The sequence below is a fragment of the Mercurialis annua genome, linkage group LG3 (assembly GCF_937616625.2).
Source record: "Mercurialis annua linkage group LG3, ddMerAnnu1.2, whole genome shotgun sequence".
NCBI classification, from domain to species: Eukaryota; Viridiplantae; Streptophyta; class Magnoliopsida; order Malpighiales; family Euphorbiaceae; genus Mercurialis; species Mercurialis annua.
Window position 1 is genome coordinate 30,002,789 of NC_065572.1, and position 72,089 is coordinate 30,074,877.

Below are 72,089 nucleotides of genomic sequence, written 5' to 3' on the forward strand. Positions count from 1 at the left end.
AATGGTTTTCTTTAGGTATTGCGATACCTAAAATAACTTCCAGAGAGAAGTTAGAACGTTTTCTCAAAACGAGAATTTATAATATGGTTTTAAAAGAAAACAGACCAGAAGTGTTACGTTTTTAAATGATTATATGTTTGACCTAGATATGGGTTTAAGGACCTAGAAGTTTTATTGGAAACATATATTGATGTGTTTTATCATGTTTGCTTTGTGTGTTTAGTCCGACCAGCTAGCGAGCAGTCTGGCCACAACCACAGGATTAAGTTCCAGACCTAGCGGTGTTTGTGAGTTTATTTGTTTACTTTTGAATATTAGTATTCAATTGTTTTTAAATTCACAAATCGCACTAAGTATGAAACTTAGCCAAGGAAGATTCACTGAAACGAGCTATCTATTGGGAAACAATAGGACTGTGTGATCACCAGTGTTAATGAACTAGATGAGAGGTAAATATTATAAGCATACATATTGAGATTAGGTTTAAAGCCAGATGCTTGCTAAGCGGCTTAAACCTATTGGGTAGTCCTGAGGTGGCAGTGATTTAAGTTTCGGCCCAGCAACCCTATACAGAGATAAGATGGCTGTGATACATATGTATACAACTCATCCTGTATTAAACAAGAGTTGTGCATATGCATTATATATATGATAGCATTATAACGTAATCAGGACTAGGGTTTCATTTGGATCGAGGACTGGTAATATTTTTATATATCGATATTTTGTCTATATGCGATTTTGGTATTTAATTGTAAACCTATCTACTCACTCAGAAATATTTATATTTCTGACCCCGTTGTTGTTTATCATTTTCAGGTACCTAGCTACCGGGTCTGGTCGAGCTTCCACCCTTTTTCCATCAGGGAAGCTTATTCTGTTGATATGTAAAATACACTTTAAACTCTTAGATGCTGCAATAGTGTATATAGGTTTGTTATGCCTGTGGCCACGTCATGGTTCCTCTGTCTATATACTCTGATAAGAACCTGACTTTGTCTAGCTCTAATAAGTGGCTGCTTAATAGGCATATGGTGTTTTATGGTGTCCCCTACGGGTGGGCCAAGCTTAGTGTCGTTGGTCTGCAAAGACACTGTGTGTAGTTTTAGCTGGCCTTACGTTTGTGTGCCTGTTGTGCATGTTTTTAATATGTTTGATATAACATTTTGAAAAAGGAAAGTGTTCAATATATTTCATTAAACATATTGTTCGGGTGCGCGGTTTGAGACAGGGCTGCCTGCAAGGCAAGGCACGTGAGCTAAGTCCCTGTACCACCGCACCGGTTTTCAGAAATGCACGTGGGTCAGAATAACTAGGGTTATTCAACCAGCATTTCTGAAAACGCGATTTCGCTTATATAAATATTTTCAGAATGTGTTTTCCACGTTAAACGGAAAAATGTTTTAACGGTGTTTTCTGAAAACGGGTCGTACGCGAGGTACGATCTAGATTTATATTTGCGAAAAATTTGTAGAGGTTTTAGGCTTGCTACGGGTTTCGGAACAACCATTCTCATTTCCTAGCGTCGGTCTCGGCTCGAGTTTCGAGGGGGAAATCGGGTCGTGACAGGAAAGAAAGGAAAGCTAGCGCCGAGATATGTAGGGCCATATGAGATTATTGAACGAATAGGAACAGTAGCTTATAAGTTAGCATTACCGTCTGAGATGTCGCAAGTACATCCAGTGTTTCACGTGTCGATGCTTAGGAAGTATATTCCTGACCCTGATCGACTTATTCAACCTCAAGAGGTTGAGATAGACAAGGAGCTATTTTATAAGGAGGAACCCATAGAAATTGTGGATACCCAGATTAGGAAACTCCGTAGTAAGGAGATACCTATGGTAAAAGTGCTCTGGAGGAGCCGTACAATTGAGAAATGTACGTGGGAAACATAGGCGGATATGCGGAAACGATATCCTCACTTGTTTGCTCAAGGTAATAATTTGTTTTGAAATTCGAGGACGAATTTCTTATGAGGGGTGAATGTAATACCCCGTAGAATTATTAGTGTTTATTTTCGCGCGTGTCCAATTTTAGTTAATTAAGACCTTGAAAATAGTTGATAAATTCATCTCATGAATTTATAGGGGTGAAAATGTGAATTGGAGTGTGTTTTGCCTTAAGTTCAATTTCTGGCAATTTTACGTGTTAAAAGTGAATTTTGCGATTTTTCACTAAAAACCGTCAAAATAATTATTTTAAATATTTTTAAAGGCCCAAAAATATTTTAATTCAGCCCATATGATATGATTTAATATTTTTGAATATTTGAGAAACTTGAGTTTATTTTGCCCCTAGAGTTCGATTTATTTACAAGAATGCCATAATGGCAAACTTGTAAATAATTGAAACACCAAACTCATATCTAGATATTTCTCTAGACAAGCTTGGTGCCCATGCAACTCAATCTTCTTCTTCATTTTATGTGGGTGCCGAATACACCATAGTTCCAAACAAAAAAATTTACACTTTGATTTTCTTACAAAATTTTCTTAACAAAAGTTGTCGGGAAACTTGCGTAGATTGTTAATCTATATTTGCATGTTGAATCAAGGTGAATTTTAAAGCTCAAATATTAGTTTTTGTTTTCTGATGTTGATGAATCTTAGAAACATGCTTAGGATGGTTTAAAAATGGTTTTTAATGGTTGATTAACTAGTTTTGATTGTTGTTTTGATGGGTTTCGGTTTTAAATAGATTTTTACGTGAAATTAAATTATTTATTTTAATTTCTGGGCTGATCTATATGATGAGATTAATATATGCTTTAAAGTGTGATTTTTGTGGATTAAAAATGTTAATTAGTTCGGGTATTAATTTAATGATACAAGTTTTGATTTTTAATAAGTTTAAAGCTTAAAAATCGCTTAAAAGGGGTAAATAAATGGATTTTAAATTTCTGAAAATAAATTGGTTTATGTTTGAGTTAAATGTTGAGTTGATGTTGATTAAATGTTTAATGGTGAATTTTTAATGATTTGTTAATCGGGTTTAATTTTTGATAATTGTTTATTCGGTTAAAATTGTTTAAAAAGGGTATTTTTGTCATTTTTAATTTCTGAGCAGAAATTATTTATGAAAAATTTATGAAATTAATATGATGATTATTTATGGAATTTAATTGATTTAATTGAAGTGTTTTGACGGATTAATAATCGGTTTTGATTATTAATGGTTATTTTGTTTTAATTGTTAAAATAATGGAAAATAATTATTTTAAAAATTATGGGCTGCTGTTTTTACAAGATGAAAATTAAAAACTTATTTGAAATTAATTTTGGTGAATTTCGGTGTTAAAATGGCTTAAATGGATTTTTAAGCGTTTTTAGTGTTTTTGAGTTTTCCGGCCAAAACCACCGGAATATGGTGAACGGAAAATGAGCAGAGGGGATAGAGCAAGGTGGCTCAGCCCGAAGCTCAGTTGGCAGCAGTTAGTGCCAAAATGATTTTGGCAGAAAATAAGGGGGGCCCGAGCCCCGGGTAATATTTTCGGAAAAATATTTTTGGATATTTTTGAATTGTGGTATATTTATAGAGATTTTCTAAAGGTGTATTTTAGAAAATGGTGTGAATTGAATATGTGTTAGAATTATATGGAGTTATAATTCTATATTTATTTATTGAATTAAATAAACTATGTGGATAGAGTGTATCGTGTAGAAATACGATGACGCGGAAAGAGATAGTCGGAATCAAATTTGGTTATGTGATTATGTGGTTTATTTGGTTGAGTCGGTCTAAAGTTTATCCTAGAATTTAGAGTTAATACATTTATTAATGTTTAATATCTAAATTAGACCCAGCGAATTTTGTCGCGGAAACCGGCGAGCGAAGTTTTTGATATTTCGACGGGTGATATTTTTATATTTGGAATAAGCGAGTACTGTGAGTGTGTTTATAACTTATACTGCTAAATATTAGTATTAAAAATATTGCGAACTGCTTTACATGATTTGCAAATGCTTTATTTTATTTTAAATTTAAATCGCATGAACTATTATACATAGTTTTGAAACCGATTTAGATTCATTGTAACATGCTTACTATTGGGCGGCAATAGTGCTGTGTGATCACCGGTATTGCATTTAGAATGTGTTTGCATAAAAATGGTATGTGGAAATCCGGACGACGGTCTGTAAGTCTGAGACGACGGTCCAGATATATGGAAACAGATCTTCAGAGGCAACGGAATATAGACGACCAAAGGCAGGTAGAGAAACTGCCGAGATCTGAGAGGTTAAATCTTTTATTAAAAAAAGTGAAATTGGCGACAGTATTTATGTACTGCCGAAATCCGTTGTATTGTAAGAAGAGTCTGGGACTTTCAAATACGTAAAATTAGAATAATCGGATTTGACTGGCTAAAAGTACAAAAAGAGAAAATAAATACGGCCAGAAGAAAATAAAAGGTTAACCCGAATGGAATGGAAAAATTGGAATATTTATGTTTCCTGTTCTGAAAGAATATAGGAACATGAATCATGATTTAGGATTTCATATGAATCGGTAATCTGGAATGCATTGCTTTCATATTAATGTTTATTAGTACATGTTGTACGCATTCACTCAGTTTTTATAACTGACCCCGTTGAATTTATAATTTTTACAGGCGAGTAGTTTGAGGTGTGGATTTCCAATTTCTTGTTCCGGAAATCCCTGGCTTGAATAAAGTGAGAATGACTTTTCCTTTATGTGTCTAGAGTTGCAGTAGCTAGAATAATGAACGATGATACCTTAGTAGTCGTAGGACTTGTTTATGCTTTATATTTTATCATAACGCTTAAACTCTGATAATATGTAATATGTGAATGTTGTGCGAAAGTCTGAGCGACTGAACGAGTATAAAATGTGATGAACGCATCTGCATAATGAAATGTAGTTAAGTCCATAATGAAATGGTCTGCATAGTGAAATGCAGTTATTATCATAGTAAGGTGGTATGCATAATAAGATGCATGATAAACCATAATGAAATGGTTTTGAAACTAAAATGCAATAATCAAAGAGAAAATTATGTGCATGTTTTAAATGGTAATTTTTATAAGAACGTTTAAATCCGATCGCACCGTTGAACTCAGAATAGCTATAAATAGGGGGTTAGGAAAAATTTCGAAACAAGACTCGAAAGTGTAGTCGGCGCGTATAATACACGCGCCGCGCGCGCGACTAGAACTAACTGCATAGGCAGTCAGTTAAGAGAGCAGCCCCACGCGCAATGGGGGCGCATGCAAGGCCTTTCGGGGGTCGAAAAAATTCCGAAACACCACTGAAAAAATTTAAATTTAATTTCTGAATTTTTCATATATTATTTATATTTTTTTAAAGTATGTATTATTTAATTTGTATTTATTATTGAATATAAGTTAAAATTCAAAATAAATTATTTTTGATAGAAATTAAATATAGAAAATATTTAATATATTTCAAAAAATATTTTTAAATAATGTTGAATTTCAGTGGGAGAAAAATATTTTTCTACCTATGTGTTTTGAATTTTTTTATAATCATTTAATTGATTAAATGCAATTTTTTTTTAGAATTTTCAACTGAAAATTTTATAAAAATTGTATGTAAGTGTTAGAAAATTATTTAATTTAATTTTCTAAACTTAATTTATACCGCCCATAGTATTACATCTTGATTTTTGGTGAATATTCTTGAGTTATGGTATGTTTAAATGTTTGATAAATATTTCATGATCATTTAATATTATGGATTATTATAATTATTCCAATAAATATATTATGAGATGGGCATTCTATGATGGTAGAATTTTGTTATTCTCATCAAAGAATTAAATGGCGCAAATTTAAATTAAGTTGAAGAAAATTTAACATTTGAATGATGAATTTGATTGGTAACATAGTGAACTTTTGTAATTGTAATTGCGACTAGATTAATATGATGATGATGTGTATGATTACATAATAAATTAATTTTTGCATTAAATATGTCTCTTTGTAGTTATTATTGAATTGAAATGGCTTCGAAAAATATCATAGCGGAACTTAATAAGGGTGAAAAACTCAATGGGGACAACTATAACATATGGCATCTGAAAATGTATTAATTGCTTGAGGAGCAAGAAGCTCTTGATGTTGTTAATAATGTAATGGATGAACCAATAGCAGATGAGGGAAATGTCAATGATGCGCAATTTAAGCGCGACATGGCTACATACACTATTTGGAAGAAAAAGGATTCAACTGCAAGAGGAATTCTTATCAGTTCCATGAATGATGATTTGGTGTATGAGTATCATCAGTATTGTACTGCTAATGCCATGTGGGTCGCTTTGTGCGAAAGGTTTGGAGGAACTATTGTCTCCAGACTTAGGCATCTGACTATCAAATTCGACAATTATAAGAAAATCCCTAACAAGACTATGAAACAATTGAAGGATATGTCGAATAAGATTATGGAGATAAAATTATATAGACATAACCCCATAGATGAACATTAAGTAGTCGTTCAATCTTTGCCCAACAATTGTGAGCACATGAAAATGAACATGACTCACAATAAGAATATTAAGACTTTTAATGACATTACACGCCACTTGGAACTTGAGGATGAGCGCCTTAAGGCTACTAAACCTGATATTCAAGCATATGTTGCTGAATCTAATTTTAAACAAGGTGGTCATAAGCGTAAATGGTCCAAAAAGAGTTGGAAAATAAAGGCAAGATGGATGGAGCTGGACCGGAACCAAAAGGTGAAAACAAGCACTAAAAGCGTGGTGGAAAATGGGATAAGACTAAGCCGGCCTGTTACAATTGTTGAAACATGGATCACTATGCTTGCGAGTGCACTGAGCCTAAAAAAGTAAAGTCTTATCTTACTTCTTTTAAGAAAAGTTTTGTTTCTATTTTTGTTGTTGTTTTTAATACTTCCTTGTTAACCGAATCTCATCCTATGTGGATTGTAGAATCAGGAGCCACATACCAAGTAGCTAGAGACAGAAATGAATTTTCAGAATTTTTTCGAATTCTAAATGGTTCTTAAGAGATATATGTAGACAACAATGCAAGAGTTCAAGTTAGAGGAACTGCACATGCAAATTGTTTTTGTAAGAAGGCTAGATTCTATATCTACATGATGTCCTTTATGCTTTGGAGATTCGACGGAACTTGGTCTCCGTTATTGCTTTGTTAGGATTTGGTTTATTTTTCAAGATGTTTATGTTAAGACTTCTAGTGGTACTTTATATTATGGTTGTGGATTTTATGTGGATGTCTTTATAGTGTTAAACACTAAATGTTATTTGAATAATAGCAATGTTTGTTTTTCATTATTTTTTCAATCTATCAATCATGGTACGGTATGCTAGATTAGAACATATTGGAAAAGATAGAATGTATGGATTGACACGTGATGGTCTTTTCGGATCAAACACAAAATTCATTTCGCTCATTTGTGTTCTTATAGGAAATAACAACTAGAAAACCTTTTGAAAAGGGTAAATGAGTTTAATTTTCTTTTTGCAACTTATTCATTCGGATATTTATGGATCAATGAATGTTCAAGAAAGGCGTGGTGTTTCATGTTTCATTACCTTTATAGATGACTTCACTCGATATGTTTATGTCTATTTGATCTCCCATAAATTTGAAACATTAGATTGTTTTAAAAGCATTTAAATAAGGTCGAGGATCAATTAGATACAACAGTGGAATCCTTAAGGACTGATCGAGGTAAATAGTATCTATCAGACCAATTTAAATAATTATGTGAACCAAAAGGTATAATGAGGTAATTAATAACTCCTAGAACTTCACAACAAAATGGTGTTGTCGGTGTAGGAATAGAACTTTTTCTTGAAATGGTTAGGTGTATGATGGCTCAAGCTAATCTCCTAATTCATTTTTAGAGTGACATTGTTGATAGCAGCCTATATACTTAACTGTGTATCTTTAAAATCAATATCCTCAACACCTTATGAGTTATGGGCTAAAAGAAAACCCATTTTGAATGAGTTGCGTCCATGGGGATTTGTATCATACATTCTCGATTCTTCCCATAAATTTGGTAAATTATCACCAAAAAGGAAGAAATGTATCTTTATTTGGTACTCTAAAAACTCAAAAGGTGATATTTTTATTAGTAAGGATACTGATAGAAAGAAAACAGAAATTGAGTCCAAATATGTCATTTTTATTGAAGATATTTTTCCTACAAAGAAACATGTGGATAGAAATTATCATTTTTATGAGATTCACGAAGAGGGAGAAGTTGATTTTAATCAACCAATAGTTGAACTTCAAAGTGAGGTGCCTAATTCTATTTTTGATAGTGGGAGCACACAAGGGTTGCTTCACCCATCTCAATTGAGTGGGAGAGTTGAGGAATTTTAACCAAATTCAATTGGTGAAGACGATAGTTCTCACAAACGTAAAAGTATACGTTCAAAAAACTATGATTGTTACTCCTACTAATGATAATGAATCTAAAAACAATGAAAAAGACATTTTGAGTGTCTTGCAAAAAAAGAATGAAAAGTTGCAACGGAAGAAGAAATGAAATCTATTTTGGCTATTGTGGCGAATTTAGATTTAGAATTGTATCCACACAATGGTAACTTAAATTTCATAAGGCCATATTGACCTGTGATTTTTAAGATGATTGATGAAGATCATTGTTTTTACATTAAAGGATCGAATGATAAATTTGCAATTCTATCTCTTTATGTCGATGATATTTTAATTATTGGAAATGGCAAAGAGTTGTCATGACACCATAGATGGTTATCCATAAAATTTGATATGAAAGATATAGGTGAGGCAGACTTCATATTGACAGTTAAAATAAAAAGAAATTCTTATAGGAAACTTTTGCTCTGTCACAAGAGGGTTATATCCAAAAAGTTCTATAATACTTTGATATGAGTACTTGCAAGTCAGTGGATAATCCAGTGTCAAAATATAAATTTTTATTTCCAACAATATGCTCTAAGATTCCACAAGAATAAAGAGAAATATCCACTATATCATATTCTAGTGCTGTAGAAAGTCGAATGTATACTATGATGTGTACTCACCAAAACACATGTATTGTTTATGGGCGAATTAGCTAGTATAACTACGTAAGAGACATAATTGCCAAAAGAAAAGTGGCGGTACAATATATTTCTACGCATTGAAGTAGTAGTTGATCTCCAAGAGATGTATTTCTTGCACATGTGAAATCTCTCGGAATGCGTATAATTTAGATAATTGTATTTATCTATATATATACTGTTGAGCTTTTATTGTAATGATTATATGTATGCAAAAATGAATATTATGTCTTGACATTACTTTTACTATATCATCACATCACATATATTATTTATTAAAGGCTCAACAAAGATGTCACACAGATTTTAGATCGGCTCACTCACACGAGCGGTCGCCTCAAGCGCTAGATGAGCGAGTGAAGATGAGATATGATGTTAGGTTTATCGCCTCAAGAGAATGAGATGAGGTTATATACTATATTTATAACCGTTTTGGATTGCCCGAATCCAAGTGATCTGTGATAGCCAGATGTGAGTTCTCATTATTACATGCTAAGAGTAAGAGTTTTGAGAATTCAAGTTAGGCGTTAAAAAATGACTCAACTAAGATTCGTACAGTATTTTATTTGACGTCGAAGATATACAGAATACTGTAGCACATGATTCTTACCATGTGTGCTAAGACGACCAAAAGGATAGTGGGAGAATGATTCCCTGCTTCTCCACTGTGTGAGACCATATAGGATAAGAGAATATCCTTATGATTGTACCCTCAAACTTTTTACTGCTATTTATTTTTTATTTATGGTGTTTGCTATCTTAACTTGCTACCTATGGTTATGGATGATCGGCCTATGGACCATGTCTAGAAAAGAAATTGTGTATAAAATTGTAAATTTCGAGTAAGAAAGGAAGATTTGATTCAGTGTTTTCATTGGCCGACCAATCTTGTTAATTTTTGAAGAAGTGTGACTTGATTATGAATACACAAGTATATATATTTTTTAACGTACTCTAGGAGGGAATAGAGGTTATCATTTCAAAAGGATAAATCTAGGGTACTGCGAGAATAACAATGATTTATTTTTGAAAAGGTAGAAGATGTTATGTCATTCCTAACAGATGCATAACTATAAGCTCCCGAGTGCAGGTATACTCGCTAGGTCGCACGACCTATGTACTAGTATGAAATTATGGTTATATTTTGATAATAGAGAATCTCGCAATGAGGTCTAACCCGTCATGTGCGAGTGGGAGATGTTGGTATTTGGGTCGGTCGCCCATGACAGATTGACCCAAATCCAATTACATATTTGGGTTTTCATGGAATAGGGTTGCAACCTTTAATGAAAAGTTGTAACTCCATTAAAGGTGGTAACTTAATGGAAAGTTACATTTATTCATGGCACCCATTATATGTTTATATATACATGTAATGATACCACATAACTAACTAATGAATCATAACTCAATTCTCTATCAAATATACACAATTAATAAGTACATTAGGTGGTGAACATAAGTATTTTCCATTGTGAAAATACCTAAGACTTAGTGCATAATAATCGATCAAACTTGTGGAATCAACAAGAGGTATGTCTAAAACAATCTATTTTTAATTTCCGCATATTCCAACAAATACCTTAGGTGAGAATTTGATTTGTTAAGATGAATATTCATATGCAAGTGGTACTTATAGTCTTGGTGAAGTATCTCATTTGATCCTTTAAGTTGCCACCTCCTCACTCTTTAATTTATAACTTTTCTTTCATCCAATCTAGGCCATCGATCGTTCGAATCGATAAATTCCATATTATTTATTTCTAAATAAATAATACCACTCTTAATATTTCATTATTTTATTTCCGATAATTTATTTATTTTATAAATTTGACAAAAATCTCTCAATTTCAATTTTGAGCTAGAACACTTATTTTATTATTTATTTTTCTGTCTATATTTTTTTTTAATAAATATTGACATCCAGGTAATCAATATTATTTTTATAAATACTAATTCCTGCAATTATTTATTTACATAACATTTTTCGGGAACTAAAACATTATTTTTCAATTTAGAAATTTAGCTTAGCCTTATTCTATCTTTCCTTGCGACTTTTTTTATATCCCGTTTTTATTTGTTTTTACACAATTTTAATATCCAATTCTCCTTATTGGAATACAAAAATCGACCCACTCGGGTCCTCTCTTATTTAATTTCTCCGCTAATCTCTTTTCCTGGCCACTTTAACTATTTAAAATATGACACGTCGTCATTTTTGTAACATCAAACTTACGGGATATTACAACCAAATAGGTCAGAATCATTCTAACCTATTATGTTTTGCAGGTCAAGCCAAGAAGGTCTAAAGACCGGATCCAGCATCACCGAAGCCAACAGGTAGAATGTCGTCTCTTCTTATTCTTCTAATGTTGATTGGGAGGGAATTATTAATAGGGACACTAAGAAACTACAATAAACATGACAAGGTTATTTGGAATGATAATTGTATGGGGAATGGACCGGCTATATATATTTTCCATCGTCATTACAATCTTTCAAATATGAAATGAGCTCGTATTAGAGAGGTTTGGGATAGTGTTTGGCGTTAGAGGCGTCGTTTGAGGGGCAACAAGTTGGTTATTTTGAAAAAAAAAATCAGTTGATTATTTCACGGATTAATCGAAACCACAATAAACATGACGAGGTTATTTGGAACTCTCCCAATGGTCAATATTCTACTTCTTCTTATTGCAGTTTTGGGTGATTTTTAATGCAAATGGGGTTGTTAATTTAGTCCCAAATGCAACAGTTCACTTCGGTAATGTAGCAGGTATGAAGGGCTTCGGTTTTGCTGGTCAGTTTGTTGGTGAAGAAGCTATATGAGATAATACACTGAGTGAGATTAATAGAGACTATGACACAATTATGGTTTAGAATCTACGGGCAAACGCTCCACCACGTCAAGCAAGTTCTCATCAAGCCGGTGGTTTTGTCGATCATTTTTCGGTTCCAACAAACATGGGTCATGATAATTTGGTTGATGGGAGGAATTACATAGCAATAGAGTTGAAGTAAGGGCATCAAGATTTTTGAGGGATAATGGTAGATTACCTTTCATTCAGATATGGAAATCAAAAGCGTCTCCAAGAGTTAAGTTCTTCATATTCATATGGGTTGCTTTTCATAATAGAGTACCGATTTTAGACTTCTTGGCTAGAAGATCTATTATTGACAGGAACAATAATAAGTGTTCTTTTTGCGATGTGGAGAAAACACAAGAACATTTATTTATTCACTATCGTTTTGCAAGAGAAATGTGGTGTAGTGTTCTACATAAGTTGGAGGTAAAGTGGGTTTTTCCGAATGATTTTATTTATTACTATGTGCTGGCAGGAATTATCCCGAGGGGTCCTTACTCCGAGTTATGACGTATTCTTTGGTTTATGATTGTCTGGGAGATTTGGAAGTGCAGATACAGCATGATTTTTCAGAATAAAGCGGCTTCAAAAGAGGATGTAAACTTCAGCTATTTCACTAAGGCGACTTTTGAAAAAAATAGCAATAGGTATTTTTCTTACTCGGTTTTGGATTTCTTTTGAAAATCCCCATTGTGTTTTATTCTCAAACTTGTGACCACTTTTTTGCGAAAGTTTTGTGGTGTTAGTTTTTGCCACATCTTGTGGCTTAATATGCGTACAGATTCATAATATATATATAGATATATATATATATATATCTATATATATATCTATATACATATATATATCTATATATATATCTATATACATATATATATCTATATATATATATATATCTATATATATATATCTATATATATATATATATATATATACACGTGTATGAATATATGAGAACATAGAAAATAATCAGTGACGAAGCCAGCTCAAAATTAAAATAGGGCATAAATTTTAATTTATAAAAAAAACTAAAAGATCATAAAATAAAAAATTATACTAAATAAATAACTTTTTAAAATTAGGCCAACAATATCATTAAAAATCAATTCGTTTTTTTTATTGTTTATTTTAAATGCAATGAATTTGACTTAATAATAAGGAAAAAAACACATTAAATTTACTATATTGGGAACGAATTAAAAAATTAAAGGGTATGTTTTTGAAAAACATATGTTGAAAATTTTGAAATTAAAATTTAATTTGAATAGAGTATGTGCAATATGAAAAAAAAAATATGTGATTTATATAAACGCTTTGATGTACATGTTTAATTTTAATAGTTTTTTAGGCTAATTTAAGTTGTATATTGGACTTTAAAAACATATTTTTCTACTGAATTTTTTTTAGTCAAGTCTAAGCAATATATTAGACGGTACATTGCTTTTACTATTATGCAGAACTAGAAAATCTAATTAACCCATAAACTTTTTTTTTTATAATTATTAACCTATAAACATAAAATATTAGATTAGGTAATATATTTTTCTCAATATGAGGTAGGGCTCAAGCCCAACCTTACCCTACCTTACACCCGTCTCTGAAAATAATGTATAGTTTTATTAAAATTTAAAAAATGAAATTAGGCCCAGCACGTCAAAAGGCTTAAATATTCTCATCAGCACTACGCGGCCCAGCCTCCATCTTTTTTACGACCTGATTCCTTTTGTATTGCAGATTAGTACTTTTCGTTTCTTTTTTTACCGTTAAACACATTTTAATTATCTCACAGATATTAATCTTTCGCTATAATCTAGGTGTTTTGTGTTTCATTGCATGTTTGAATTTTCTTTTTTTTTTTCTTTTAACCGTTCCATTTCCTTACTGATTTTATGTTTACTTAACTGCTCATCTACAATTATTTAGTGTTCTTCGTGTTCAGTTTTTTAATTTCATACTCGTCTTCACAAAATGGTTACTACACACTCAGTTTCGGAAAAAAATAATCCTAAATCTCCCTCTAAAATCTCTAAACGAAAGAATCCAGCGATGAAACGGAAGATTGATTTTGTGGAGGCTGCAACTACTGAAATAAGAGTTTCAGATGATCATGACGACGATTTCGAGGAAGTTTCGATGCAAGCTAAGAAATAAATGAAATATAACTTTTCTGTTGATGACAGTTCTAAAGCTATTAGAAATGTTAAGGTATTTTAATTATTTTGTTTGTTACATTTTTTATTAATTGCATTTTCATTTGCTATTTATTAGCTTATAATGTTGATATTGTGTGATGTGGAATTTTTAATCAGTTTATGCATACTTATATATTTAATTTATCCGTTTATTTAGTATTGTTAATTTATGTTATAATTATCTTACTATTTTGTAATGGTTATCTGTTGTTAGTTTTGTTTTCTAATTTTTTTTTATAATATACATATATTTGTATATAAGTTTGTTTTTGTGTTACTCTGTGTTAGTTAAGAGCTTATTTTCCATTCATTATTTTTATTACAAATGTTTTTGTCCAAATTTAGTTTTAATCATAGTTTACCTAATGTTTGTTAATGGGAATCTAGTTTTTTACATTATATTTATTGTAATATTTATATGGTTTTTTTATAGGTTTTCTTATGATGTTTTTTCTTTTTGCTAAATTATATGTTTTACTCTTTATATGTTTATCATTTTTAATTGTACTTTTTAGAATTGGGATTATTTCATTAGGCCTCATGAGCATTTTCCCCACAAGATTATTCATAATGCTTTTCTTTCTGTCATTTCTAATATCAAAAATCTTTTACAACCTGAAACTTTAGAAAGGTTTTCACAATCTGTTTTTGGATATTTTTACGCATGAAAGAGTATAAACTTCAAGGGCAGTTGATTCACTGTTTACTGCTTAGAAAAGTTAAACAGCCTGTTAAATATGAGTTGTGGATCAAGGTGTCAGGAAAGTTTTTTAAGTTTTCAATCGACGAATTTGCTTTAATAACCGGTTTGAAAGTCAATGGCAGTGTTGATTTTAAGTCTCAGAATAGTGTGTCTTCTGACTTCAGAAAAAACTGTTTCGGAAATGTAAGAGAAGTTTTAAAAAAGTTTTTGGAAGATAGCTTTGTTTCTAAGCGTTGGAATAGCGAGGAAGAGGCTTTTGGCTGTTTTGTATTTTATTGAGATTTTTTTTATATTTCAACAAAAATGAGTCAAATGTTCGTGATAAGCATTTTGATCTTGTTTGTAGTGGGGAATTTAAAAATTTTCCTTGGGGGAAGGATTTGTTTCATTTTACAGTGGAGTATTTGAAAAGTAAACCCAGTACTTGGAAAATTGTGATTTTTTAAAGAGAAAAAGTTCAAAAACTGGTCATCCTAATTCCTCTCGATATGATGGATTCCCTTTGGCTTTCCAAACTTGGTTTTTTGAGTGTTGCCCTACAATTGAAAGCGCAGTTGCTACTAGTTCAGGAAATGAAATTCCTCGTATACTGCGGTGGGAGGTGTTAGAGGTCCAAGAACGCTCGTATTTCTTCCGAAACCTGTTTGATCAAACTGCTGACCAGGTATTTTAATATACTAGTCTAGCTATTAATTTAATATCTATTTATCCAAATGTTATTAGTACACTGGTGGTTCACTTTTAGTAACCATTAAGTTAATTGACTCAGTTTTATTATTTATATTTAGTTGAAATTAAGCAATATACATCCCACTGGTGAGGAAAGATCAGCACTTGATTTAGAAGGTTTCTTTGTCAAAGGAAAGCGTAAAGTTGAGAATGAGCCAGAAGCGAGTGAAGGGATTTCAATGAAAACTAAAATTCATAAATTGTTTTGGGATCCATCTAAGTTCTACCATGAGTTTTAGAATTTCAAGATATTTGTAGAGACTCAGTTCTCTGGTATTAATACTCAGTTTGGTGAACTGAAAGATTTGATAAAAAATGTTGTTGGTGGACAACCTATTGAGGTAATCACTTAGTTACTATGTTGTGTACAGTTAGAAAACCATTCTTGTTCATTTAGTTTAATTGTGTATTTACTTGTTTTTTATTGAAATGTTTTTCAGGTTGAAGATGATGATAATGGTGTCAATTCTTTTCATCGTAATGATGACAACGAGAAACAGGATGATAATAACAAAGACGAAGATAATAAGAAAGAAGAAAGTGACGATGATGAAGAGGACGATGATGCTGGTAATTTCTCTTCTGATTTCGTTGTGAGTGAGAGGTTCAATTATGAATACAGGATAGAAGATGATGATGTTGTTGGTAGTGGTGAAAAAAATGCGATGAGGGTCACAATATTACAAAAGATAATATCGAGGTAATTTTTATTTATATTTATATTTTTTAAGTAAAAGGTTTAATATCTATATTTTTACTAATAAAGTTTATTTTTTAAGGCATTTTCACTGCATGATGGTTCAACTTCCAATGTTGAAGAAATCAACACTCAAAGTACTGTAGGTTTAGCGACTTCTTCTACATTCCATTCTATCGATCTTACTGCCTTTGAGGAAGCTGTTGTTCTTAAAACGGAATCTGAAAAAGAAGCTGTTGTTCCTCCTGCTGAGGTTTTTACACTATTACCAGTTTACTTGTAGTTTACCAGCTGTTTGCTAATGTTTTACTATTTTTTAAATTTATAGTTTTATGTTTTAGTTTACAAATAATTTACTTGTAGTTTTCTAATGGTTAATCAATTTTGTATTTTTAATCAGGCTGGTGAGAAAGATGCAAATAATGATGTTGTTGACGACAACAATGAAAATGAAGATTCTGAAGATGACGATAATGAAAATGATGACGGTAAGACTAAAAAAGATGGTAAGAAATCGGATGAAGACGAGGATAATGAGAAGAACGATGGTTCAGGTCATGGAAATGTCGCTGATGATAGTGGACATGAGCAGTAGGATGATGTTGATAGGGGTGAGAAGAAATCTGATGAGGGTCATATAGTTTCTAAAGAGGTTGACAAAGCTGTGAAATATAGTGGAAAGGTACTTTTACTTTCTAATTTTTTAAGTAAATTGTCTGCTGCTTTTTCTATAGTGTTATTAATTTATTATTATTTTTCAGAGTTTCTGTTTTGATAGCGGTCCAAGTTTTAAGTTTGATGAATTAAGTAGTCAAAGTACCCTAGGGGCAGAAACCTGTTCTAGTTTCAATTCTAGCGAACTTAGTACCCTTACGAAAGCTGCAGAGCTTGTTGAGAAAGAAGCTGCTGATAAGAAGTTAGGCCCTGGCGTTGATGAGGATTTAGGATATGAGGAGTCCTTACTGGCTGATATGGTCGATAAGATTGAAAAGGAAGCTGCTGATGCCTTGTTGAAAAAGGAAGCTGCTGGCTTTGTTGAAAAACAAGAATCTGAGGATAATCGTTCTGAGGTATATTTTTTATCTTACTTTTTTTTAATTTTTGTTTTTTTATTATTCGCATATTAATACTTTATCAATACATTTTTTTATGCTTTTTATATAGATAAAGAAGGCAACTGTGAAACAAATTATTGTGTATCGAGGCAATCCATCTGAGGTAGTACTTTATTAAAAAAATTTATGTTTTTGTTTTACTTTTTATTTCCTAATTGTTTACTAGTGGTTTACTATTCATATCACAGTTATTTTTCTAAGTGTTTTCTAACAGTTTACTATTCATTTTTTCTCTAATTTTTTTCTAATGGTTTACTATTCATTAACATAGTTATTTTAATAATAGTAACTATCATTTATTCATTTCATTCTCTTTTTCTTCTTCATTACAACAAATTGAAAAGATTGCATCTAAATTCAAAGTTGCTGATGTGGTGCCTCTATCATTTGTTAAGGCTAAGCCGAATGTGATTCTTAAGAAGGGATTGTATCCTCTTGATGATGATGTTTGCAGAGATATAGGTTATGCAGGACAGATGGAGTTTAATGACTGGGTTGACAATAAGTTTAAGTAAGACTATAAGTGTGATATGTTATATTTACCATTGTTTGATAGAAGGATTGCTTGAAAAAAAATTTCACCTCCTATCTGTTCTTTTTTTTAGTCGAAATGCTTATGAAGCAGGTTTCGACATTATCAAAACTCCATTAAATTATGGCGTGGATCAGGTGGATAGTAAAATGTGGTTCCATTCGCTTAATTACTCGGGTGAATTCTATTTTACCATTGCTGTTATGTTCTAATTGTTTACTAAATGTTTACTAATTGTTATAGTTATTTATAATTTTACTTTTCTTACAGCATATCAACATTGTTATGTACTACATTCGTAAAAGAGCCAAGTATAGACCTGTTAGTGGTTTGCGAATTACGACAACTGACTGCCTCTTCGATGATAGAATGACTTCATACTATGAGGCATACTTGAAAAAGGAAGAAGCCTGAATCTACTTCAGTTACTGATCGTAGTCTTATTGCAAAGTATATTTGTGGATACAATATGCTTTGCAATACACATTGGGAGAATGCATATGAGGTGTTGTTTCCAATGAACATGAAGAAGCAGAAGCACAGGATTTTGGGGCGTTTGGTCTTCAAAGAAAGATGCATATATGTGTATAACTCTATGAGTTCAAATGTGGCGAAGAAGTTTGGAGTTGAAGCAGCGAAAAAATATTCTGTTCTAATTCCACTTTTTTTTATCTCAGATGAATTTTTATGATTTGCGGAGTGACATTGATATGACTTCTCAGCCTTATTTGAATAAGAATTCAACTGATGTTTTCCGTATTGAAACTGTGGATGATCTTCCAAGTCAAAGGGATATGCATGTTTTCAAATTTACTATTTTTAAATTATGCAGTTTTGTTGAATAATTTATTTTTATGTTTTTTATTCAGCGATTGTGGTGCGTTTTTGCTTGCTTTTGCGGAGTGTTTGTGTCTGCGTAAAGAAATACCTTTTGATTTGAATATTGAGAATTATCGTGAGCGTGTTACATTTCTACTGTACCGCTATGGCAATATGAAGATAGAAAGCAAACTTATTAGCGATGAAGAGATTGAATAGGAGGTCCCAAATCGAAAGAGAAAGAGGAAGAATAAGATCTGAAGTTTATCATTTTATCTTAGTACTTTAAGTTTTTTAGTGTTTTATCTGAAGAAGATCTGAACAATATTGTTTTTTTTTTGTTATGACTTTGTTTGTTATGATTTTTTTTGTAATGGCTACTGTTTTAGTTTTAGTAAATGGTAATTGACTTATATTTTTAGGCTATACTGTTAGTAATGTTTTGGTAACTAGTTAGTAAACTTATAATATTTTTATAATTTTATATATATTAACTAATTAATTGGCTTTCATCAGTTGTATGTTGTAATATACTTTTGATATTGTTTTGGTAAATTAATAGTAAGGTAGTACTTTATAGTTAGTAGTCTATAAACTTTTGATATTGAATAAAGAATTTTTTAAGATTATATCATTTTAAATATCAAATTAAATATATTAAAAAAGTTGATAGATTTAAATGAGATTAAAAATATTTCAGTAAAGAAAATAAATTATAAATAAAACTTTTTAGTAAAACTTTATAAATAGATGTTAAGTAACCTATTAGTAACCTATTAGCAAACCAATAGTAACTTTATAAATAGATGTTAAGTAACCTATTAGTAAATCTCTAGTAATTTTCTTATTTTAATTTATAAAACATGTAGTAATAGTTTAGTAATTTATTATTTACCACTTGCTTAACATGTAGTGATATTTTGATAAAATATTCTTTATTATAATTTTTTGATATATATCTTTGGTAACACAGTGGTAAATAATTGGTTAATGGTTAAAATTATAAGAAACAAATAACAAAAAGAAGAAAATCCTTTAATTGAGCCAAAAATCAATGAATTACAAATCATTTAATCAATGTATTTAGGAAATGTATTTGAAAACAAAATTTTATTATTTTGGTAAATTTCTACATGTCTTCTTGTTATGTCCTCTTTGTTTGCATCTTCCACACTAATTTGTCTTCTTTATTTCATTTGGTCCCTTGATTCTTCTTTTCTTTGGTCTTCCTGCTGGAATTGTTCCTATTGGTGGAAGAATTTCCATACTTTCAACATGACAGGTAAATCCCAATTATTTTGGCTAGGCATTGGATAGACAATTCTTTCATATGTGGCAAGCATATTTTCTTTAGTAAAAAAGTCTGAGCAGTATTGATATGGTTCTTGGTGTAGTTTGCTTAATATAGCAATAGCATGTGGACATGGCATTTCATCCACTTGAAATCTGCAGCATGTGCATGTTCTTTCATTAAGTTTTACTATAAAGGTTTTATCACCATCTTCCACACTGTGCAAACCTCTAACAGATGTTAAAGCCTGTTGTGAAAAACATATATTTGACAGTTAACTGACCATTAGACAACTCTTAGATAACAGTTAGCTCATATAGTATAGTTGAAATTATAATTTACTGTAATTGAAAATTTACCTTCATTCTTAAAGATGATGCATAGTGATTTCTGAGTTCATATTCTGCTTTGTTTGTCAGCTTAGTAAATGTACAAATTGCAATATTTCTATTAGCGTAACTCCATTCTTGCATCAAACGCCTTAAACTTTCAAGGAGCGTTGTTATTGGTAATTCCCTAGTTGCCTTGATTGCTGCATTCAAAGACTCGGCGATATTCGATGTCATTGTCGAGTACCTAATATTTATAAATTATGATCAAACTTGTTATAATATATATAACAAACTCACAGTAAATATAAAGCAAACTTATAATGAATAGTCATATCAAACTTATAAAGAACTATCAGTTAACTAATATCATTTTTGTTAGCCATACCTATTAGCTTTACAATATGCTCTTGCCCACTTCTCGAACCCAATATCTGTTAGGTACGGTCGAATTCCGGCATTAATGGCATCAAGTTCTTTCATGTAGTAGTTAAATCCCTTAGCTGTGTATGATCTTGCAGCTCCATAGAAACAATCTCTCAATGTATCTGGATTTTGAACTTGGATTTGATGTTACATAGCAAATGGTACATACATATTGCATGACTTGCTTCAGGAAAAACCTTTTTGACCCCATTCAATATACTCAAATGCCTATCTGAAACAATACACAGCCCATTTCTTCCACCAAATGCTTCTTTCAATTTTACAAAAAATATTCCCAGGAATCATCGTTTTCAGAATCAACAATCGCAAAAGTAAGGGGGAAAATCTTACCATTCCCGTCTTGTGTACTTGCTGTTATTAATGTTCCACCGTAGTTCGACTTCAAAAATGTCCCATCTACTACAACTATTGGTCTACAGTACCTCCAACCTTTATTAGAAGCATCTAGAGCCATAAACATATATTCAAATTTGTTTTCATCAGTTGTATGAAGATCTACAACAGACCCTCGATTAGTTTGTAGAAGCATGTGCAAATATCCAGGCAAATTTGAATACGAGTCGCGCGGAGTACCTCTAATTTGGTTTAGTGCCTTTACTTTTGACCTCCATGCCCTATTGTAACTCAAAACAATCCCAAAATATCTTTGAATATCTGCAATAATATCAGCTGGAGTATATATTATTTTTATATCCAAGAACTTCATTTTTATATGTTCCCCTATTATTGAAGCTGTTTCTTGCCGTTTGTCATCCATTCTTATATTTGGTGGGCATGTGTGGATGTTTATCATTCTTCTAATCACAAACATATTTGTCTTTCCATCTCTTGAAGCTCTCACTGTCCACCTACAATTTTCATCAATGCAATTGACTATATATTCTCTCTTGCAAGACTTACTGACTTTATACTGAAATTGGTTAGCAATTGTGTAAAAACAGAAACTTGTCTTCATGATTTCTTTGTCTTTGAAGATCTGTCCAACATAGGTTTCCATTATTTTCGGATCAGTGATGATGTTGATTTCTTGTGGTTTACTTTCAGCTTCCTCATCTTCTTTTCTTGTTTGGTTGTATAAGATTTTTGCATATTTTATAATATCGATTGTTGTGCCACTACTAGATGTTGTATTCACAAATTGTTCTTTAATCATTCCAATAGAAGTTTCACTGTTGATATTTAGTATTTGTGGCTGATCTTCAAATTTTCTTGTTGTAACACATAATGGAAAACTGGTTACTCGAGATTCATCTTTTTTCATTTCAATGTAGAATTGCAGGCTGACATTATCTTCAATTTCTACAGTTTGGTAGTTGCTTTCTAACTGAAATCTAATTTCCATTTTGGTTTACCAACTGTTTACCTCTAGTATACCAGCTATCAATTACTTAATTTCTTCAAAGGTTGTGTCTTCCCTTGTTAGTATTCCTTTCATCTTGTAGTTGGAGTAATTAAAATGCTCATCTCATACTCCATTGTAGTGCACAAGAGCCTTCAGTGTTGCTTTTGCTGCATTTTAATGATTAAACATTAGTAACACTTATTAAACCATTAGTAAACTATAAACAAAATATGTACTTCAAACCTATTTTCAAATTATTCAAACTATTTTCTGTAAAACATGAACATACCTAGAATATTGTTAACCATTTAGTAAACCATCACTAAATGCTTACTAACTATTTAGTAAACCATAAACATATCAATAATCATTAAAACTTCTATAACTGTCTCAGTACATTCAAAATACACTAATTATCATAAAATTTAATTAATTATCACCTATAAAACCTAAAGAAATTGAATAATCATTCAAGGTATCAGTAAAGGCTTATTAACCATTAAGTAAACCATCAGCAGATTAATAATCATTAAAACTTTTATAACTGCTTCAATACACTCAAAATAACTAATTATCACAAACTTTAATTAATTATCAACTATAAAACCTAAAGAAATTGAATAATCTTTCAAGTTATCAGTAAAGGTTTATTAACCATTTAGTAAACCATCAACAGATCAATAATCATTAAAAATTCTATAACTGCTTCAGTACATTGAAAATACACTGATTATCACAAATTTTAAGTAATTATCAACTATAAAACCTAAAGCAATTGAATAATCATTCAAATTATCACTAAAGGCTTATTAACCATTTAGTAAACCATCAACACATCAGTAATCATTAAAACTTCTATAACAGCTTCAGTAAATTCAAAATACAATAATTATCACAAATTTTAAGTAATTATCAACAAAAAACAGCAGCCAAACTATCAATGTATCCAATTTTGAATGATTATCAATGTATCCAATTACCTAACTACACAATTGATCTGATACAACAGTTACCTAACTAAGCGATTTAATCAATTTAAATTTAAAAATCAAACAATTGAATACGAGTAGCGATTGATCCGTTTCTAACCTGAATCGCTTATTGAAGTCAATTAGCTGCGATTCCTCGAGTATTCTTCAAATTTGACTGATTAATGTCTTCTGTATTTGATCGAAACATTTTCGATGTAATGAACTGCGATTATTTTGCTCGAATCCTCTCTGAATTACTGATTTTGAGCTTCAGAGAATCTTGCTGGGAGATGGAGATTGAGAGAATTTGATTTTAAAAGAAAACCGCGAGAAGGAATTTTGAAAGAGAATCAGTTGTAATTTAATAGAATCGTAATTTGGCAATTTAAGAAGTTTATTTATTAAAAGAAACTTAAAGTTATCGGTATTATGGTTATAATTAGTTTCTTATAGTAGCTGTGAGAATGTTTATGTGTTTTGGAAGGGGGGGGGGATATTAAACTCCTTGGGTCACTCAAGTCTCAGGAAATCTCAAAAAGGTCATTAAAGTCAATTTTCTTACAAAGTGGTCACTGAACTATAACTTTTATTACAAAAGGGTTCACCCATATAAAACGACATAAAAACCTAACATTTTTGCTTACGTGGCAAGCCAAAATTACAAAAAGATAGTTCAGTGACCTTTTTATAATAAAAACAATAACCCAACGATTTTTTTATAGTTCATAAAAAGTTTAGTGTTATTTTTGTAGCAATAGAAATATTTTTGTAATAAAAGGTATAGTTCAGTGACCACTTTGTAAGAAAATTGACTTTAGTGACCTTTTTAAAATTTCCTGAGACTTGAGTGACCCAGGGAGTTTAATATCCGTTTGGGTATCTGTCTAAAAAACTCTTTACAAATTATGACTAAATTAAAGTTTACGAATTATGATTATTTTGTTAGTTTATCATCATTGTTTAATAGTAGTAGCATCTATATTTAAGTGTCCTTATTGAAATCAATTTATTAGTTTATTCTTACTTTTTAAAAATTAATATTATTCAATTTAATTTGAATGAGATTTTAATTATTTGTATAAGCACAACAAGCAAAGCAATATTCATATTCCATGTCTTGAGTAAGTTTGCTTAATTTCTCTTTTTCACTTTAGTAATAAATTGAAAAACACACCAGGGATGGAGAAAATGTGGCATATACTCTAATTGCTCATATAAAAAATATTGGCATGCATTGCCTTTCAGATTTAAGTGTGTCTCTGCTTGATTTTCTGGGTTAATCTTTTTCTTCCAATTGCAAGTTGAGTCAGCAGCCAACTTCAGTAAGGTACAAATAACTTCTACGTACATTATGTTTTATTTTTATAATATTTTACTTCTTAACGAATAGACATGTTTATAAGTTCGGTTTGGAGATTTTAGCATGATTTATACGAATTTAAATCGCATTTATGCAGATTCATAGCTCTATATATTTTTTAGACTAAAATTCTCAGTCCGCTAATAGACAAGTCGGATTATTTTCACAGTAAATGTCTTAAAAAACAAACACCTTTTAACCATTTTTCAATTATATCCTTATCTTGTAAAATCGCTAATTTTGTCTAAATTTCTGTATTTCAGCTCCCATTGTACATATGGGATTGAAATTTATACTATTTTTTACTACACCGATTTAAACATGTTATGTAAACTTGCCACGTGAATCTGTTAATGGTATTTTTTTCATACCGTTTATTTGAGGTGTTTGTTTGACACTTTTTAGTTATCTTAAGGTCATTTTTTAGACTCGAAAATTATTAGGTGCTTACAAGAAACACGGGGTATATATTAAGATTATTTTTGCATTTTTTTTCAATTTATAATAAGAAAATTACAGACATTTAAATGAGTGTAACAAAAAAAATTCTTCAGGTCAATTTTCTACATTTTAGTCCAAAATTGTGTCTTGTGCAAAAGCACTTTTATAGTGATTGATTCAATTCTAAGTACGAAATTCATTTTAGTTTTAAATAATATGTAAGATTCAATTTCAAATGAATTTTTAGTTTCATATCATACAAATTAAATATTGAATTTATTTTAAATAAATGCATATTGTGTTGGGTGAAATTTTAAATTTAATTTAATATTGTAAATGTCCAAAAAATTAGTGATAAATAAATTGTTATCTTAAAATTTCTGGATACTATCTCTAAAATTTAATCTCTTTAAGGTCATTTTTAATTCACTCTAAAATAGAAACTCTATTTTTGAGAGGTAGAGTAGGTTTTTCTCAAACCACAAAGTTATCTCCAACTCTTAAAAAAAATTCTCCAGCCAATTTTTTATCTCTAATTCTAAAAACAATTATTTTAAAACTACACTATATTATTATTTTAATAACTTAACTCAAATTGAATTGTTTTTGATATATCCATCTTAAAAATAGAAATGTATAATTTTCATAAGTAGTAATAGTATTGTTGTTATTTTTATTATTATTGTTGTTATTTTTGTTAATATTAAAATTAATAATAATATTATTAGTATTATTAGTATTATTATTATTATTATTGTTCTAGTTCTTGTTTTTATAATTGTTTGCATTATTTGCTAAAATATTTTTTTGTTGATTTTATGTATTATTAATTTATAATATATGCAATTTTAATTATTGAATAAATTATTTTATTTTATTAGACGTTATATAAAAAAATATTATAATAAAAATATGAAATTATAATATTTGAATACATTATTTTGTTATAGGACATAATTGTTTAAATTAATATTAATGAGTTAAACAAATCATTTGTAAAGTCAAAAAAATACAAACTAATTTTTATGAAGTAATGAATAGTGAAATTCTACATGTGGAGTAAATTGATCAAAACTCTAAAATAAAGTAAATTTATAGAGTTGAGTTGGAGTTGAGTTCGAGTTGATATACTCTAAACTGTCTCTAAAGTATATGACTTTCGTACTTTTGGTATTTCTTGATTAAGTTGATCAAAACTCTAAAATAAAGTAAATTTATAGAGTTGAGTTGGAGTTGAGTTCGAGTTGATATACTTTAAACTGTCTCTAAAGTATATGACTTTCGTACTTTTGGTATTTCTTGATTAAGTTGATGAATTTTCAGTCTCTACAATATTTTCTTTTTAAATTTTATATCTCTAGAAATTTTATGAATTTCGCTCAATTAAATTTATAAATTTTATCTTTCCAAAATGTATGAATCTTTTCGATATAAAATTTATGATTTTCTTTTTAAAATTTACAAATTCTCTCCCTACAATTATGTTGCTCTAATTGTTTTTTAATTTTATCTTTATAAAATTTAAAGATTTTTTCTCTTTAGAATTTATAATAAAAATTCTCTTACTATTATGCATTTTGTTGCCTCTAAAATTTATGAATTTTTTTTTCTAAAAGATATGAATTTTCTTTTTAAAAAAAAAAAGTTTCTCTTAAAATTTTATATTATTTTCTCTCTAAAATTTATTAGTTCTCTTTAAAAATGATATTTCTATAGTTTTATATATCTAATTATTTTAAAAGATTGATATTTTGTCCCATTAGACTCATTTCGGTTAGATCAGTTTCATAATCTAACTTGCCCTCTGTTTTTTTCAAAATTTACGAATTTTCACTTTTTAAAATTTCGGCATTGTTTCTCTCTATGCATTTTATTTCTCTGAACTATATATATTTTCTAACTTTTAAATTTTCTATCTCTAAAATTTATGGATTTTTTCTCTCTAAATTAACACTTAAAAAGTTTTATCTTTCTAAGATTTGTAGATTTTTTTTCTTTAAAAATTTTGTATCTTTGTACGATTGTTTTCTCTAAAATTTATAGTTTTGTCATTTTTAAAATTTATGAATTTTTATAGTGTAAATGATGCAAATCTAAAATATAATTAAATTTGTTAATTTGTTTTTTTTTAAATTAAGATAATTTTATCATTATAATAGAATATGTTTTATTTTTTGAAATTTATTTGCAAATAATATAGTTTAGGAGTTAAGTGAAATAAAATTGAAACTATTTTTGTCTACGTAAGTGTGCGTGTCATTCAAGAACGGATTGAGGGTTAAATATAATAAAATTAAAAGTTAAGTGGTTTATAAAGATTAAAAGAAGTTTATAAAGACAAGGGAAGAAAATGGTATAGTATAAGGGTTAAAGTATGTGTTAAGCCTAACAAGAATACAAAATTTTATTGAATTATAAGAGACTTAAGTAGCAATGTGTAAAATTAACGGCAATTATCTTTTAGTTTAAATATCAGAAATTTTCTGGTTATAAAAGAAAATAAATGTTTATTTATTGATAATAGGTGAAATGTTGGAAATTATAGATGAAAATAACCTAGAAAAGTTTGATTTGCTTATGAATTTGGACAGAACTACAATTTAAATTTACTCGGTTCATTAAACTAAGTGGCCGTCTAGCTAAAGTTGAAAATCGGAATAAAAATAGAATGAAAATGAAAATAAATAGGAATGTGAATAATTGTTTTTGTATATTGTTTGATTCAATAATTTAGTATAGAAATGAAAATAGGTAGAAATTTGCAAAAAAGTTATTATTCTTTTAATAAATTGTTTATTTAAAAAAATTATAAAAGATTTTTATTTAAAAATTTATTTAAAGAAAAAATTTGTCTAAAAATAATTTCTACCTTGAAATCCGTGCACTTTAACACCTTTACAAAATTATAAGAATACCCTTAATGAGGTGTTATAATATGATTGGCTTAATCCACGGATGACGTGGTAGACTGAGTTTACATAAGAATTTTCCGAAAGGAATATATGTTTTTCACAGTGGGAGCTTGTTGAATAAAAATGTATGGTTTAGCCACTGAAATACTCTCTCCGTCCCAAATTGATAGGCAGTTTAGGACAAACACAAATTTTAAGAAATTATACTTATCAAGATAAAATGAGTAAATTTATAAACAAATACCACACTTACTCTCATTTATTATAATAGCAATTTTGTCTTTTAGCATCTTTTATGTTATTTTCAATGCATTCAACTATAATTAATGAGGGTATATATGACAATTAGTCATTCAAGCAATAAATTACTGCCTATAATTTGGGACAAAGAAAATACAAATAGTGCCTATCAATTTGGGACGGAGGGAGTAATAAATACGTTTTTTTCCTATAATATGATAAGGAAAAGTTTGCATATGGTTTTAGGAGTTTGGAAAAATGAGTTGGGGGATTGCGAAAGAAATATTTAGCTCGGACATGGTGAAGAAAATATGGGATGCATTTGAGATCCAAGCACTGGTTATTACAAGCCTAGCCTTTCAAATTGTACTCGCAATTTATGGCAGACGAAGGAAGTACAACCCAAGACTTTATGTCCTCTTTGTTGTCTGGTTCTGCTATTTAATGGGCACTTATGTCTCCATAGTTGCCCTTGGAAAGCTTACTGAAACCAGTTCTAATGACTCAATTGCCCTTACGAACATTACTTACGGTAGTCCTCCAAAACTAGTGCATGTCACTAATAACGAACTCAGAGCTCTGTGGGCACCGTTGCTTCTTGTGCACATTGGCGGTCCTGACAGCATTACCGCATACGCGGTGGAAGATAACAGGTTGGGATGGAGACAATTTCTTGAACTAGGAGTGCAAATAGGAGTTGTGCTTTTAATTTACATCAAATCTTGGAACAATTCTTGGCTTTCAATCATAGCATTGACATTGTTGGTTAGTGGAGCAATTAAAAGTCTTGAAAGGGTTTGGTCTCTGCGCTGCTCTGCTAATACTGAAGCCATCTTTAATAGTTTGTCAAATTCTAGTATTCTTGAAGTAGAGAGGGCCTGGTATCTGAAATCCTCTATTCCAGGTCTAGAATTGCTTGTCAAGGCCTATAGACGTTTTGAGCATTTAAAGCCACATCTTCAGAATTGGATTGGTCACCCTTTGTCTATAAACTTTCCTTCAATGAGCACATATTACTATGATCCTGAAGACGTTTTCAAGATAGCGGAATTTGAGCTCGGTTTTATGTATGATGTTCTCTATACAAGGTCTCCCATCAATTATTCGTTTCCAAGCTTTCTTCGACGCTTTGTTTGTCTGCTTTGCCTTGTTTCCAGCTTGTGCGGATTTGCAATCTTGTTCCGGAACGCTGATGTGCATCTTTTGACAATTGTTTCCACAGTAAAATATGATAAAAGAGTGGACATTGCCATTACATATATGTTGCTAGCTGGAGCTATAGCACTCGAGCTCTATGCGCTCGCAACAATCCTTTACTCAGACTGGTCACTGCTTTATATGATTAAAGATCAGAAGAGCCCTTTTGTGGAAAATCTTCTTCAAGTTTTTGCTCGTCAGGTTCCAATGCGGTGGCCTAGATGGTCCAATTCTATACAACAATTAAATTTGCTAAGCTATTGTCTTTACAAGGATCATACCTTGTCTGGCAGAATAATCAGTAGAACCCTCATGATTAGGCCAGGCTGGGACGAAGCTTATAAGAGGTATTGCTTAACAAATTATGTTCCAGTTCTTGGAGACTTGAAAAGATTGCTGATCGAACAAATAGAGGAAGTTTGCGGACAGAGAGTTTGGCAACCGTTCAGCAAACGAGGAGAATGGGCATTAGAGAGGTTCAAATGTGTAGACCAATTCAAGTGGAGCATACAAACAGATTACACCACAGAAGCAAACCAGCAAACCAGTTTCGGAAGGGCTATAATCATATGGCATATTGCAACCGACGTTTGGTTCTACGCACCGGACAAGTACAAAACTCATTATCAACAATCTTACTCTCAAATGACGAAATACCTGTCAGATTACATGGTGCATCTTCTAGCTGATCGTCCTTACATGCTAAATATCGTCACAAAGAACATTCTTTTCGAAGGCGCTTGTGCTAAACTAGCGATATTTTTGAACACTATAGAAACGACAAGAAGTGAGTCTGTGATGGAATGTTTTTCCAGGAACTTACTTGAAAGTCGGCTGGAAGAAACGTCGTTGGAAATAGGCTGCGAGAATAATGTAGCAGACAATTTTCACTCGAGTGAAGCGATAGTATCAGACTGGGATATAGTAATGGAAGCAAAACTACTTGCAGAACTTCTGATCGATAGGGCAGACAGATGGAATCTATTAGCAAGTGTGTGGATTGAGATGCTTTGCTACGCTGCAAGTAACTGTCCATGGGTTCGTCACACGGAGCAGCTCCGGCGCGGTGGAGGACTTATCACCCATGTCTGGCTTCTTCTCTATCATGAAACTAATAAGTTCAATATCAGTATATATTGAACTTTTGTAATCAATCTAATTTTCCTTCAACCAATTCACAATTGTTGGCGGCTTATTTTGTATTGCTACATATACTATGAGCATTTAAATTAATTATGCATATTTTGCATCAATATTTTATCAAGATTGCTACACTTTCACCATGCACACTTGTTATGTATTCCTATCATTTAGAGTAAATTACTCTCACGCCCCACATGCATGACATAATTTTTATTTTGATGAATATTATGTATATTAAAAGCCACAAAAAATGGCAAAAATCTTAACCCAAAACTTTCGCACAAGAAGTGGCACGTTCAAGACGGCACACTAGATGGTACGACTTTGAGAAAAGGCTAAAGAATTACAAACCTGAGAATAAAATACTAGCGGGATTTTTAAATAAATCTAATCCCGTGTAAGTAAAATTCTTGTTACAAACCTTAAACAAAAAGACCGACTGACAAAAACTCTTAAAGATAACAACCTCTGCATCCTTATCTATGCGCTGAAAAATTCTATCATTCCTATTTTTCCAAATATCCCAAATCATGATTAACCAAATAAGCTTCCACAATTTGAAATAAGGACCATTAGGAAGAATGTGGAACCACTAGACCATCACTACAAAAAAATGAGTTTTAGCAACGGTCTATTACAACGACCATTAAAATCATTACAATACATATACCTTTTATAACGATTATTTTAATATCGTTTCTAAATATAATTATTTTACAACGCCTAATAAAACCGTTATTAAAAGTTATACTTTTAGCAACGACTTAATTTATATCGTTTTTAAAGATAAATTTTTTACAACGACTAATCATGTCATTGTACATTATTTGCTTTACCAACGATTTAATATTTGTCGTTTTTAAATATTATCATTTCACAACGACAAATAATTTCGTTGCTAAAAGAAAGAAGGAATAGTGAAAATCCCACATTGAAAGTAAGTGAAATGAGAATGATGCATTCTCGCTATAAAGCAAACCCACCCTTCACTTAAAAAATAATTTTTATTTTTATTGTAATATATCAATCAAAAAGTAAAAAATATTAAATTTTAATAATAATTGTATTTTAAATTATAAAAATAAAACAAATTCTAAAATTATATAACATATTTAAATAATAATTAATATTATAATGTTTTGACAACGACTTTTTATAGTTACTAATAACTTTTAACAACCAATTTTATAGATTTTGTAAAACCTATAGCAACGACCATTATTTAAAAAAGTCGTTATAAAAAACATTACATTACGCCAACACGCACAACCACATTTGTCGTTGTTAAAAACTTTTAACAACCATATTTTAGGTTTTCACAACGACAACTCACATTTCCAAAAATCAAGTTTCTTGTAGTGCATGAAGTCTCTAAACGTGTAAGGCCAAACCATGCAACACCCAATCTCTGAAGAACAGTACCCCAAATTTTTCTAACAAAAACACAGTGAATAAATATGTGATCTTGGGTCTCTACCATACCACAATGTAGCAGACAATTAATGATACAGTTCTTCGGTTTGTTTCCATTAAATTTTAATTCTTCCGTTTATTTTTATTGTTTTTTTATAGTTGGAGAGGGGGAGCGCTTGTGGGAGAAAACGAACCCATGACCTAGCAGTTTGCGGCCTAGCGCTTATACCATTTGAGCTATAGCTCATGGTAATTTATTTTTATTGTTAGTCAATTAAGTTTAATTATTTATTAAAAAATAAATTTCTAATTATTTTTTAAAATTATTTTTGACACAAGATGTACAAATTGTATTTTTATGAGACTCAATGCTTTAATAAATCTAATTTATTTTATTTTTCCAATTATTTTTATCTCACTTACTTTCTAAAAACTTATAATAATAAAAAAATTCAAAAAATTAAAATATTAACAATATTAAAAATAATAAATTGAAGTCATTATGTCATTAAGTTTTAATATAAATATAATTTTAATTTATACATATTAAAAATACAAATTCAATGACTAAATTTAATTTAAATTTTTTATTTAATTTTTTTGACTTAGGTGGCTTATAACAAAACTAAATGAAAGGACTAAAACGTTCACATAATAAAAGTACAAGACTATACGTTTGATTAGTAAACAAGGGAAACGAATGTATAAATTATTAAAGGGTAATGTTATAAAATTTTATAAACTATACCTGTTTTTTTTAATTTCATCACGAACTTTAAAACACTTTAATTGTATGAAGGAAGTTTCATTTTTTTCTCAATTCAATACACGAGGTCATAATATGATGATGTGCCTGAAAAAAATGATGTCTGCCTTAGTAAAATCACACCAATGAATGAATGGCATGTCAACATATGCATCGAATTGAGAAAAAAAATAAAACTTCATACATACAATTGAAATATTTTAATGTTCGTGATTAAATTGAGAAAACAAATATTGTTTACGAATTTATTTATCATTGCCTCAGTTATTAATACTAATTTCGCTTTACGTGTTTCACACGTGACTCGTAGTGTGAGTTGTCAAATTATCAAATAAATTTTAAAATAATAGTTAATTTGAAATAGTTATCTTATTAAATAGTTTAAATGATTATTTTAATTATTTAAAAAATTATTTGGTACTCAAATTTTATAATTATATATAATGAATTTTAATATAAAATATAAATTAAAAATTAAAATTGTAATTCATTGAAATAGTTCACCTTATTTAGAATCTATACAATTAAAAAATAATTAAAATAGTAATAATTAAATAGTCAAAGTAGTCTATTTTAACTAGTACTCTAGACAATTATCAAAAAATAGTAGTGTATTTTAGTTAGTACTCTAATTTTAATGATTTTATTAATAGTTTTTAGTTAATAATTAAATTTTATAAGTGGAAAAAATATTAACGTAAATGTGCATGTCTCCTATTCGTAATTTTATATATAGTATATATATATGTCTTTGGAAGCCAGGACTAAGCCAAGTTTTTAAAATTGTTTGGAGTTAGATTTAATGTACAATTACTTATGCAAAAATAAAATAACTATGAATACAACGCTAGAGGCCAGTGTGTACGATTCAAAGGAGATACTAAATCTACATAATCCAATAAAATAATTATATATTTTTAAATAAATATCCACAACCATTCTATCTATCCATTTGATTCAATTTCAAAAAGTTATTTTTATCAGATACAATTTGGTATAGAGATCATCAGAACGAGAATATTTTATTAAACCTAATCATAAACATCAATACAAAAGGGACTGTTATATAGCACAATTGATCTTTACGGACAGTGAAATTTTAGCTACTATAAAACCGTTTGGTTCGCCAAAAAAAGAGGGGAATGGGAATGGGAATGATTTCTATTGTTTGTCTTTGTTTTGTCAAAGTGTACTAGGGAATGGAAATGTGATTACCCCTTCAATGGGAATCATCCATTCCCCCCTACCCTATGAGAATGGATTTTTAGAAATGGGAATCAAAATTTAACAAAATATTTTAATAATAAATAATCAATATATAATTATTAAAAAAATTATTTTTAAATATTTATTTTAAAAAGTATACTTGAAATAATAAAAAATTTATTTTTTAAAATTTATTTTTAAATTTCTTCAACAAAAAATTTAAAAAAATTAATTTAATTTTTTTTAAATTTTTTTTACAATTTTTTTTTTAAAAAAAAAAAATTTATGTAAAAAAATATTTAAGAAAACAAAAAAAGTATTTTTAATAAATAATAAATAATTTTTTTATTAAAATTTACTCATTCTCATTCCCACACTAATTTTGAACCAAATAAAAAATGAAAACAATCATTCTCATTCCCATTCCTTCTCATTTCCCATTCCGATTCCGATTCCGATTCCTAACCTCGAACCAAACGGCCCCTATATCTTTATTTAGGGACGTCCACAATAGAATTGGATCACCTCAAGTTTAAAATTCCCTCCATTTTTATCAAGTTCACTTAAATGTTTGACATTTAAGCAAAATGATAAAAATAAAGAGAATTAAATTTCATTTTACTTAGACGTTAAAAATCTAAGTGGACTTTAATAAAATGGAGGAAATTTAGACTTGAGGGGAGTCATTCCAACAACGACACCCTTGGATTTAGGCACCAGTACCCTTGGATTTAGGTACCAATAATACTAATAACCATTAGATTATATGAAGTTATTTTTTTCCAAAAGGACGATAAAACTTTTTAAGGCTTTTTATACCAAATATGGTATTTTATATCCCATTTTTTTTTGCCGCACCACCTTAATTTTTACATTCACTGTTGATTTTTATTTCTTTTGTAACCTTAATTTCTAAATTCTTTTCTTTCCTAGGATTTGCTTATTTTCTTTCATCTTTGGAGGTTTCTCTAATCTTCACGTCCTCTCCATATCGATTAGCATTCCAATTATCCATAATATACCTAGTCAAAAAGAAGCGGAGGAGCAGCGAAATGGAAATGGTAGTGACAGAAACATGTGGAAGACGTAATGGCGGCGGCGGCAGAATACTAATGAGGCAAAAGAATGGCGGCAGCGGAACAATGGTCACGGCGCAACGATGGCGGTGGTAGAACGATGGTGAAGAAGGAATAATAATATTAGCTTCTAATGTGGTTTATTGTAATGACGTGATTTCAATTTGTTGCTTTATTTGTTTGGCTATTTTAGATTTTTGTTCCTCATGGTTTACTTCCTACACTAACAAGACACGGTCTTTTTTAAAATTAAAACAAAAAATAAACTTAGACAAGTAAGAATTTAAAAGATGATTCTCTCCCGAATTTTGTGGAGCTTTCTCTCTACCCTAGGGTTTCTCCGGGGTTAGGGTTTTTTTCTTCGTTTTCTGGAGATTCTCTATCGTTTAATCGATATTTTTACGTCTAAAGGTACATCGTTTTCTGTTTCCTTGGCTGTGCATCGGTATTGGGTTGAGATGGAGGAAGGTCTTATCGAAGCTTGCACAAAGCTAAGATTAACGGAGGAAGAACATATTTCCATAACAGTAGAAGATGTGGTGGATGAGATTGCGGATGAAAAGGCAGAATTGAGCCTGGTTGGAAAGCTCCTTACGCAAAAACCGTATAACCTGAATCACATTAAAAGCACCTTGACTAGTGCGTGGAAATTGATTAGAGGTTTTAACCTAAAAGACATAGGGGATGATCTCTTCGTCTGTGAATTCTTTTCGAAGAATGATAGGAGCATAATACTACGGGAAGCGCCGTGGAACTTTGACAAACAACTGATTCTCTTTGAACCAATGTCCGGGAACATGCAACCCAATAACATGACCATTGATCATTGTCCAGTATGGGTTCGCATCTATAATTTACCTATGAATTGTAGGGGCGAGCTTTTGTGGGTAAGATAGGAGCTAATATTGGTAAAGTCTTGGAGTTTGATGAGGGGGCAGTAGTGAGTTTAATCGGTACAGCAGGGTCCGTGTTCACCTAGATGTCACAAAACCGATAATCAGAGGGACATAGGTCATTAATCCGCTCGTTGAGCAGTGTTGGATCATGTTCAAATACGAACGGATCCAAAACTATTATTATTGGTGTGGTATGTTAGACCCCTTGGTCGCAGACTGCGAGGTTAAACCTAAGGAGATGGAGGTCTCAGATTGGCCCTACGGGCCAGGGCTACGCGCTACACCTCGCAAACGGACAATGATGGGAAACAAATTTTATGGCGCTTCAAGTAATAGGGTGATGGAGGAGAAAACTGCATCGGCTTCCCCTTCAAACAGTATGGATATGGCACTAGGTGTTAGAAGGGGTCTGAACCTAGATGATAATGCAAATGGGACTGATCTTAGGGACCAGGAAGTGGTACAGGTGCGGGTTATCAGTAATGGGAGTGGGAGCATTCTTGAGAAGGAGCAAACACTTGTTGCTGTGGATGACAGAGAACAGATGGAAGGCCTTGTTTATGTGAGAATTCAACAAGCTAAGACAAGTACCAATGATAAAACTGTGGCTGAGAAAACGGTGGTCTCTTCTGGCTCCTAAAGGATTGATAAGAACAGGGGTAAAGGGGGCTCCTGGAGTCGCTGTAAAACAGTGAGAGTGTCAGGTGTTGCAGGAACATCAAGGTCCGGTAAGAAAATTAGCAAAAGGGCTCGGAGTATCGTAATTGAGGATGATGATGTGGATCCAATTAACATTTTCTCAGAAAAATCTAGAGATGGGTTGTTGGATAGGTTTGAAAACATTGAGATATCGGCGGAGACTGGCGCACAGTCTTGCCAGACGCAATGAAAATCTTAAGTTGGAACCTCCAAGGATTGGGGAATCCTTGGACGGTACGGCTCTTAAATTATTTGTTAGAAACAATTCCCCATATGTGTTTTTCCTTATGGAGACTAAATTAATTCAAAGTGAGTTAAACTTTATTAGTAGTAGTTTTTATTCCTTTAAGTTTTTGTTGTTGATTCGGAGGAGAGGAGGGGTGGTCTTGTGTTGGGATGGAAGAAAAACATTCCTTTCTTGATCAAAAATTCCTCACTTAACCTTATTGTTACCCCGTAGGATAGGAGTTGTCGAGTTGAGAATGATAGGATTATGATCTGACTTGTATCGAGTTAAGTGTGTTACTTTCCAACCCGGATATAATTCTTGCCATTTCAGATTAGCAAGAAACCTATCTAATCTTATTTGAATAAGACCGTTGTGTTTCAGACTATTGGTCCATGTGAACTTTCCTCCGGAGAAACCCAAGTCCTCAACACCACAAACATCAATGCCCTCTTGAAATCTGTCCATCTCCCTTTGATCATTGCATCTACCCCCTTCCTTTTCATCATTGAAGAGATGAAGGTTAAAATCTCCGAAGATAACCAAAGGTTGGTTAACAGCTCCACGCACATGTTCAATCATCTCACAAGTCCGGAATTTGTTCTGCGTTTCAGGCCATCCGTACACTGCAGCAGCTTTAGACTCCGTATTACTATCAATGGCGTGGAGTGATTACAGTGGCAGCTCTATGCAAATAATGGCTAAAATTGATAGTTGCAGGGAGAGATTAAAAGCTTGGGCGTATGATAATTTTGGCAACCTCAATAAACAACTAAAGGCAAAGATGGCTGAATTAAACAGTATCCAGACGAGTAGTTACTGTGCCGTAAACGGTAGAAGAGATAGACTGATTTCGGCTGAGATTGATGATCTTCTAGCTAATGAGGAGATTATGTGGAAGCAGAGATCTCGCGCGGATTGGTTACGAGAAGGGGACCGTAACACGAAGTTCTTCCATCAAAAAGCTTCGAATCCGAGATAGCAATGGGGAATGGAAGTTTAGCGTAGAGTTTAAGGGCGTGATAGAGGATTATTTTTCCAACCTGTTCACTACATCTGGTCCTACAAATCAGGCGGAGGTGATTGATTGTATTGATTCTTTCTTATCGAAGGAACAAATCTCTGATTTACAGTGGCCATTTATGAAAGATGAGGTTAGAGGTGCCTTGAAACAAATGGGTCCTCTGAAGGCTCCGGGTCCTGACGGTATGCTAGTCCTTTTCTACAACTCCTACTGGCATGTGATAGGTTGCGATGTTATACGGTGTGTTCTTGGATTTCTCAATACATGGGTCATGCCAGACAGGGTTAACCATACGTTTATTAACTTGATTCCTAAGATTTTAGCTCCGGAGTCGATGAAGGATCTGTGACCCATCAGCCTTTCTAATGTTATTTACAAGCTGATAGCCAAAGTTCTTGCTAACAGGATGAAGGGTATGCTTGGTAACATTATTAACGAATCTCAGAGTGTGTTTGTCCCGGGTTGTCTTATCACGGATAACGCCATGATAGCTTTCGAGATGTTTCATTCTATGGCCAAGCGATCCCAAGGTAAAGTGGGGGCAGCTGCGCTCAAGCTGGATATGAGTAAAGCGTATGACAGAGTTGAATGGAGCTTCATTGAGTCGGTGATGGCAAAAACAGGTTTCCCTACTCCCTTTATTAAACTTGTTATGTTTTGTATTTCGACCCATTCTCTTTTCTTGTGAATAGTGTTCCTTCTGGTTTCCTTCACCCACGGCGTGGGCTTCGTCAGGGCGATCCCCTATCGCTGTATTTATTCCTTCTCTATTTTGAAGGCTTCTCCGCTGTACTGAGAAGAGGGGTTCAAAATAAGGAGATTTCTGGTGGTAGAGTTTGTAGAGGTGGCCCTTTAATAAATCACTTGTTTTTTTTGCTAATGACAGTGTTCTATTCATAAAAGCTTCTTTGAGGGAGAGTCAAGCGCTGAAACAGATTATAAGCTCCTATGAAAAAGAATCTGGACAGACTGTCAACATCGATAAATCGGAGATGTTCTTCAGTATGGGTGTCTCTACAACGAATAGGGCTGTTGTGCTGGAGGTTTTGGAATACCGTGAGGTTAATTGCTTTAAAAAATACCTTGATCTGCCGACCATGGTAGGACGCTCTAAGAACCAATTTTTGTGTACCTCAGAGATCGACTGCAAAAAAGATTTCTTGGATGGAAGGAAAGATTCTTCTCCAAAGCGGGTCGGGAAGTTCTTATCAAGTCTATAGCTCAGTCCATTCCTACCTGCATTATGAGTTGCTTTGCACTTCCAATTTCTTTTTTTCATGAAATGCAAAGCATTATATCAAACTTTTTGTGGAGCGGGTCTGATGATAAGAAAAAGATACCGTGGGTGAGTTGGGAGAATATTTGTAAATCGAAGAAGGAGGGAGGGCTGGGGTTTCAAAACCTCCGTGCTTTTAATCTCGCTATGCTCGCCAAACAAGCTTGGAAGTTGATCCAGTCTCCGGACTCTCTTTGTGCGAGAGTTCTTAAAGCTAAGTATTATCCGAATATGGAGTTTATTAAGGCAGGACCAAGTCGGCGATCGAGCTATATTTGACAAAGCATCATGGAAGGTAAACGAGTTCTTTTGTCTGGATTGGCCTGGAGGATCGGCAATGGAGAGAAGGTGATTGTAGAAGAGGGTAACTAGATTACATCGACTACATATATGAAGCCGGTGGGTTGTTCAAATCTGCCTGCAAGATGTACTGTAAGTTATTTCATTACCAATGGCATGTGGGATAAAGAAAAGTTGGCTCACTGCTTTCTGCCATCGGATATCCTCAATATTGTCAAGCTGCCACTTAGTAGAAGGCTATCTCCTGATAAACCCTTTTGGTTCCCAAATCAAAATGGGTTCTATTCGGTGAAGACGGGTTATTATCAAGCGCTTAAACTGTCAGCTAGAACTCAGGCCTCCACATCTACCAATGTAGTGAACATCGATCTATGGGGGAAGATTTAGCGCTGCAACGCACAACCTAAGGTCAGACATTTTCTTTGGAGGATAAACCAAAACTCATTGCCTTGTAACATGAATCTTTCGGTGCGTATAGCTGAATCCTCTAAGATTTGTCCAAGATGTGGTATCGAGGAGGAGACGCAATTACATCCGCTGAAAGATTGCGAGGGAGTTCGTTGTTTATGGTTGTTGTCCCAGTTAAACATGCGTGTTGCTTTGTTCCCATACAGGACTGTCTGCGATTGGCTTTCCCAGATGTTCAAGCTGTTGAAGGACGATGATATCATGATTTTTATCTTGAGTTTATGGACGTTGTGGACCGAATGCAATAACATCGTGTTTATGAATAAAAGACTTCCCCCTGAGCTGTTATTTCGAAATGTTGTTTCCTCTTTAAGCAACCCGCCTTCTGCTGACCGAGTATCAAAGAGTCTTAGACCTGGTCCAAGTCCGTGTTGGCTTCCTCTGCCAAAGAATATGGTTAAGGTAAACACTGACGCTGTTATTTCAATCGGTAACAATCTTTCGGTGGTTAGTGGGGTTTTTTAGGAATGCAGATGGAGATGTTATTCGGTGGGGAGTTTCAGTTCTTTGTGGTATAACAGAAGCTGAAGTTGCCGAAGCCAAGGCTGTCTTGTTTGGTTTACAGCTTGCTGATGCATTCCCTAGCGAGGTTCTGCTCGTGGAATCTGATGCTGCTAATGTCATAAGTAGACTCTCGAACCCCGATAGTGCTATGGACCCTATTCAGATTATTATTAATGATTTTATGGCTGAAAGTGCTCTTCGCAAGGTTCAGTTTCAGCATATAAGAAGAAATTGCAATAAAGTGGCTCATTCTCTAGCGAAATGGGATATTTTTATCAATAATGATTGTAATATTGACGGTGAACTTCTATTCCCAGTCAATGAACTTGTTAATTCTCATTCTTGATTAATAATGTTTAATCTTCCTCTAAAAAAAGATATGCTCTTTTCATTTTGGATCAGACTATTGTTCCTTACATGGAAAAACGAATTAGCTCAAGAGTTGCATCCCACGACATGATTTTACCTAACGAATCCTACGCAGGCAACATTGTTTCTGAGAGCTATGAGATTTAATCCTCTCTGGTGCTTTACTTACCGTGTTCCTTTGCGTCGAGAGCATCTGATAATAAGGTTAAGACGAAAAATTTAGTTTCTCTATTTATATGCAATTCGAAGATGGCCTAGGATTTTATACAGCAGTGACTATTTTTTAGTATGATTGTGTGATTTGTTAACTAATTATTGTTTTGATGGAGATCTTAGTACTGCTGGCTGCTTGGTGTACAGTATTTTCAGTATTATTTTGCGATTGGGGATCTAATTATTGCTTTGATGGATATCTTAGGTGTAACACCCATTAAATATATATAATAAAAAAGTATAATAATTTTTAATAAACAAGTAACCTTATTATGAGAATCCTAGTCTACTATTTAAGTAAATAAATAAAAAGGATAAAACCGGAATATCGTATTTTTAATGAGAACCTTAATCTACTAACTAAGAAGCCTCTTTTTCTTTTTCACTCGGTATTTTCAAGTTCAGCCGTCTTTCATATTATTCAACTTTCTTTTTTAAATTCCAGGTATTATTTTAATTATATTTAAGTTGATCTTTTAAGTTTTTCGTTTTACTTTCGCACAATTTTGTTTGATTTTTTTTCAAAGGTATGAATTAAACATTGTGTATCATTTGCCTTCATATAATGGTTGATGGTTCCGGTGATGCTGGATCCGGTCTTGATGTGGCCGGTCTGAGTGTGATCTTCAATCTACACAGAAAAGATAGGTTAGAAGGATTCGAGCCGGTGTTGGCTCAAACACCCTCCGATTTCCTAAGTCAGATAGACTGAATTGATAAGAGTTTAGAGTGAATATGAGTAATAAAAGGTGTCCTTTACCTGACCTAGGTCCCTTAATATATAATAGATAGTCATTGCGTTGTAGTATGAGTCTTGTTGCTGATTTGAGTTCATCTTCTTGTTAAGATTAGGTAAAATCCGTCCTTATCCCTGATTTCACGGGATAAGGGCGTTATATGGTCTTCTGGTAACACTGCGTACTGAGTCAGTGACTTCGGGCTTGTCTCTGAGTCATAGTCATTGCGTTGTAATATGAGTCTTGTTGCTGATTTGAGTTCATCTTCTTGTTAAGATTAGGTAAAATCCGTCCTTATCCCTGATTCCACGGGATGAGGGTGTTATATGGTCTTCTGGTAACACTGCGTACTGAGTCAGTGACTTCGGATTTGTCTCTGAGTCAGTGACTTCGGGCTTGTCTCTAAGTCAGTGACCAACGCCACCTGTGTGGGTCTTGTGTACTATTCTGGTGGATACATGTTTGTCAGTAACTGGTAATGTTTGATGGGACAATTTGTACATAAAGTTTGAAAATTAAGGAAGTTGACAGTTTGCTTATCTAGAACAGATTATATCCAGTGGTTTCGAGATATGACGATTAAATTTTGACGATTAGACAAATGATGTGATAAAAAATTTGCTAGGCACTTCAGTGCCGGGATATTCTCGAAAGCAAAGAATATTCTGTCCGTTTTGCTAGACACCGAGGTGGTGTCGGGATACTAATGTTTGGTATCTTGTGTGATGTATATTATGAATGTGATTGTGATGGCCGACAAGCCATTTGATATGATTCAGTTAGGTTAAGTAGAGCCCTAATTAAATAAACAACATAATGAAGTACGATTTAATTGGTCTGATTATATATATGTGGGTTGTATATGAGAGTTAATGTGTTTATGGTTTAATTAAATGATATTCTATTATTTATTTTGTTTATTGTTTTCCTATATACATAAATATAATTAGCTATATTCAATTGAATAGGCAGCTCACCCTTTGCCACCTATTTTTTAGACGATAGACCACAGTGACCCATATATTTAGCTTCGTGTAGTCAGCTGATTTGGTTTGGTTAGGTGGGTCAACGATGACGTCCGAATTAGATTTCTTTTTTCTAACAAACAGTTTTTTGGGGAGTGTTTAGAACAATTATTTATTACTTTGAATTAATCTACGTGTCTTGTGTTTTGAGACTATATTTTTATTTGTGGATTTAATGATATATTATTATTTTAAGAAGGTTAATACACGTTTGAACAAAAAAAATTATGATATCAAATTTAAATTATATTTTTGTGTTAATTTTATGTAATATCCCGTATTTTTGAAAGTATTAAGGATAGTTTCATGAGGTATAACTGTAAGGATTAAATATTAAGAACATTGGATAAAGGTCAGTTAATAAGAAGTTGGACCAAAATAAGTCTATTGGAATTATCAAACAATAATAGTGTAAGAGAAAAATTATTATTCGGAAAATTGGATTTGAAAGGAATTAAAATAAAATAAATTGGAAAGTCCGAGTTAATAGTCAAGTTTTCATAAATTTACGAAACCATTTTATAAATTGGACAGGACAAGTAATTAAGGAATTGGGCTAAGGTGTAATTTAACAATTTTGAGTAAAATGGTATTTTAACCTTAAGATGACATACTTAACTTAGTGAATAAGGGAGCTGATTTATTAAATTAAGAATAAGGAAAGAATAAAAGAAAGGTTACATCAAAAGGAAAACCTTCATCGCCATCTTCATTCCATTTCTTGCGTGCGATGGACGACAGAGTCCATAACTCCGCGATCCGGCCACCAATTTCAATGATTCAAGTTCCGATGAAAAGCTAACTCACATATGAATAAGGTAATCTCTTCAATTTGGAATTCGATTCAGGTTTTAATGGTGTTTGCTGACTTTGAAAAGGGTGAATATTACGCTTTGTAATTAATGATAGATTTCAGCTTTTAAGTCATGATTTTGATTGGTTTTTATGAGGTTTATGCTGAAATTATCTAAGAATCAGATTAGGAAACGATGGAGCGGAGAAAAAGCATCGGATTCTGCTCAAAGAGTAGAATCCCAACTGCTCTAGATGAGCAGAATATTGTTTCTGCTCGAGCAGAAACATCTGCAAATTAGAGTAGAAGAGCATCTGCTCATTAGAGCAGATGATGGACTGCTCTAAAGAGAAGAAATAGAAGACTCCATAAGGGGCTTTTTTTAAAAGCAGTTCCCAATTGAGGTCAAGGTGGCCACTTCGCGATAAAAAATAGAGCGTTAAACGCGAGAATTTGAAATTGGAGTTAGTTTGTAAGGATAAACAATGTTCCATAGATTGAATATAAGTAGTTTAACTATGGTATTGTTAAATTAAGTTGATGGATTAGGAGGCTTGAAGTTTAGTGGAAAAACATAAGTTAAAAAAATTGAGTTAAAACATCTTTAAGGAGCAAACTTTAAAATAAGATTGTGAGATAACGGAATGTCAGAATGAGTCTGTTTTGGTGTCGTTTTGTTCATTATAATATAAAGAACTAAAGTATGGAATAGCTGCTGCCACAATAGTGGCAGAGCAGCTGCAGAATTGCTGCAACGACAGCAGCCCATTGGGCTGTTTTCTGCAGTTTTGAAAACAGTCCGGGGTAACAACTTCCGGGCTAGTTTCCGACATTTCCGAGCGCTATTTGCATACTACTGTCTAAACGAATATTGTAGGTGACATTCAATTTTAGGAATTTCATTTTTATTTAGAGTTTGGACCACTCTAAGTAACAATTTTAATAACTCAAAGATGATCGAAAAATATGAATTTAATAGGACACTTTAATAAGCTAACTTTGAGCAAAAGTTTGGAGATCTTAGAGATGTCGAATAAAGTTATAATCTAAATAAAAGTTGTAGACGATGTTGCGGACTGTGGAAATATCCAATTTGTTTTAAGTTTGGGCTATTTTAATTAAGCAGTTTCGATAGTCGAAATTGGCTAGAAACCTAACTTCGGATTAATTAATTATAGCTATAATTTTATGGCTTACTCACCAAAAAATGCCAAACCTTTGCGTCTCGAGTCAGATTTAGCCAAACCTTTAAAAACCACCAGATTTAGCCAAACCTTATATGTTATGTGTCAATTGTAGCCATTTTTTAATCGAACCAAAATTGTTGCACACATGTCATCCATGTCACCTCCAACTCAGCAAAATTTGCTGACATGGCACATTACAAACCACTAACCCAACTTAATCAATACAAATAATAAACAAAAAAAAAATCAAATCCAACTAAATCAAATTAATTATTAATTAATTAAAATTCATATTTAATTATCTCAATATTATAATATTAAAACAAATTCACCGCCACACTACTTCGACCTCGCCGTTTTTCCCGACTCCGATATATATTTAAAATAATTAATTATTTATAATTAATAAATTAACATCACGCAAAATTTTAATTAATTGTATTCAATTTTAATTATTTTTCAAATTATTTTTTTAATCAAAAATTATTTCCGGACAGATTGAACAGATCCTCGTCGGACCTGTTCAAGGACAGATTCCGACGAGGATCTGTTCTTGAACCGATAAAAAAAATCAAAATTTTTTCTTGCTTAAAATATTTTGGATAAATAAAAATATTTTTTTGTCGAAAATTAATTTTTTTACGTCCATTTGAAAATCATTTGAGTGAATCGTTAGCGACCGGAGGTAAATTATTTTTTTTGGATCCATAAAAAAATGGACGGATCGAAAATTAGACTTAATCTATACTATATATAAAAGCACAGATGGGGGGGGGACAGGCAAATTTACTGAATAATCTTTTTCAGTTTATTACTAAATAAAGGTTTTATAGTCATTAACTAATTAGTTATTTAATTAATCACTATTTTAATTAAAATCCTAATTAGAATATGTAGTTAAATTATCTCCAATTTAATTTTTAATATATAAAAAAATAACTAAATTGTCTCCAAATTAGTAGGAATACCTATCTTTTAGTTTGATTTAACTACAAAATTAAAATACTATATTTGTTCAATATATTAAAATTTCTATCTTATTATTTTTAAACATATTATTAATAAAATTAAATTAATTATTTAATTATGGTTATTATAAAACCAAAAGAAGAATAAATTCATTATGAAAAAAATTTAATAACCGAATATATTATATTTACTTTTATAAAAATTCTTAACTAATTTAATATTAATTATAAATAAAAAATTGATATAATTATAATAAATTTACTAATATGTACATTGACGAGTTACGTTACGAGCCACGAGTATAGCATATAATGCGAAACTAGTTAAATATAAAAATATTAAATTTTACGATATCCGTTTGAATTATGCAATTTTTTATTTATTTAGTAAAAATTTATATATATATATATATATATATATCAAATTATTAAATAAAATAAAGTAATATTTATTTATGATTTTTTTATATATATTATAATATTGTTTAGTAATTAATTAATATTTGGTTGGATTTAATTTTTTTTTGGTTTACTATTTTGTTTGATTAAGTTGGGTTAGTGGTTTGGAATATGCCATATTAGAAAATTTTGCTGAGTTGGAGGTGACATAAATGACATGTGAGCAACAATTTCGGTTCCATTCAAAAATGGCTATAACTGACACATGACTTATAAGGTTTGGCTAAATCTGGTGGTTTTTAAAGGTTTGCCTAAATCTGACACAAGACGCAAAGGTTTGGCATTTTTTGGTGATTAAGCTTAATTTTATTTATTCGAGATATTATCAAATTTGCGTACACTCGAAGAGGAGACTACGAACGGGACCAGGAACGTGACAAACGTGACATCACTCTGCTATTATCGAGGTTTATGGATAGCCAGCGGTGAGTATACGTTACTCTTGCGTATTATACGCTATAATTATTTGGGTTAATTACATATAAAATCACCACCTTTACACGAAATTGCAAAAATAACACGACTTTTAAAACGTGGCAATTCAGGGCACCACCTTTCATTTCATTTCAAAAACAACATGGACACATTTTTAGTGACGTTTTTGCTGACGTGGCATGACACGTGTCAATTCCATCGGGTGTCCAAGTCAGCAAAATTTTATTTAAAGCCGTGTCCATGTTGTTTTTGAAAAGAAATGAAAGGTGATGCCCTGAATTGACACGTTTTAAAGGTCGTGTTATTTTTGCAATTTCCTATCAAGGTGGTGATTTTATATGTAATTAATCCTAATTATTTTGTTAAATAATATATAAGTATTATAATGCATCGCATGTTATATTATTTTCTCGTTATATATATATATATATGAATTTTATATATCGAATTATCGATTAATAGCTTGACAGATCGAGTCCAAGTTAATAAAAGATTTGTGAAGATTTGTGGAATTGTTGACCTAGACTGACAGGGAATTTGCTCAAATTGTCAATAGTGCAAGACAAATGGGAAGTGCACTAATTCATTTTGATGAAATTATGATCCTTCACAATCAAAATCAGGTTAGCAGCAAACGTTTGAATTATGAATATCAAACGTTTGAACAAGTAAAGGAAGAAACTGAACGGCGATATGGACAAACTCATTAGAAGGGTAGGCAAGGAAAAACAACCAAGAAGGCTCGAACCATTAGCCAAAAATCTGAGCAAGGAAGCTCTAGCTGATTTGCCAACAATGTGGAAGAAGGCAATTGGGTGTCTGTTAGGTTGCTATGGATGTGTGTTTTAAGTGTAGGCAACGTGATCACTATGCGAGAGAATTCCCGCATTTCGTGTAACAAGATATAACGAGTAATACTAACCGACCACTTCCTTAACAATATAGTTTTGTTTTGACGGCTTTTAGTTAGATATAATCGGATATGTCATATATTATAAATGGAAGGCGTAGAACTAGAACACGAGAGACCAAACAGTAATTGATGGAATAAGCCCATAAAACGGATGGTCCACACAAATCCCACATCGAATAGGAGAAACAAGGAATACATGATCGCCTATAAATAGATCCGTCCTAAACTCTCGCAGGGATCAGATTGTCTAGACCAATACACTCATATGTGATAAAAACTATATATATCCCTTTCAATCTGAATATATCTAACTCTAGCCTTATATCCCCAATCTATAATTTGGCGCCATCTGTGGGAACCTGTTCTCAAAACAAAAATCTAATGATAGTAGTGGGGAGCGGCAAGAGCTGCATAGACCCACAACATCGCTCATAGCCAAGCTAAGATGGACACATTCGAAAGAAACCCAACTATCAAGAGAAAGAGAGTTGTGATGGACGAAGATCCGCCGAAAGGATACAAGCGGAAAAGAACTGCCTCACTAGTAGTCAAAACTATGTAGCATAGTCCCGGATCTCTTGAGGGATGAGCCGGAAGGACCGATTGTGGAGACAGCGGGAATAGGAGGGCGCGAGATCCGGAAAGTGTCCGTAGATCCGGGAGAATGCACCAACGTCATCACAGACAAGGCCTATTGGACGACAGGAGGAAGCCAGATTCGGATCAAACGGAAACCCGCGAACATAAAGGGAGTAGGAGGCAAAAGACTCCAAACAATGGGAGTAGCGGATATTCAAGTGAATTTCAATTGTCTATGAGCATAAGAAAGGACGAGATACTAGAACTGTAACATCCCATATGACCTTATATTGGGACAGTCGTTCCTCTACGAGTCGGGAGCAGCTATTGACACGAGGAACAAGAGGATGATGATTCCTACCGAAGAAGGAATAATGACAATCGACGGAAGTCGAGAGGAAGCAGAAGCCTGCGTCACGACCCAAATTATTGAGTCGTGATCGGCGCTAGGAAATGGGAGTGGTAGCTCCAAATCCCGTAGCAAGCCTAGAAGCACTACAAAATTTTCTTAAGTAAAATGTATTATTTTATATAAAACGTCTTCAGAAAACTTCTTTTAGATAATATAATTTCAAATATTAGAAATATCGTAAAGTGTTTGTGAAACGATTCGTAGAAACCAGGGTCTTACCAAGCGATATCCAATATCCAGCACCACCCTGTTTCTAGTAATAATCACAACCAATTCCACTCACGGCAATTGGTACAAGAATCAAACAGATAAAACATCATCTTTATAGACAAATTACTTACAAAACCAAATCATAGTTTACATAAAAATATACCATTTGAATTCAAAATCTTATACTGACACATACTGACTACTGCAGCTCTAGGAACTTGTACTTTGTGCAAGTCAAAAGACTTCTAACACAAAGGAGGTGGTCTGTCTGATCCGACTTTAATCACCTGAAAAACATCAACAGTCGGGGGGGGGGGGGGTTAGTATATGGGAATATACTGAGTAAGTAAGCATATAACTAATAATATTGTTAAAAACATAACATCGCATGCGATAAAAACATAAAATGTAAATCTAGATACGATATCAAAATATAACATAATGTAATATAATATAATCCAGTATTAGATCCGATCGAAACCATAATCCTAATACTCAATACGATTTATAACTTACATACATTTTTAGCGATAAATAATCAATCCGATCGATCCAATTGGTAGGGTCCTGAGCTAATTCGACCGAGTTCAACCTATACCATCGCTTAATCCTAAGGTGTGGGTCCCTAGATAGTTCAACCGAGTTAAACCCACTGGATACGGGTTTCGAGATAGTTTGACCGAGTTAAACCTCGTATCCAATTAGATACATATTCCAACTTCGATATTCGATGTTTGATGTTCGATATTCGATATAATTCCATAACACGATAATATTCTAAACACGCTAGACTAACATACTCACCGGTGATCACAGAGTCCTATTGACGCCCAATAGGTAGCACGTTTCCTTGGATCACACACTGGTTTTAAGACTATATTAATTCGATAAACGATATTATAATCGATAATAATGGCAAACGATAATCGATAAAGCAATTCAATAACTGATATGTCGAATCGTGTACTGTGCGATGTGTTTATTCATAATATGTCAAAGTAATAACTTTTATATAACAATACACAAAATTAAAATGCCACTCCCAGATAGCGATAACCAAACGATAACAAACGAAAATATCGATAAGTTCCTTCCCAATAGTCAAACTCCTCGATTAAGTGCCTTGCCGATAAACTCTTCCTGCGATAGCTAAATTCTCTGATTCTATAATCCGATAATCTCTCTGATACAATACATTTATCAAAAATGCATTTAATTATAACGCCGAATTTATGACATGATTTTATATTTAGGGTTAATCCCGACATTCGACTCTCTCTTTAATCTCTTTATCACTCCAACCTCTATAATCTATTAATTAGATTCGAATATATACTGTTGATCCTATCGATCCTTCTTTTCCACGTAATCAAAGTTCCTTGATATCCTTTCCATAGTCCGATTAATTAATAATCAAATTTACGGGTCGAGGGAGGTCGGAATGCCCCCTAACGGCATTTCTGCCGACTGTTCGATTGTAAAGCAGCTGTGCAAACGCACAGCTGTGCGATCGCACAGCTTCTCAAGCTGTGCGTTCGCATAGCCTCGTAATTCGTATTACGAGCTGTTTCCGATGTGCTATGATACTCCATAACCATCTAAGCACTATTTCTAACAATACCCATTTCATAGTCTCTTCAAAACATCAAAAACAAATATTTAGGTGAATTCGATACAACCGTAACGTATGTCAACACAAAATAGCCAGTAATCATCAAAACCCTAATCCAAAAAATCAATCTTACCTTGTTTTGATGCTTGAATATGATAGATTATTGAATTATGAACAAATCAATATAAAGAACGCGCGATTTGGACGAGAAATGGCAAAACTGTGAGCTTCCCCATTTTCCTTCATCATATGATGTTTTGAGATGCTTCAGGATATCCAAATAAATAATAATAATCCATAATTATTATTTTTCCGTTGATAAACTTTTAATTACAATTCTTGAGAATTTATTTATTATTTATCAATTTGAGACCTAAACATTATTTTAATAACTCTTCTGACCACTTGTTTTAGTCTGAATCTCACTTTCTTTATTCGATATCAATTTCCAAAATTTCCATATTGGAATTTCTTAATCGACCTCCTCCGGTCTTATTTATTTTAATTCTTTCAATAATTTCTCCCTTATCGCCACTCCGGCGAATCAAAACTCGACACGTGGCTCAATTGGTGATGTCAAATCTTTAGGGTATTACATTCTTCCCCCGTTATAAAAATTCATCCTCGAATTTTCATATATACTACTTACTTATCTTAATCCATTAATATATTTAACTTCATTCATAATAAGAGTATTGTACTTATCTTATGACGCTGATCGGCGCGAGGAATCATCATTCCTACTTCTGTACTCTTTGTACAATAACGTCAACTTCCATTGACGACCTTCATGTCAATATCTTCTTATGTAGTGATATTAGCTGTACTCTTGTGCACTATGACTCTTTACCTTTGATCTTTTCTCTTTATCTTATATACATAACTCTTTAGTCTGTCCTTTGTCTGATATTCAATATTTTGAACTATTTTTCTTGTAATTAAACTTTCAATTTAACTACTGATAACCAATGGTAGTTCGTTCTAGTGATGTCTTATCACTAGAGACGATAATCCTCGTCCTTAGGCTTTTCTCACTCGTCGTCGAATGATGTCGATAATTCATTAACTCGTACCTCTCAATTTCCTTTGCTTCATCGTTGTCATGACTTGACCCTGATCTCAAATATCTTCTTTTATGACGATATTAGTTGCGCCCACATGCATTTACGATTTTTTGTTCTCGATCTTTTCCCTTTGTCTAATACACTTAATCCTATCATCATTTCTTGTTGAATAGTATGGATACTTGATTAACTCGTACTTTACTACTTACGTACTCTCTTTCGTAAGGCTGCGTCGCCGTCCGACTTCTAGTCGTCGTGATGTTAGGAACTTAATCCATTATCCATTATTCTCTTACGTCTTGTCGCTTCACTTTTCGTACATAAACTCCTTCTTTTACTATCGTTATTCATCGACAGTTGTCCATGAGATGAATCCTCATGATGTCTCCTTATAAGGTCTTTGCTTTCCTTGTAGGAACTTACTTGATCTTCTTCTTGCGTCTTCACATCTGGTATTATCCTTCGTTTGTTGTATATTCGTTGACTTACTTCCTTTTTCTTAAGTGGGATGCCCTATTCTTTAATGTTTCGTCTCTTCAAACTTCACATCCATCTATTTCATCTATCATTCTTTATAATCTTGGATAACTGTGTTTGTCATCTCGTCCTTTTCTTTCCCTTACGATCATTGCTAATATCTTTTAAAGATTTTTAGTCCTACATTTTATTTCTTTACACCACAGTTGCCCGTACATCAATGATTGATGTCCTATAGGAAAGAGATGTTTAATCTCTTTGTGAACCTTCTTGGTTCGCGCATTGCTGTTACGTATACGATCTTCGTACTAGTGGGACAACAATTTTTGTCGCGTTGGGATTTTACTCCCGATTTATTCGATGTACCTCGTTTACTTATTTCCAATGAGGATTCTTGATTTTTAATTTCCAAACTATTTCTCTTTTCCATCGCGTGGTTTAAGGTTTACCTTTCCTTACTATTCATAATCTTGTTGTTTCTATTCGTTACTTGCCTCTTTTGTCCATAACGTAGGCATATTTATTCACGGTCTTTCTTCGACTTCTTATATTCATCTACATCATATCTTATACCTATGATACTGTGAGCGGAGCGGGGTTAGGGGGCCGCTCGCCCAAGGCTTATGGCTGACTTCTCAATCTGGAAATGCTTTGAAAAATGGAGTCGCCGCCTAGTTCAACTAGGAAATGCCTTTTAACCGACTAGATAGCCTTACTCGCCTCTGGTAAGACTATCGTGCATCGGACCAAAGACAAGGGTTCCTGGACCTCCCCGAGTCTCATGTGCTTGGCTTATCAGTTACCGGCTTTATTTTATGGACATATTCGTTTTATATCTCATCTCAATAGTATATGCAGTTCACAGGATATGAAAGCTGTAAATAAACAAGTATGAAAGCAGTAAATACGTTTGACGCGCATATGACTCGATCTGGACTGGCATTTGAGGCAAGTAGCAGGTACTCCTAAGCATACATCTAACCTTAGAGATTTCTAGCAAATAGTCTTAAGTCTGGCTGGTCTGGATTGATTACATGCACAAAGCCTAAACCGGATGTATAAGTGTGATTGATTGATTTTATTAGGTGAGTCTTGAAAATCCTATACAACCGTTACTACTTTTTCATATTAGTCCTACGATGTCTAAGTGATTGGCTGGATTTGCATTAATGGGCCAATTTTGAGTCATTAGTCCTTTAACCGGTTCTTATTGGATTTGGATTCTTTTGGAAAGCGGTAAACAGTATCAGCATGCTCAGGGGAAGTTGGATATATATAGTAGGTTAGAGATACTTTTAAACCTCGTTGACTTTTAGTGCCTGACACTAGCGCGGGTTTTGACCATTGGTCTGGTCAGAATGGGCTCTCGGTCAGATCACAGGAGTTGTGCGCCTCGTCGATCTGGTTCTACTGGTTTGATCCGAAGTTGATTTAGAGTTCGGGTTAGCCCGGAATCGGCTCTGGAAGTTACTGGTTTGTTGGGCCTTGGGCTCGTGGGCCCGGTTTATACACTATGTTACATATTTGGACTTCTGGGTCCGTTTTACATCGGGTCTGGCACACAATCATGATGCTCATTGTCAGTCTTCATTATAGATAAAGGACATCCGTAAAGCGATATCATAATCACCCGACGGAAATTTAATCATTAAGTTGTGATAAATTTTTGGCTATGGAGATCGCATATGTGAATGACTTTCTTGTTGCCTGCATGGCTAGTAATCTTATTTTCAACTTAAACAAGCTGCTAACCATTATCTTTCTCTCAGACTTGAACAAAAATAGAACCTTTAGCATTAGCTCAGTATCTGTTCGATGTAAATTTGATACAAACTAAAAGTGGAGATAGTAGCTTATTTGCAACAATTTTATAATACAATATATTAATAATCCAAGCTGATAAAAAAGATTCATTGTACAACTTGGTAGAAAATCACTTGTATGTCTAACAGTATGATACAAAATTACAAAGACAAAGCAACAGCTTTGACAACAATTTACAATAGAGAAACAACAAAGGTTCATAATATATGAATGTATTAATACTTCAATATAGCATCAGTCGCGCACAGGTAAGTTCTGTCGCTGTTGCTCAGAATCCATGAATCTTGATGTGCTCTTTCTTTACTACACCTGCCTGTTTGCAATCAATATAGAAGAACGATGCTTAGAGAACCCGAAAACCGGAATACAGAAGTATGAAAAACGTACAATGCTAAAGTTAAAATACCTGAATGAGGAAGGTGGAAACGTTCTTCCTTTGATCACCTTGCAGCTGAATTACCTGATTTATACAACAATTTGTTGCATTACGAGCCCACAAATGGCAACAGCACAAAGAATGAGGTAAAAGAAAAACCTGTCCGAGTTCTGGATCTTGGACGACAGTACCATTGCAGCAAAACTCTTTCTTAAGGTCCTTGAGAATCTTGTTATAGCTAAATTCTTTCATTAAACCTTGAACGGTTGTCAGGCTTTTTTTACCATTTCTCTGTTGTGTGCGTATGTGCACATATTCCTTGGAACTAGCTCCTGAATCTGCAGCATTTCAAACCATTATTATTCAATATTAAATCAATATACCCTAACATTACAAACATAGTAATTAACAAACGAAACCGAGAATAGCCAAATGTCGATGGGTCCAAAATGATGGATTTCAATCCACAAGCGAAAGCTTAAACAACCAATAACTAACATCCCATAAGATTTATAATAGTATTCTACCCTAAATTCTCTACGTCTGAGTTCAAACTGGGCCTGATTTGGAGTCCGGATGGGCCCAGAAACACGTTTTGAAGTTCGGATCGAAGTCTGGAAGATCTGAGAAGCAAGTCTGGGGAGCTGAAGAACTATGAACACGGCGCCGGTTTATCCTTCCGGCGCCGGAATTTTATTGTGGCGGCTCAGCCACTTTATCCCGGCGGCGCCGTCGGCTTCAGTGGCGGCGGCGGCGGTTCGTCGGCAGTTTCAGGGGTCGTTTTGTTTTGCTTCGTTCTCACTCGTTTTAGCTCCGTTTTTCATGCAAAAGTAGTCAAAACAGCATAAACTCGAACAAAGAATCCAAAAAACACATAATTGGAGTGTTTAAAGCTCATCTATGCAAAATTATTGTTCTGGGCAGAAACTCGTTTTTTAAAGTTTTCATGGCAAAACTAGCTAAGATCTCCTAAAAACATGCATTCTAAGAGCTCTAAATTAACTAGATTTATGTATTTGAACTTAAACATGGTTAATTACAACAATTTAACATGTCTATCATCGAATTTTATGGCAATTGTTTAAAGCATCGAATTAGTTAATTAAAGCTATTTTAATGACAAATAAGCAAATAATCTAAACATGCAACCTAAACATAATTACAGCAATTATGGCAATCATATATGCAATATTTATGGCAAAATAAAAGAAATAATGAGGGTCCTCAAAAGTACCGTTCTGAGTCCTTGGCTCGTTTGCCAACGAAGTGGATGTGGAATTGCTTCAAATCTAGTGCTTGCGCTGCGTTCTTGGAGAATCAAAGCGTTCTTAGTGTTTTCAGGACTTGATTTTAGTGTGTGTGTGTGTGTGGTGGCTGAATTCTACTGTCTATGTTTAGGGTTTGTGTGCCACCTTTAGCCAGACTAGCTTAAGGCTGTATTTATAGGGATTAGGGGTGACCTAGGGTTTAGTTAGAGTCTTCTAGGGTTTAAACTATTAAGTGATAAGTCATTAGGTGTTAAGATTAGCATTAAACTCTATTTATTTAATTAAATTCGTATTAAAGATTGGTGGCTAAGTAAAAGATTACTAAAAGTTCGTTTTGGTACCCGAAAGTGTTAAGAAAAGGTTCCTCGGGCCCTATAGGTTTGGTTAAGGTCAATTTAAGTCCGTCAAACTTGCAAATTGGCCCATAAACTTATAAGATATGGCAATTAGTCTAATTTCTAGACTTAGATTACAATCTCTTTGGATTTTTATGGGCTATTCACGCCTAATTACGTTTTGATCCTCCAAGTTTGCAATTGTGCACAGATTACGTCTGCATAGATTCCAGCAAGCAAATCAAAAGCTTGTCACCCGGACAGATTTCTCTGAAAATCATCATTGGGCGCTTCAGTTCCTTATCACTTTTTACCTGTCCAAAAAATAGGTGTCTACAGTTTGCCCCCTCTTTAACGAGAATTGACGAAGTAGGTAAATTTTTGTTAAAGAAGAGACTTGCTATTAGACGAGCGACAAGGATACTGCCCACCGTTGGAGGATCTCGCTCACCTTGTGTTGTGGCAATGCCCTAGCCTGAGCATTACCCGCTGTGGTGCATGACTCTGGCCTCATGCACCTCTGGTTCTGGCCTACTGCGCATATGGCTGAGAGCGGTTTTATAAGCTGCCCTTGAGCCCAGGCTGCCTGAGTGCGTGCTCCGTAGAATGGAGCTATAAACTCTCGGCCGTCCCAAGAGTGGTATGATGGCTTGAACCCTGGTAATTGTCCTGTCCGAGACTTTCTTATTGACAGACAGGATCCCTTGGCCGTTCCAAAGGCCACCTATATTGCATAGGTGTCTGGATTCCGTTAATTATTTCACGCTTAACGGATGCTGGTGTCTTCCTACCAGGCTTCAGTGTCTTTCTATCGTATGCTGATGTTCTCCATCAGGCTTTGGCGTCTTTTTTCCACTTATGGTGTCTCTCTACCATGTTCCGGTGTTTCTCTACTTTGGTTCGGCATCTTTATGCTGTATCTTGGTTTCTCTCTACCGTTCTTTAGCGTCCTTAGGCCGTATCTTGGTGTCTCTGTACCGTTCTTTGGCGTCTTTAGGCAGTATCTAGGTGTCTCTCTACCATTCTTCGGCGTCTTTATGCCATTTGAGGAGTCTGACTCTTTAGGATCCCGTCTTCTGGGCCATTTCCCTGATTCTTTAGCTTTATTATGAAGGCTCTAGGACTAATTTGAAAGCTCTAGGTCTTGTCTGAAGGCCCTGGGTCTTGTCTGAAGGCTCTGGGTTTTTGTCTGAAGGCTCTAGGACTTGTCTAAAGGCTCTGGGACTTGTTTTGAACTTTTGGTGGAGCCTTTTGGTTCTGGGTTTATTAGAAAAAAATGGCCCTAAGCAGCCTGTCCATGGAAGGCTTGTGTTTATAAATGCCTCAGGGGAAAGTGGATACATCCTTATTCACTTTAATCCGTTCTTCCTCAGATTTGGATGATTCGGTCTGGCGCTCTTTTGGGATTTCGGCCTTTTATCTGAGATAGGTTTTCTGCTGTTGAGATTCTACGATATTTTTTGTATTCTGACTCGGAGTCTGGGAGTTTCTTGTAACGAGTAGTTGAGTGAGCTGGCCTGTATTGGGGTACACAACATACAACAAACTAGTTAATGTTTAAACTGTATTTGACTTGTATACTTACTTGGAGTATTTTGCGGATCCCTTTGTGCGGAACATCCATCCGGGGGAGATTTGACCTCGCTGGCCGCAGGGTGCTAGTAAGAGATTTGGCATGCGATATCTGATGCATGGCCCGAATTGTTGGTCCTGGCTTCTTGGTGAGCGCGTCTTTTGCTGGTGGATCCGGCCTAGTTCTTCTATGATTCTCGTAGGACCGCCATTGTCTATGCTGCGCGGGAGGGACGTCGTGCCCTCTGCTCTTTGTCCCTGTCTTCTAGGTAAGTTGCCTCCGGTTGGCGTGCCAAGGCTTCATATTCCGTACGGTGCTGATGCGTTCCATTCTTGTATTCGTTTAACATTCTGGATGTTTTACTACCTTGACAGTGTTCATTTGTTTTTGTTTCTGTCTGGTGGGAAACCTCTGTTTATTGACTTATGGCTGGTGGAGACCTGATGCACCCGGTTCTCTAGCTGGTGGAGACCTAATGCCCCTAGTTTTGGTTGGTGGAGACCTGATGCCCCCGGTTCTCTGGCTAGTGGAGACCTGATGCCCCCTGTCTTGTGATTGGTGGAGACCCGATGACCCCTTGTCTTCTGCTTTTGAAGCTGATATTTTATACTTGTTCTGGTGTTAGAGTAGGGTTGGCACCTTGTCCTGGTTCGAAGCTTGGTGTTTCTGGGGAGTGATTCCTTGTACGGTGGCTTGCTGTTTGACCTATAGGTTGTCTGCTCTATGCGTTTGTGGGCTTGGCGCCTGCTGATTCTGGTGGTGGTTTTTTGAAGATAGAGGGCTGGCACTTGTTGGTTTTAGAATGGGATGAATGGGCGCTTCAGTTCCTTATCATTTTTTACCTGTCCGAAAAATAGGTGTCTACAGGTACTTCTTATTTTAGCACTCATAATGTCGATCATCGCTAAAGGATTGTAGTCTACGTTACCCGAATTTCTCGACGTGGTGCATTCTCGATCGCTAGCATATCGTCTTATCGTATCCTTACTGACATCTTAACCGTCAGTGAAACTGTTTTTATGTTTGTATCATCTTTATCCCTTCTTGTCTCTATGCGTCCACGACTACATGGAGTTCGATCCATCTGGTCTTCTTGTTAACTCTCCATGTGACTTCCTCTTTTTCTCTCCTTGATCACTCTTATCGAGTTTTATGTGACATACGCAGGTTACCTATGCTTTCTTGATACTTATTACTTTAACTGATCTCTTAATATCCTTAATCCACCTTTGAATTCTTATACCTTATCATACATGTCTTATACCTTTGTATACCTTTCTTTCATCTTTTATCTTCTATTTCGACCTATCCGATATTACTTTCTTGGTATGGCTCAATTCTGATATTGAGTCTCTTCTTCACATCCTTTCATATATTTCAATGCATGAAGTTTCAATCACATGTCAGATACGTTCAATGCTATATAATGCATCTTAATCCTCCATATAGTGTCTACGTCTTTATTCAAGGATCACTATTAATTCTCCATGTCGATCGCACTATGCTTAACTCTTTATTGATCTAATCTGAAATTTAAGGTTCGACACTTCACAAGCATCCGTCACATTTATACCTTTCGTGCTTTACTAATCCACTTCATAATCGCAATCTTGTGGTGTAAGTTCCAACTCCTAACTCACTTATTGCAACACTTGTCGTTTATCTCTTGATATTTCTTATCGTATACCTCAAACCATTCACTTTCATGCGGGGTTGGTGTTGGCTATACTTAGCAAGCCAAATCTTATACAATTCCATGCGTAACTGATGTTAACTATACTTAGTTGGTCCAATTCTATGCTCTATATTTCATATTCTCATCGCACGTCTCCTTAGCTCGTCACTTTTATCTGTATATATCCATCATTGAAACCCTTATGAAATCTACTTCAATTTCTCGGTTTGACGATCATAGCGGTTAATAATTAGGTAACCATCTTAGGAACATCGTATTCCAATGATAACTTGATCCAACAACTCAATAGGGATTTATCATGGTTTTACTAAACCTTCACGATTCGTATATCATGTCTAAAACGTATCTTATCAATGCATAGCAACTCAATAGGGATTTACCATGGTTTTACTAAACCTTCACGATTCGTATATCATGTCTAAAACTTATCGTATCAATGTATAGCAACTATGCATGTTCCTTGCACCATGGTATATACCAGTTGATCTTTCGACTTTATCTACTCATATACTTCTTCTCTTATTTTGTAGTCTGATGTCCTCGACATCTCGACTAAAAGGGCATTTACATTTTAACTTATCGCTGATCGGATATAAACCACTATTCGAAGACACATATAGGTTATTATAGTCATATTATTAGCTCGCTAAATCAAGGCTAAGTTCATATACTAAAAGCATAAATCCCAAGTTCTCGCGATTGTACGCATCCGTTCTTCTCGTGGATCGCAACTTGCTCTCAAGCATTTCACTTCCGCTACAGAGTTCTGGTCTATGTATACTTACATAAAAACAAATCCCTTGAAAACTCTTTCAAATAAAAACGATTCATTTCGAAATTTATATCAAAATTCCATTGAAATTTTAGCAAAATTGTGCACTAGGGTGATGACACCACTCATCCCCAAAGAGATTCCACATCTCACCTCTTCGTCTGAGCATAATGCATATGATGCATGTCCTATTAATGCATGTATTGATGTATGTAGTGATGCACTTCTATCAATGTTGTGGCAATTATCAATGTCTATCGCGGGTCTACGCACAATTATTCTTTAAAAATCGTTTGAATAAACAACTTTAACAAGTTATAAAATTTCAGTTTTGTAAGTCCTCAAGACCTTTATCCTCTGTAACTGGAAAGTTCTCTCACTTCTATAGCTTCTTACTCTTTCTTCATTCTATTTCTGGAATTTTGATCGATTGAATTCGACAGAATCTTTGCATTATTCGATGCTAACCACGTACGTATTACTATCGAGTCATAGCATTATCAACTATATTCTATTCATAGGAGACATTTCATCTCCCCGAGGTTCCATCTGGATATGCATGTCACATATGCATATTCTATCGAATACGAAATACGCGTATGCATCTCGTATATGCGTGTCACAAAGAAACAAGCAAGAATTTCACAAAACAATCAATCATACTTATCGTAAAGCAAACAAGGCAAACGACTTGGATAGAACAGAACTCAACTCTGTAGCTGCAGTAGTTCCTAGGCTACTTAACCCACAAAACGCATCTTAGCAAAGGTAACTGGACTAACTGATCTAATACCAACTTTGTCACGACCCAAATTATTGAGCCGCGACCGGCGCTAGGGAATGGGAGTGGCAGCTCCAAATCCCGTAGCAAGCCTAGAAGCACTGTAAATTTTTCTTGAGTGAAATGTATTATTTTATATAAAACGTCTTCAAAAAACTTCTTTTAGATAACATAATTTCAAATATTATAAATATCGTATTTGTTTTCTGAAAATGTTTGCAAAACTATTCGTAGAAACCAGGGTCTTACAAAGCGATATCCAATATCCAGCACCGCCCAGTTTCTAGTCATAATCACAACCAATTCCACTCACGGCAATTGGTACAAGAATCAAACAGATAAAACATCATCTTTATAGACAAATTACTTACAAAACCGCATCAGAGTTTACATAAAAATATACCGTTTGAATTCAAAATCTTATACTGACACTTGCTGACTACTGCAACTCTAGGAACTTGTACTTTGTGCAAGTCAAAAGACTTCTAACACAAAGGAGGTGGTCTGTCTGATCCGACTCTGATCACCTGAAAAACATCAACAGTGAGGGAAGGGTTAGTATATGGGAATATACTGAATGAGTAAGCATAATACTAATAGTATTGCTAAAAACATAACATCGCATGCGATAAAAACATATAATGTAAATAAAGATACGATATCAAAATATAACATAATTTAATATAATATAATCCAGTATCAGCTTTCTGATTGAAACCATAATCCTAATGCTCAATACGATTTATAACTTACATATGATTCAAATGATAAATAATCAATGTGATCGATCCAATTGGTAGAGTCCCGAGATAATTCGATCGAGTTCAACCTCTACCATCGCTTAATCCCAATGTGTGGGTCCCGAGATAGTTCAACCAAGTTAAACCCACTAGATACAAGTCCCGAGATAGTTTGACCGAGTTAAACCTCGTATCCAATTCGATACATATTCCAACTTTGATATTCGATTTTCGATGTTCGATATTCGATATAATTCCATAACACGATAATAATCTAGACACGCTAGACTGACATACTCACCGATGATCACACAGTCCTATTGACGCCCAATAGGTATCATGTTTCCTCGGATCACATACAGGTTTCAAAACTATTATAATTCGATAAACGATACTATAAATCGATGAAACAATCCAATAAGTGATACGTCAAATCATGTACTATGCAATGTGTTTATTCATAATATGTCAAAGTAATAACTTTCAAATAACAATACACAAAAGCAAAGTGCCACTCATATATAGCGATAACCAAATAATAACAAACGAAAATATGGATAAGTTCTTCCCCGATTACCAAACTCCTCGATTAAGTGTCTTGTCGATAAACTCTTCCTTTGATAGCTAAATTTTCCGATTCTATAATATGATGATCTCTTTGATACAATACATTTATCAGAAACGCGTTTAATAATAGCACCGAACTTATGACATGATTTTATATTTAGTGTTAATCCCGACATTCGACTCTCTCTTTATTCTCTTTATCATTCAAACATTTATAATCTGTTAATTTGATTCGATAATCTATCGTTAATCCTACCGATCCTTCTTTTCCATGTAACTGAAGGTCCTTGATAGCCTTTTTATAGTCCGATTAATTTAAAATCAAATTCACGGGTCGAGGGAGGTCGGGATGCCCCCAAACAGCATTTCTGCCGAGTGTGCGATCGCACAGCTTCTCAAGCTCTGCATTCGCACAGCCAAGTGTGCATTTACAAATCCTTGAAAGTCGTATTCTGAGCTGTTTACGACGTGCTCCGATGCTCCATAACCATGTAAACACTATTTTTAACAATACCCATTTCATAGATTCTTCAAAAACATCAAAAACGACAATTTAGGTGAATTCGATACAACCGTAAAAAAACTCAACACAAAACAGCCAATAATCATCAAAACCCTAATCCAAAACATCAAACTTATCTTGTTTTGATAATTGAATATGATAGAGGATTGAATACTGAACAAATTGATATAAAGAACGCGCGATTTGGACGAGAAACGGCGAAACCGTGAGCTTCGCCATTTTCCTTCATCGTATGATGTTTTGAGATGCTTCTAGATATGAATTTTTATTCATATCAATTCCTTATATACTTTGGCAAATGTGCCATTTTGGTCCTTTAAATCTTTCCTTATACAATTACTTCTTTTACCTTTTCTTTTAACCAAACGGTTTATTATTCACTTAAACTCGAATACGTACGTATTTTTATATTCAAATAAATAATACTAATCCATAATTATTATTTTTCTGTCGATAAACTTTTAATTACAATTCCCGAGAATTTATTTATTATTTACCAATTTGAGACCTAAACTTTATTTTAATAACTATTCTGACCACTTGTCTTAGTCTCAATCTCACTTCCTTTATTCGATATCAATTTCCAAAATATTCATATTGGAATTTCTTAATCGACCTCCTCGGGTCTTATTTATTTTAATTCTTTCAATAATTTCTGCCTTATCGCCTCACCGGCGATTCAAAACTCGACACATGGCCCAATTGGCGATGTCAAATCTTTGGGGTATTACAGCCTGCCACTTCCTAACCATGGCCGAGCTGCTCCATGTAGACGAGATACTAGAATTTCCCTGCGAGAAATCGACGGCCGAATCATTGGGGGAGACGAAGCCTTGGGAAATCCATATCGGGAAAAGCGTGAAAATGGGCACCGGTATGAAAGAATCAACGGAAACAGAGATTCAGAAAGTACTCATCGAGTTTGAAGGGACATTCACCACGAATGCCTCAGACATCAGAGTAGTAGACCCGGAGGTAGCATGCCATGAGTTAAACGTCAACACAACCATGAAACCAATCCGACAAAAGAAGCGATGATACTCGAAAGAGCGACAAAAAATAATAGCAGAATAGGTAGAAAATCTACTAGGGGCAGGGTTCATCAAGGAAGTCAAATATCTGGATTGGTTAAGAAACGTGGTCCTGGTAAAGAAGGCAAACGGAAAGAACCGCATTTGCGTCGACTTCACGGACCTGAATAAAGCATGCCCAAAGGACTGTTTTCCCTACCAAACATTGATCAGTTAGTCGACTCCACTGCGGGATACAAAATGTATAGCCTGTCGGATATGGCGCAAGGATATATAATCAAATCCCGATGAAAGAAGAAGACCAAACAAAGACAAGCTTTTGTCACGGATGAAGGAACCTATTGCTACACAATGATGCCATTCCGACTGAAAAACACAGGAGCAACACACCAGCGACTGATGAAACGCATGTTTAAGGAACAAATCGGCAAGAAAATGGAAGTGTACGTCGACGATGTGATCGTGAAAAGCAAAAGCAAAGAAGATCATCCCAAAGACCTAAGAACGATGATGGAGATACTCGACAAATTCAACATGAAGATGAACCAGAAAAAATGCACGTTCAGAGTAGAAGGAGAGAAGTTCCTTAGATACATGGTGTCACAAAGAGGAGTGGAAGAAAACCTAGAAAAAATCAAGACCATCTTGGAAATGACGCCACTAAAGAACTAAAGGGAAGTACAGATCCTCAAAGAATGAGTAACGGCCCTGGGACGATTTATCTCGTCGTCAGCAAAAAGATGCCTCCCATTTTACAACACACTGAAAACAAAGACATTCAAATGGGGAGAAAAGTGCGACCAAGCCTTTGATGTCCTTAAAAAGTACCTAATGAAACTGCCTCTACTAAGTCGACCCAAAGACGGAGAAACTGTTTACCTGTACATTTCAATATGAAAAGATGCAAATGCAACGGTTCTGGTAAGAGAGGAGACAGGCCAACAATTGTCGGTGTACTATGTAAGAAGGACCTTAAAAAAAGCAGAGCACAGGTACCCGAGAATCAAAAAGATGGCGCTAGCATTGACGACAACGGCAAAGAAGTTGCGGCCATACTTCCAGGCACATCCAATAGTGGTACAAATTGATTAGCCCCTAAGGGAAGCACTGCAAAGGCTAAAGCTCTTCGGAAGAATGGTCAAATGGTCGATACATCTAGGAGAACACGACATCAGCTATGAACCCATACAAGCGATGAAAGCTCAAGCGTTAGCTTACCTTGTAGCAAAACTAACAGGATGTTCCGCAATAGAGCCGGAAGTTAAAGAACAATGGGAACTCTACGTTGACGGGGAAAAAAATGAGAAGGGGGCAGGAGTGGGAGTCATCCTCAAAGGCCCACATAAGGTGCAGATCAAATATAAAGTCCAATTAAATTTCATAGAAACAAACAACGTTGCAGAATACAAAGCATTAATACTAGGACTAGCACTAGCAGTTAAAGTAAGAACCGAGAACTTGAAGATCCATTGCCATTCGCAGTTTGTTGTGGGACAAATAGATGGGATGTTTGCCACAAAAGAGGAAAATCTGCTAAAATAAAACAAAAGGGCGAAGGAGCTTCAACAAGAAATTGAGAAGCGGGGAGGACAATGGCAGATAAAAAATATAAGAGAAGAAAAGGCAAAAGCGGATGCAATAACAAAAGCAGCATCGGAGAAAAGTGACAAATTCCAAATAATAGAATTCAAAGAAATAAGATCACCAACAATTGACGTGCCAACAAGTTACCCATACAAGAGTTAGACGAATGGATGGAGCCCATCTGGAGATAATTAGAAGAGGGAAAGACCTCTAAAAACCGAGGCGAAGCAAAAAAAGTAAGAAGGACGACCAACCGATACGCAATCTACCAAGGAACGCTAATATCGAACGGCCGCAAGCCACCCATAGTGCAGATGCGTATCTCGGAGAGAAGGGCAGTATATCCTAAGTGAGTTACACGACAAAATATGCGGCGCACATGAAGGGCCCACCGACATGGTGAGAAAAGCATCATTACAAGGATATTACTAGACAAGCATGGAAGAAGACTAAAAGGTGTTGGTAAAGAAATGCGACAAATGCCAAAGACAGAGGGACAGGTCGCACATTCTGGCTCAGGAAAAAAAGTCGGCGCACAGCCCCTGGCAGTTTGCAAAATGGTTAAAGATAGACATCCTCGGGACAGTTTTGACGGCGAAAAATCAGAAGAAATTTATCTTAGTGGCAACCGACCACTCCACCAAATGGATAGAAGTAGAATTTGTCTCAACGATAACAACGGCAAAAGCAGAAGAGTTTTTCTGGAGATAAGTGGTGTGTAGATTTTGCATACCTAAGACGCTAGTGACAGACAATGGAAAGCAATTTGACAGCGCTACTTTCAGGGGTTTCTGTGAAAACCTTGGTATAAATCTACAATTCACATCGGTGGCGCACCCTCAGACTAACAGAATGACGGAGTTCACCAACTAATCAATCTGCAAAAGATTGAAAAAGAGAAGAGACGAAGAGAAGGGTAATTGGGTTGAAGAGCTGAACATCGTATTTTGGGCATATAGAACGACACCAAGGAAGGGAACAAAAGAAACACCGTTCCGTTTAACATATGGGGCAGAGGTAGTCATCCCAGTGGAAATTGGAATACCAACGATAAGAACAAAACACTACAATGAAGAAACAAATGAATAGGAACTAAGGCAGTCTCTAAACAAGCTACAAGGAAGGAGACATGCGGCAAACATCCGGGCAGAAGCTTACCAAAGTCAAACAGCCAGATATTACAACAAGAAGGTGCAGGCAAGAAATTTCAAGATAGGAGATCTAGTCCTAGGAGATGCTACAATAGGAAAAGGCAACGCTGGAGTAGGAAAGCTGGAAAGCAACTAGGAAGGACCATATCGAGTAATCAAGACAACCGGCACAGGAGCATACCGCCTGGAGACAATGGAGGGACAAGAAGTACCTAGGTTCTGGAATATAGAACACCTAAAGTTGTACCATGAATGAAATTGGAAAGAAATGTTGATTAGAATCTATAGAAGTGCAAAGAAAAAGAAGAAGAAAAAAAATATATAAAACAACAAGCAGGGAAAACAATTCCCAAAAGGCAACGGCCACCTTAACTGAGAAACATTTCTCAAAGGAAATAAAAATAAACAAACGACAAAATAAAGCACTTGGGAGGCGTCTCCCAAAATGCAACTACCTGAGCAACATTCCATAGAGGAAAAAACGCACAACAACAACTATAAAACGACAAGAAAAACAGCCACCAGCGCATCATTCAACTTAAACAAATCGGGCAAGAAAATGAGTCTTAAAAGAGAAATATTAAATACGACATATAAAATAACATAAGCAAAATATCCAACAGTGCTACATAGCTAAGTCCTATAAAAAAGAAAATTACAAAAGCTACTACCACAGCAATCAACCACCATTGGGCGTGCTCAAGAACCCAAAACCTTCAGACAGGAAAAGCATGCTAGGATCCGTCATAGCTAGGGATTATGAAGCGAAGGGTGAAGGAAATCCAGAGACAGCGGAGGAAGGCTGGGAAAATCCAGAGACAGCGCAGGAAAATCCAGAGACAGCGGAGGAAAATCTAGAGACATTGCAAACATAAATATCTATGAGAAACAAGAACAAAAAGGGGGGGGATTAATGATGGAATAAGCCCATAAAACGGATGGTCCACACAAATCTCACGTCGAATAGGAGAAACAAGGAATACACGCTCGTCTATAAATAAATCGGTCCTAAACTCTCACAAAAATTGAATTGTCCTGACCTGTACACTCATATGTGATAAAAACTATATATATCCCTTTCAATCCAAATATATCTAACTCTAGACTTATATCCCCAATCAATCAATAATCAAGCCCTTTAGGCTAATCTAGTGTAGATATGAACTTGAGTCTGTTTCTCGAACGATGCATGAACCCGACGAATAAGACTAGATCCTTTTCGTATGTAATAGATGTAGATAGTTTGTAAACAAGAAAATGTTAACCGTTACGAATAAATAAGAAGTTTTTGTAGAGTTGTATGTCAATAGAAATGTACGTAAATATTATTTTATAAAAAGTAATGTGTTTAATGCAATGAAATGTTCCGTAAATACATAATTGTGCCCGGACACAAATCATAAAGGCATCGCATTGGCACATATATAATTGAATCACTGCATTCATATTATGTTCACTATTAGAACATGCATCATATGCTTTGTGTATACATGAAATAAAATGTGGAATGCCATTGCAACTCATGTGACGAGAGAAGTCATCACATCGGCGCACAATTGTGAAATGATTTGATATGTGAAGATGCAATGTAATTTTAAATGGATAAACTTTAAGCGTAAGTATTCTTAGACATTGACTCTGTAAATGACGGCATAGGACAAGGAAAAACACCTTGTTAGGGCTAAATAAGGAAGTACGTATGTAGAACAACGAGTAGTATAATGCAATGCAAAATGTTCCGAGATTTAAATCGAAAAGTATCTATAGAAGCCTTGTATCGATTTTTAATACAAGAACAACGCCACTTTATAAAACATGTAAAGCCATATCGATAACGTCTAAACTACGAACGAGTTTACTCCATGAAGTAAAGAAAGAGAGCATGGAAGTTAATAACGCAATATGATATGAATGTTGCATATGACATTAATAATAAGTCAGTAGATCAATAGAAGGAATCAATTCATAATGACTATGAATTGAGTTCATGGAAAGTCTTTAATTAAAGATTATCCATATAAGAAGTTACTTGAAAGAGTACAATTGTAGTAAATCATATAAACCTAACTGTAAAGTCAACAATTAGTGAATAATAAATTAGAGCAACGCAGCGAAAGCGTGATAGGAAACTGTCACGACCCAAATTATTGAACCGAGATCGGCGCTAGGGAATAGTAATGGTAGTTCTGAAACCCGTAACAAACCTCAAATTCACTAAAACGTTTTTGCAAATATAATATAATAAACTGACCTTACAAATAGAAGCATTTAAACAAACACATATTTATATGGACTAGCAAAACATTACAACTTACTTCGGGCCTACCGTTTCCGTACCCTGTACGTACTAGCCTGAGATATACTACTAGTGATAAGGTCATAATACAGATATCTACCTCCATATACAAAACATGACTATTGTAGCCAACCAAACATATGTACAAAGACAAAAACTAAAAACAAGAGAAAAATTGTATTGCTATACTAGACCACTACATTGGTCAGACATTATACTACTGCAGCAAACTTCGAAGTCAGGATTGTACATTGCAAAATTGACTTCCGGTCAAAAGATGGACTTTTAGCCAAGTGCAAAGTCTAGGCACCAGAAAAACATTTTTAACAACAGGGTCAGTTTTAAGCTGAGTGAGATATATATCACTTAACATATTATCAAAATAAGCATTGCATTCAAAATATTTTTAAAACATATACAATCGTAGCATATAAGGCAAGTATTTGATCCCATCGGAACCTTAATCTTAAACTCATAGCCTTTCATATCTGTATCATATTCCATATGGTACGGTGCCGAGATAGTTCAACCGAGTTAACTGCTACCATGTGACATAGTCTCGAGATAGTTCCACCGAATTAACTCATATCACTTCTTAATCCCAAGTTGTGGGTCCCGAGATAGTTCGACCGATTTAACACACTAGACACATGTCCCGAGATAGTTCCACTGAGTTCAACCTCGTGTCTAACACATAATCCTGCTTTCCATTCCCAAACATAATCAACATGTAATGAGTTCATATCAAACATTTCTAAGTACAAACATATAAACTCTTACAAACACTGGTGATCACACAGCCTATTGACGTCCAATAGGTAGCATGTTTCTTAGGATCGTATACAAATTCACATTTGCAAATAATCAACGAGTCATAAGCAAAAGAATGCAATCCATATACCAAAAAAGTCAATCCAATACAATATAGTCCAATCCATAAACAAACAATTCAAATATAATTCAATCCATGTACAATTTATTTCAATCCAATAAAATCAATTCATATAATTTATGCGATGCATTTAATACGATGGGATCAAATACTATCAAACATATTTAATATTTTAATTACATTTCACTCAAGTCTCATATCAAAATTTTATCATGTTTTATTGGTTATACTGACCAAAAATCATTTGAACCCCTCAAACTCAATCTATTGTATCTTATACGTTAGTATCGTATGTTACGTTTTAAACTTAAAACGTTAAATCCATAACTCGTTTTCCTTAGCATTTTAACATCTAAACAGCCATATGGATGATATATTCCATCAACTTTATTCAATAAAATCTTAACTCAAAGTTTTCTTTCAAATATCATTTTACGTTGTATGCGGTTTCAAGCTCTATAGCTTGACGTTTAACGTAAAACCGAGTGGGTTAGACCACGGGGGAGGATGGCTCGATCCCTTCCTATTCTTTCTACCATGCTCTGTTTTGGGAAGGGGGAGGGGATGTTTTGGGTTAGCTCTGGTGCGTCGCACCAGAGCTGCCGAAGCTGAGCTTTGCCTTGCCGTATTTGGCACGATGCAGCGCCTGTTTAACAGAATTCCAGCAGCTCTGGCCACTAATCCCTCCTGAAAGTAATCATTTCCTTCAAACTCTAAAGCATACTCACATGCCACAACCCTCACAGCTCACCACAATGTATTAAACATAGCTTTAGCCATCAATTACAACATATAAACATCATTTTTAACCTTAAATCTCCTCACCTCCATGAATTGAATCAAACCAGTAATTTTGATTAAAAACCCTAACCATATATACAGTTTTATACCTTAATTTTCAGAGCTAGATGTGTAGAGCTTTCCGTCCCCGTAATGTTGCCGCAAGAATCACCTCAATCAGATGAAAATTGAAAAAGTTATGAGGTTTCGAAAATCTTGCATATAGTTTCCATCGAAGAAGATGATCTCTTCCCTTTGATGTTTTTTTTTTGCTAGAATAATACCCTTGCTGAGTTTAAAATCAAATAAAATGAGCTTATATATTAATGGCAAAGAGTCCAATTGGTCCTTCAAGTTAACAACCCCAATTGTTTGCGTTTATAAGTTGTTTTTCACTCAATTTCATCCTTCGAACTCTAAATCTTTAAGGCTCGATGAATTCCGTATTATTTATTTTCAAATAAATAATATCATTCTAATATCTTATTATTTCACTTTCCAATAATTTATTTTTAATAAATTACGTAAAAAAACGCTCAATTTTCAATTTGAGCTAAAACACTTATTTTCTTACTTTCTCCATTCATATTTTGCTTTAACAAATATCCATGTCCAATTAATCGATATTATTTTTATAAATAGTAATTACCGTCAATAATCTATTTAAATTATATTTTTTGGAAATTAATATATTATTTTCCAACTTTGGGCTTAAATGCACTTTATCAACTTTTCCATATTTTCTTTTTTAAATTCAATTCCATTTCTTTTATGAAATTATAATATTAAAATTTTCTTATTAAAATTTCAATATCGACCTACTCGAGTCCTCTCTTATTTAATTCTTCTGCTAATTTCCTTATTTTTCTCATTTTGACGATTCAAAATGAGACGCACAACTTACTTTTGAAACATCTAAATTTTAAGGTATTACAAAAACGTTGAAACAAAAGATTGATAAAGAATAATTAGAATGATATATTTAGTGGATATGTACGATAAAAAGTAATTTTAGAGTGGATTTGAGATTCCAAAGCTCGAATCTCATATGTATGAGTGGATTATTATGATTTAAAAGAAAACAAGTACGTGAAGACATGAATTCAATAATATAAATAGAACGTTCAAAGTCAGATTTTAAGTCATACTATCAAAAGATGAAATGAGAAAAGAATATATAATACTTTAAGAAGGCATTATGCAATCAAAGCAGATAAGTGAAAGAAGTAAGGGAAAAGGAAAATTGTTTGAAATGGAGATTGATAAACTGGATGTAACCAAAAAATGTTAAGAATTACATTCGTCGATTGACAACAAGTATAAATCTAAAGAAAATAATTAAGAAGATGACTCTTAAAAATATGATATCTGGAATAGAAAGAAATAAACGATTGCTATAAGTCGTGACAGATAAGCAGAATGGAAAGTAGGAAAGAAGGTATAGTTGATATGCTTAAACCTCAACCAAGTTTTATAAGGGTTTGCTTCAAAGCTTTTATCTGAAGTTAAGCTTGTGCTACGTAAAGCATAAAACTCGATGTATGCAAGATATTAGGAAATTATTTAAGTGCATGGCTTAAGATTTTAATTTTGAGGATAAATTTTTATAAGGAGGCGAGAATGTTATACCCCACAATTTTAAATAAATAAAATATACCACGAGGTCAAATTTGGATAGTCCAAATATTAAAAATAATATTATGAGGTTCGAATATTAAATAAAATATTCGTAAAAGACCTACTTCAATTATTGAGGGATAAAACTTATGTTTGGAAATTTTAAATTGTTGAACTATTCACATGTCAAGATTTATATACCCGGGAGTATGTAAATTAAATTTAAATAATAATTTAATTTATAAGTATGCCAAAAAGGGTATTGTAGTTATAGGATTATAAAATTTATATTAGAGATTTAAATTTTAATAAATAAAGTTATCGGGATCAAGGAAAACCTATAAATTAATATTAAATAATTTATAAATTCCGAGCGAATATATTTAATGTTAATATTCGCGATACGGTTTTGAGGAGATATCATTAAAATTTCATGAAATTTGGACGTAATTTAAATAATTAAGTGGGGCTAAGTGGGACCTCAAATATCGTTAAGAATTAAAATAAAACAAAATATAAGTTCCGTGCGAATAAAAATTATATTTTAGTTTGTTTTATATTTTATTGAATTTATGGGTAAAGTTTTATGAAATTATGACT

At 33.6% G+C, this 72,089-nt stretch overlaps 5 protein-coding genes and 1 long non-coding RNA gene across 6 annotated transcripts; 4 read left to right on the top strand and 2 right to left on the bottom strand.

The window, feature by feature from the left end:
* Positions 1–3,931: 3,931 nt before the first annotated feature.
* Positions 3,932–4,691, top strand: LOC126675333 (uncharacterized). The gene is made up of 2 exons (XR_008790248.1): positions 3,932–4,210; positions 4,610–4,691. It is a non-coding gene; the product is annotated as an uncharacterized LOC126675333 (long non-coding RNA).
* A 15,256-nt stretch (positions 4,692–19,947) lies between these two features.
* Positions 19,948–22,112, bottom strand: LOC126672482 (uncharacterized). The gene is made up of 5 exons (XM_050366432.1): positions 21,101–22,112; positions 20,919–20,981; positions 20,712–20,826; positions 20,354–20,570; positions 19,948–20,241 (listed from the first exon to the last, which is right to left on the bottom strand). The coding sequence occupies exons 1-5, from the start codon at positions 22,110–22,112 to the stop codon at positions 19,948–19,950; spliced, it is 1,701 nt and encodes a 566-aa protein (XP_050222389.1).
* Positions 22,113–24,278: 2,166 nt separating this feature from the next.
* LOC126671593 (uncharacterized) lies at positions 24,279–30,486 on the top strand. Its single transcript, XM_050365376.2, has 2 exons — positions 24,279–24,410; positions 28,283–30,486. Exon 2 carries the CDS (start codon positions 28,295–28,297, stop codon positions 30,371–30,373), a length of 2,079 nt encoding a protein of 692 aa, XP_050221333.1. The 5' UTR covers positions 24,279–24,410; positions 28,283–28,294; the 3' UTR covers positions 30,374–30,486.
* A 6,830-nt stretch (positions 30,487–37,316) lies between these two features.
* On the top strand, positions 37,317–39,237 carry LOC126672483 (uncharacterized). The gene is made up of 7 exons (XM_050366433.1): positions 37,317–37,484; positions 37,537–37,864; positions 37,907–38,027; positions 38,088–38,305; positions 38,375–38,471; positions 38,569–38,883; positions 38,973–39,237. The coding sequence occupies exons 1-7, from the start codon at positions 37,317–37,319 to the stop codon at positions 39,235–39,237; spliced, it is 1,512 nt and encodes a 503-aa protein (XP_050222390.1).
* Positions 39,238–39,714: 477 nt separating this feature from the next.
* Positions 39,715–40,746, top strand: LOC126672484 (uncharacterized). Its single transcript, XM_050366434.1, has 3 exons — positions 39,715–40,156; positions 40,200–40,558; positions 40,633–40,746. Exons 1-3 carry the CDS (start codon positions 39,715–39,717, stop codon positions 40,744–40,746), a joined length of 915 nt encoding a protein of 304 aa, XP_050222391.1.
* A 12,991-nt stretch (positions 40,747–53,737) lies between these two features.
* LOC126672485 (protein translation factor SUI1 homolog) lies at positions 53,738–54,231 on the bottom strand (the record flags this gene model as incomplete). The annotated part of the gene is made up of 3 exons (XM_050366435.1): positions 53,738–53,820; positions 53,914–53,967; positions 54,043–54,231. Coding segments are annotated over 3 exons (288 nt in total), but the record flags the coding sequence as incomplete, so codon positions are not given.
* Between the last annotated feature and the right edge of the window lie 17,858 nt (positions 54,232–72,089).

Coding starts and splice junctions, on each gene's coding strand:
- LOC126672483 (XM_050366433.1), top strand. CDS start 37,317: ATGGCGTGGAGTGATTACAGTGGCAGCTCTATGCAAATAATGGCTAAA. Junction 37,865..37,906: donor GAAGGCTCCGGGTCCTGACG/GTATGCTAGTCC, acceptor GGCATGTGATAG/GTTGCGATGTTATACGGTGT. Junction 38,472..38,568: donor ATTTTGAAGGCTTCTCCGCT/GTACTGAGAAGA, acceptor TGCTAATGACAG/TGTTCTATTCATAAAAGCTT.
- LOC126672482 (XM_050366432.1), bottom strand. CDS start 22,112: ATGGAAATTAGATTTCAGTTAGAAAGCAACTACCAAACTGTAGAAATT. Junction 20,982..21,100: donor AAGTACACAAGACGGGAATG/GTAAGATTTTCC, acceptor GTATTGTTTCAG/ATAGGCATTTGAGTATATTG. Junction 20,827..20,918: donor TGAAGCAAGTCATGCAATAT/GTATGTACCATT, acceptor GATCATACACAG/CTAAGGGATTTAACTACTAC.
- LOC126671593 (XM_050365376.2), top strand. CDS start 28,295: ATGAGTTGGGGGATTGCGAAAGAAATATTTAGCTCGGACATGGTGAAG.
- LOC126672484 (XM_050366434.1), top strand. CDS start 39,715: ATGAATCTTTCGGTGCGTATAGCTGAATCCTCTAAGATTTGTCCAAGA. Junction 40,157..40,199: donor TGACGCTGTTATTTCAATCG/GTAACAATCTTT, acceptor TTAGGAATGCAG/ATGGAGATGTTATTCGGTGG. Junction 40,559..40,632: donor TATTCCCAGTCAATGAACTT/GTTAATTCTCAT, acceptor ATTTTGGATCAG/ACTATTGTTCCTTACATGGA.